Genomic DNA, 72,089 nt, shown 5'->3' with positions numbered 1-72,089 from the left:
GGATCCATGCAGACTATGCTGGCCCATTTCTAGGCAAAATGTTTTTGGTTGTCATGGATTACTCAAAATGGATTGAATGTGCAATAATATCAGTAAGCACGTCCACGGCCACTATTGAAAGCCTACGAACCATGTTTGTCACACACGGCTTGCCTATTGTCTTAGCCAACGACAATGGGCTGTACTTCACCAGTGCTGAATTCAAGGAATCCATGACCCGCAACGGGATCAAACATGTCACGTCTGCTCCGTTCAAATCCGCATCCGACGGCCAGGCAGAACGGGCAGTTCAGACCATCAAGCTAAGCTTGAAACATGTGTCAGAAGGCTCCCTGCACACCCGGCTGTCCCGAGTGCTGCTCAGCTACCGCACCAGACCCCACTCACTCACCGGGGTTCCCCTAGCTGAGATACTCATGAAAAGGGCATTCCAAACAAGGCTCTCTCTTGTCCACCCTGATCACCATGATCACGTGGAGGGCAAGCGGCATCAACAAAGTGTGTACCATGATCGTGCAAATTTGTCATGCGATATTGGGGTCAATGATCCCATGTTTGTGCTCAATTATGCACATAATCCCAAATGGCTCGCAGGCATGGTCACAGCCAAAGAGGGGAGTAGGGTGTTTCAGGTCAAATTGCCCAATGGACAAACGCACAGAAAACATTTGGACCAACAGCTATGAATAACCCAAAGCGGACACCACCAACTTTGATCCTCCAAAACATATATAAGTGGCAAGTGACATCATGGTTGACCACAATGCCGAACTCATCATCCCCAGCAGCACGGCAAGGCCAGCTGCCCAACAGCCAAGAACTGACCAACCCACCCACACCCGCATTTGTATCGAGACGATTGACAAGGGAGCGTAAAGCCCCAGATCGTCTCACCTTGTAAATAAGTGTACTGTCAATTTTACGGGGAAGTGATGTAATGTAATTAACCCTGTGTAACCTGCATGACATCTGACCACCAGAAGGCCCATCTGTTGGAGTCCCAAGGGATCCCAGCATCCCTTGGGAGCACAGTATATAAGCAGGCCACCCACGTGGTACCTGCACTCTGGAGTCTTACTAAAGGAGCTAAGGTCACACTTGCTCATTGTACACAGTACTCAGTTTCATCCTTTATTATGAGCATACTAGCTAGACGTATGTTATTGGGTATGAACTGATGATCAATGTTAAGTTACTGGATACGGAATGATGAAGGATATGTTACTGGGTATGCGCTGATGATGACGAGTATTTTACTGGGTATAGGCTGATGATGAGTGTTCTGTTACTGGGTTTGGGCAGATGATGAGGGGTATGCTATTGGATAGGGGCTGATGATGAGTGGTATATGACTCAGTATTGGCTAATGATGAGGCATATGATACTGGATATTAACTGATGATGATGGGTATGCTACTGGGAATGGACTGATGATGAGGGATATGTTACTTTGTATGGGCCAATGATGAGGCGTATGATATTGGCTATTATCTGATGACGGGTATGTTACTGGGTATGGGCTGATGAGGGCTATGTTACTGGGCATGGGCTGATCACAATGGGTAATTTACTGGGTATGGGCTGGTGCTGAGGAATATGTAACACTGTATGCACCCATAATGAGGTGTATGATACTGCATATTAACTGATGATGAGAGGTATGAGACTGGGGATGGCGTGATGATGAGGGGTATGTTACTGGGCATGGGCTGATGACGATGGGCATTTTACTGGGTATGGGCGATGCTGAGCGGTATGATATTGGGTATGGGCTGATGATGAGGTGTATGTAACTGGGTATGAACTGATGATGAGGGGTATGTTACTGGGTATGGGTTGGTGATGAGGGGTATGTTACTGGCTATGGGCCGATGACACCGGATATGTTACTGGGTATGAAATGATGATAAGGGGTATGTTACTGGATATGAGCTGATGACACCAGATATGTTACTGGGTATGAAATGATGATGAAGGGTATATTACTGAGTATGGGCTGGTGATGAGGGGTATGTTACTGGGTATGAACGGATGATGAGTGTTATGTAACTGGCTATGGGCTGATGAGAGTTATGTTACTGGGTATGGGCTGATGTTGAGGTGTATTTTACTGGCTATGGGCTGATGATGAGTGGTATGTTTCTGGGTATGTGCAGATGATGAGGGATATGTTACTGGATAGGGGCCAATGACAACAGATATGTTACTGGGTATGAAATGATAATGAAGGGTATGTTATTGGTTATGGGCTGATGAGGGCTATGTTACTGGGTATGGGCTGATGACGATGTATATGTTACTGGGTATTGGCTGATGATGAGGGGTATGTTACTGGGTATGGGCTGATGATGAGAGGTATGTTATTAGGTTTGGGTGGATGGCGAGTGTTATGGTACTGTTTATGGGCTGATGATAAAGGGTATGTTACTGGGTATTGGTTGATGATGGGTATTTTACTGGGGTTGGGTTGGTGCTGAGCGGTATGTTACTGCGTATGGGCTGATGACGAGGGGTATGTTAGTGAATATAGGGCGATGTCATTGGATATGTTACTGGGTATGAAATGATGAAGAGGAGTACGTTATTGGATATGGGCTGATGATGAGAGCTATGTTACAGGGTATGGGCTGATGACGATGTGTATGTTATTGGTTATTGGCTGATGATGAGGGGTATGTTACTGGGTTTGGGCGGATGGCGAGTGGTATTTTACTGGCTATGGGCTGATGATTGGTATGTTATTGGATATGGACTGATCAGTGCTATGTTACTGGGTATGGGCTGATGATGATGGGTATTTTACTGCGTATGGGCTGGTGCTGAGTGATATGTTACTTGGTATGGGTCGGCGATGAGGGGTATGTTAACGCATATAGGCTGATGATGAATTGTATGTTACTGGATAAGAGCTGATGATGAAGGACATGTTATTGGGTATGAACTGATGATGAAGGGTATATTATTGGGTATGGGCCGATGATGAGGCTTATGATACTGGGTATGTGATGGTAATGAGTGGTATATTACTGGGTATTGGCTGATGACGAGGGGTATGTTATTGGGTACGAACTGAAAATGAATGTTAAGTTACTGGGTATGGAATGATTGATGAGGGATATGTTACTGGGTATGCGCTGATGATGAGTGGTATTTTACTCGGTATGGGCACTTGATGAGCGGTATGATACTGGGTTTGGGCAGATGATCAGGTCTATGCTACTGGATAGGGGCTGATGATGAGTGGCATGTGACTCAGTATTGGCTAATGATGAGGGTTATGTTACTGGGTATGGACTGATGATGAGGGAGATATTAGTCTGTATGGGCCAATGATAAGGCATATGATACTGGGTATTAACTGATGATGAGGGGTATGTTACTGGATATGAGCTGGTGATGAGAGGTATGTTACTGGGTATGTGCAGATGATGAGGGGTATGTTAGTGAATATAGGGTGATGTCAACGGATGTCAACGGATGATGAAGGGTACGTTATTGGATATGGGCTGATGACGATGTGTATGTTATTGAGTATTGGCTAATGATGAGGCTTTTGTTACTGGGTTTGGGAGGATGGCGAGTGGTATGGTACTGTGTATGGGCTGATGAAGAAGGGTATTTTACTGGGTATTGGCTGATGACGAGGGCTATGTTACAGCATATGGGCTGATGACGACGTGTATGTTCCTGGGTATAGACTGATGATGAGGCGTATTTTACTGGCTATGGGCTGATGACGAGGGGCATGTTTCTGGGTATTAACTGATGATGACAGGTATATCACTGTGTATGGGCTGATGAGGGGTATGTCACTGTGTATGAGCTGATGAGGGCTATGTTACTGGGTATGGGCGGATGACAATTGGTATTTTACGGGGTATGATCTGGTGCTGAGCGGTATACTACTAGATATGGCCGGATGGGAGTTATGTTACTGGGTATGAACTGATGCTGTGGGGTATGGTGATGGGTATGGGCTGATGATGAGGAGTATTTTACTGGGTATGGGCCAATGATGAGAACTATGAGGGATATGTTACTAGTTTTGGGCTGATGAGGGTTATTTTACTGGATATGGGCCGATGATGACGGATATGTTATTGGGTATGAAATGATGATAAGTGGTACGTTATTAGATATGGGTTGATAATGAGGGATATGTTACTGGCTAGGGGCTGATGACAAGTGGTATGTTTCTGGGTATGTGCAGATGATGACGAGTATGTTACTGGATATGGGCCGATGATGACAGATATGTAACTAGGTAGGAAATGATGATGAAGGGTACGTTATTGGATATGGGCTGATGATGAGGGGTATGTTACTGGTTATTCGTTGATGAGGGGTATGTCACTGGTTATGCATTGATGAGGGGTATGTTACAGGGTATGGGCTGATGATGATGTGTATATTACTGAGTACGGGCTGATAATGAGGTGTATATTACTGGGTATGGGTTGGTGATGAAGGATATGTTATTGTTATGGGCTGATGGCGAGGGGTATGTTATTGGGTATGAACTGATGATGAATGTTAAGTTACTGGGTATGGAATGATGAGGGCTATGTTACTGGGTATGCGCTGATGATGAGTGGTATTTTTCTCGGTATGGGCACTTGATGAGTGGTATGTTACTGGGTATGGGCCAATGATGAGAACTATGAAGGGTATGTTACTGGTTTTGGGATGATGAGGATTATGTTACTGGATATGGGCCGATGACGACGGATATGTTACTGGGTATGAAATGATGATGAGGGATTCGTTTTTAGAAATGGGCTGGTGATGTGGGGTACGTTACTGGATATGGGCTGATGAAGGCTATGTTACAAGGTATGGGCTAAAGATGATATATATGTTACTGGGTATTGGCTGATGATGAGGAGTATGTTACTGGGTATGGGCCAATGATAATTGGTATGTTACTGGTTATGGGCTGCAGATGAGGGGTATGTTACTGGGTATGGGCTGATGATGATGTGTATGTTGCTGGGTATTGGCTGATGATGAGGGGTATATGTCTGGGTATGTGCAGATGAAAAGTGGTATGTTACTCTGTATGCACCCATGATGGGGTGTATGATACCGGATATTAACTGATGATGATGGGTATTTTACTGGGAATGGGCTGGTGCTGAGCGGTATGTTACTGGGTATGGGTTGATGATGAGAAATATGTCACTGACTATGAGCTGATGATGAGTGGTATATAACTTGGTATGAACTGATAATGAGCGGATATTACTCTGTATGGGCCCATGGTGAGGCTTATGATTCTGGCTATTAACTGATAATGAGGGATATGTTACTGGCTATGGGCTAGTGAGAACTATGTTGCTGGGCATGTGCTGAGTATGAGGGCTATGTTACTGGCTATGGGCTGATGATGAGTGGTATGTTTCTGGCTATGTGCAGATGATGAGGGATATGTTACTCTGTATGCGCCCATGATGAGGGTTATGATACTGAGTATTAACTGATGACGATTGGTATTTTACTGGGGATGGGCTGGTGCTGAGCGGTATGTTACTGGCTATGTGCAGATGATGAGGGATATGTTATTCTGTATGCATCCATGATGAGGTTTATGATTCTGGGTATTAACTGATGATGAGGGGGATGTTACTGGGTAAGGGCTGATGATGATTGGTATTTTATTGGGTATGGCATGGTAATGAGGGGTATGATACTGGGTATGGGATGATAATGAGCAGTATGTTACTGGGTGTGGGCTGATGATGAAGTGTATGCTACTGGGTATGAACTGATGATGAGGGAAATGTAACTGGGTATGAATTAATGATGCGGGGTATGTTATTGGTTATGGGCTGATAATGGGAGGTATATTACTGGGTATGGGCTGGTGATGAAGGGTATGTTATTGGGTATGAACTGATGTTGAATTTTAAGTTACTGTGTATGGAATGATGACAAGTATTTTACTGGCTATGGGCTGATGACAAGGGGCATGTTTCTGGGTATTAACTGATGATGAGGGGTATGTCACTGTGTATGGGCTGATGAGGGTTATGTTACTGGGTATGGGCTGATGACGATTGGTATTTTACGGGGTATGATCTGGTGCTGAGTGGTATGCTACTGGGTAAGGGCTGATGATGAGGGATATGTTACTGGATATGGGCTGATGACAAATGGTATATTTCTGGGTATGTGCAGTTGATGAGGAGTATGTTAGTGGATATAGGCTGATGACGACAGAAATGTAACTGGGTAGGAAATGATGATGAAGGATATGTTATTGGATATGGGCTGATGATGAGGGGTATATTACTAGTTATGCGTTGATGAGGGGTATGTTACAGGGTATGGGCTGATGACAATGTGTACATTACTGAGTATGGGCTGATAACGAGGGGTATATTACGGTATGCACTGGTGATGAAGGCTATTTTATTGGTATGGGCTGAAGGTGAGGGGTATGTTATTGGATATGAACTGATGATGAATGTTAAGTTACTGGGTATGGAATGATGAGGGCTATGTTACTGGGTATGCGCTGATGACGAGTGGTATGTTTCTGGGTATGTGCAGATGATGAGGGGTATGTTACTGGATATGGGCTGATGATGATGGATATGTTACTGGGTATGAAATATTGATGAGGAGTACGTTATTGGCAATGAGATGATGATGAGAGTTATGTTATTGGGTATGGACTGATGATGAGGTGTATGTTATTGGATTTGAGTCAATGATAAGGGCTATGTTACTGGCTATGGGTTGATGATGGGGATATGTTACAATATATGGGCTGATGATGAGGTGTATGATACTGGGTATGGGCTGATGATGAGGGGTATGGTACAGGGAATGGGTCAATGATAATTGATATTTTACTGGCAATGTACTGCGGATGATGGGTATGTTACTGGGTATAAGCTGATGATAAGTGGTATGTTACTGGGCATGGGCTAATGATGAGGGGTATGTTACTGGGTATGAGCTGATGATGAAGTTTATGTTACTGGGCATGAGCTGATGATGAAGGGTATGTTACTGGTGATGGGCTGATGATGAGGGATATGTTATTGGGTATGAACTGATGAGGTATATGCTGCTAGTTATGGGCTGGTGATAAGGGGTATAGAAGCATAGAAACATAGAAAATAGGTGCAGGAGTAGGACATTTGGCCCATCGAGCCTGCACCACCATTCAATATGATCATGGCTGATCATGCAACTTCAGTACCTCATTCCTGCTTTCTATCCATACCCCTTGATCCCTTCAGCCATAAGGCCACATCAAACTCCCTTTTGTATATACCTAACGAATTGGCCTCAACAACTTTCTGTGGTAGAGAATTCCATAGGTTCACAATTCTCTGAGTGAAGAAGTTTCTCCTCATTTCGGTCCTAAATGGCTTACCCCTTATCCTTAGACTGTGACCCCTGGTTCTGGGCTTCCCCCAACATCAGGAAACATTCTTCCTGCATCTAACCTGTCCAATCCCATCAAAATTGTATATGTTTCTCTGAGATCCCCTCTCATTCTTCTAAATTCCAGTGACTATAAGCCTAGTCGATCCAGACTTTCTTCATATGTCAGTCCTGCCATCCCGGGAATTGGTCTGGTGAATCTTCGCTGCACTCCCTCAATAGCAAGAATGTCCTTCCTCAGATTAGGAGACCAAAACTGTACACAATATTCAAGGTGTGGCCTCACCAAGTCCCTGTACAACTGCAATAAGACCTCCCTGCTCCTATACTCAAATCCTCTCGCTATGAAGGCCAACATGCCATTTTCCTTCTTCACCGCCTGCTGTACCTGCATGCCAACTTTCAATGACTGATGTACCATGACACCCAGTACTCATTGCACCTCCCTTTTTCCTAATCTGTTACCATTCAGATAATATTCTGCCTCCCTGTTGTTACCACCAATGTGGATAACCTCACATTTATCCACATTATACTGCATCTGCCATGCATTTGCCCAATCATCTAACCTGTCCAAGTTACCCTGCAGTCCCTTAGCGTCCTCCTCACAGCTCACACTGCCAGCCATTTTAGTGTCACCTGCAAACTTGGAGATATTACATTCAATTCCTTCGTCTAAATCATTAATGTATATTGTAAATAGCTGGGGTCCCAGCACTGAACCTCGCGCTACCCCACTAGACACTGCCTGCCATTCTGAAAAGAACCCATTTATTCCTACTCTTTGCTTCCTGTCTGCCAACCAGTTCTCTATCCACGTCAATACATTACCCCCAATACCATGTGCTTTAATTTTGCACACTAATCTCTTGTGTGGGACCTTGTCAAAGGCCTTTTGAAAATCCAAATATACCACATCCACTGGTTCTCCCTTGTCCACACTACTAGTTACATCCTCAAAAACTTCTAGAAGATTTGTCAAGCATGATTTCCCTTTCATAAATCCATGCTGACTTGGACTGATCCTGCCACTGCTTTCCAAATGCGCTACTATTACATCTTTCATAATTGATTCCAACATTTTCCCCACTACTGATATCAGGCTAACTGGTCTATAATTCCGTTTTCTCTCTCCATTTTTTAAAAAGTAGGGTTACAGTAGCTACCCTCCAGTCCATAGGAACTGATCCAGAGTCTATAGAATGTGAAAAATGACTACCAATGCATCCACTATTTTTAGGGTCACTTCCTTAAGCACTCTAGGATGCAGACTATCAGGCCCTGGGGATTTATTGGCCTTCAATCCCATCAATTTCCCTAACACAATTTCCTGACTAATAAGAATTTCCTTTAGTTCCTCCTTCTCGCTAGACCCTCGGTCCCCTCGTGTTTCCGGAAGGTTATTTGTGTCTTTCTTCGTGAATATGGGTTGATGATGAGGTGTATGTTTCTGGGTATGGCCTTGTGATGATAGATATGTTACTGGATATAGACTGATGATGAGTGATACGTTACTGGATGTGGGTTGATAATCACTGGTATGTAACTGGGTTACGAACTAATGATGAAATATATGTTACTGGGTAGGGGCTGATGATGAACGGTATATTAGTGGTTATGGGTGGATGCTTAGAGATATGTTACATTGTATTGGCTGATAATGAGGGGCATATTACTGAGTATGGGCTGATGCTGACATTTATTTTACTGGCTCTGGGCTGATGACGAGTGGTATGTTACTGGGTAAATGCAGATGATGAGGAGTGTGTTACTGGATATGGGCCAATGATGCCGGATATGTTACTGGGTATGAAATATTGATCAGGGCAACGTTCTTGGATATGGGATGATGATGAGGGGTATGTAACTGGGAATGAACTGATGATAAGGATTAAGTTGTTGGATTTGTGCTGATGATGAGCGGTATGTTATTGGGTATGGGACAATGATAAGGGGTATGTTACTGGGCATGGGCTGTGGATGATGGGTAGGTTGCTGGCTATGGGCTGATGATGGGGCTATGTTACTATATGTGGGCCAATGATGAGGCGTATGTTACTCTGTATGGGCTGATGTTGAGGCATATGATACTGGGTATGTGATGAAAATGAAAGGTATGTTAATGAATATGGGCTGATGAAGAGTGGTATGTAACTGCATATTAACTGATGATGAGGGCTATGTTACTGGGTATGGGCTGATGACGACGTGTATGTTACTGGGTATGTGCTGATGATGAGGGGTATGTAACTGGGTATGAATTGATGATGTGGGCTATGTTATTGGATATGGGATGGCAATGAGGGGTGTATTACTGGGTATGGGCTGATGATGCAGTGTATGTTATTGGGTATATTCTGATGATGAGGGGTATGTTACTGGGTATGTACTGATGATGAGGAGTATGTTACTGGGTATGAGCTGATGATGAGGCTTATGTTACTAGGTATGAGCTGATGAGGTGTATGCTATTAGTTATGGGCTGATGATGAGGGGTATTATATGTGGTATGTGCTGCTGATGAGGGTTGTGTTACTGGTATGGGCTGATGATGAGGGGTATGTTACTGGATATGGGTTGATGATCACTGGTATGTAACTGGGTATGAACTGATAAAGAAAGGTATGTTACTGGGTATGGGTTGATGATGAGCGGTATGTTAATGAGTATGGGCTGAAGCTGAGAGATATGTTACATGGTATCGGCTGATAATGAGGGGTATGTTACTGGGTGTGGGTTGATGATGATAGTTAGGTTATTGTGTATGTGCTGATGATGAGCAGTATGTTACTGCATATGGACTGATGATGAGGGGGGATATGTTGTTGGGTATGAGCTGATGTGGTTTATGCCACTAGTTATGGATTGATGGTGAGCGATATTTTGCTACATTTGGACTGATGATGCGAGGTATGTTACTGAATATGAGCTGATGACGTTTATGCTACTAGTTATGGGCTGATGATGAGTGGTAAGTTGCTGGGTAGGGGCTGATTCTGAGGGGCATGCTGCTGGATAGTGGCTGATGACGCGGGGTATGTTACTTGTATGGGCTGATGGTGAGGGACATTTTACTGGATATGGGCTGATGATGAGTGGTATGTAACTGGGTATGAACTGATGATGACGGGTATGTTACTGTTATAAGTGGTTTGTCCCTTGGTGATTTCGAATCACCCCCCCGCCCCTTACAACAGTTCTAGACCCGGAATTCTAATGGCGAACAGAATACACAGTTACAGACAAATCTTTCGGTCTCATCCATCACAATACTTTTATTCAAGTTAAAGCACACACCTGCACTCAGTGAAACACACCCTGGTGGTATAAAACAAACAAACACAGTACAACACACAACACTGGCCTTTCTGAACAGGCCCCTATCGCTAAGTATCCATGAATAAAACATCCCTGCTTGGGGTAATAGGGCACCACCGAATCTGTCCAACAGACTGTGTGTAAGCCTATGACCCATGCTGAAACCTCCCCACTAAACCCCTAAGGCTTGGTTGGGATACACAACACCCCTTCTATGCAATGGTCTTAAAAACATGTGGTCTGGGATAATGCTCACCAGTTACCCCTCCAGCTTACTCACTGCATCTCTTGATGAGCGAGGCTCTCTTTGCTTGTAGATGGTGGTTTCTTCTATCTGTCCCAGACGGAGTGCTCGGTCCTTGTGTGCGATGAACGAAGCAAGCAAGCGTAGAAGAGGAGAGAGAGAGATGGCTGCAACTGCCGTTTCTCTTATACCTGAAAATGTTTCTGAATTCTTCGCGCCAAAAACCAATCCTTTGCCTGAGGCAGTCCAACTGAAAGCATTGAATCCTGTGCCTTTGTTACTGGGCTGTTCTGGGGATAAAGAGCCCAACGAGTCTGGGTGGCCAAATGGCTTCCTTTGTCCTGAGGTTCCCGCGCTTCGGGGCTCTCAGTCATTTCAATGGCTTGAGCATTGACCAATTTACTTGATCTCTCACTGATGGGTTCCCATTACGTGACAAAGGGTCCCATCAGCCATCTTCCTGCGATTTCAAACATTGACTCATCCCCGCTCACCTGATGTGTATTCCTGTGGAACATGTTTGGACCTGTCCCAAGTCATGCTGTCTGCTCTTCTGCAGTAACAGAAAATATAGAAAAGCAAAGTCCAAAACTTAAAGTCCAAAATGTTTTGAAGTCTGTCGATATTTCCGCCGATTCTTACACTGTGAATGGGCCAATGGTGATGAGGACTACGTGACTGGTTATGGGCTGTCCTCATGGTGGAAGATACTAAAAACATTCCAATAGTGGATAATCAAGGGGCAGATGGAGTATAACATGGGAAAATGTGAGGTTATCCACTTTGGCAGAAAAAATAGAAAAGCAAATTTTAATTTAAAAGGAGAAAAATTGCAAAGTGCTGCTATACAGAGTGTTACCTGGAGGTCTTTGTGCATGAAACACAAAAAGTTAGTATGCAGGTACAGCAAGTAAACAGGAAGGCAAATGGAATGTTGGCCTTTATTGCAAGGGGGATAGAGTATAAAAGCAGAGAAGTCCTGCTACAACTGTACAGGGTATTGGCGAGGCCACACCTGGAGTACTGCGTGCAGTTTTGGTCTCCGTATTTAAGGAATACTTGCATTGGAGGCTGTTCAGAGAAGGTTCACTAGGTTGATTCTGGTGATGAGGGCTTATGAAGAGAGGTTGAGTAGTTTCGGCCTATAATCATTGGTGTTCAGAAGAATGAGAGGTGATCTTATCGAAACATATAAGATAATGAGGGGACTCGACAAGGTGGAGAGGATATTGTCATTCATAGGGGAAACTAAAAGTAGGGGACATAGGGCTAGATTTTCCATGTTTTTTGCATGCTTAACGCCCACTTAATGTCCGTTTTACTGCTGAAATAATGTATAGCCCATATATCGGCCACTTAGCCACAAAATGGAAACTGACGGGCATTTTTCGGAAACTTATCGGCGAGCGTTACTTTCCCCATGTGTGAAACGCCGGGAAAAAATAATATCGCCCGCCCACTTTTTTTGGGCGGAATCATCAGAATGGGCGAAATCAATGGCCATAATATCGTCCAGAGTTAGTTTCTGCACGGAATTAATGCTGAGATTCAATAATACTGCCCGCCCACTATTTTTTGTCGTGAAGATTACATTTGCCGAAACTAATGGCCATGAGATCGCCCAGCTTCACTTTCACCACCTCGCACACATATCGCCAAAATATTGCTCGCACAAAAAACCGCCCGGAAAAAGTGGAACTGTTCTGAATGAATCACAGCCTTTGGACGCCATGTTCTAAATCACATGTCGCATCATTTAAAAAGCTGCTCTGCTTCAACCTCATGGGAGTTCGGACGTACTCTGGAGGTCTTTGGTGTGATGTGAACATCTATACAAACATCTTTGCCATACTGTGAATGATTGGAATTTAATAGGTGTCTTCGTCGGGACATTCATTCTTTGTGACCAATCGGTGGAAAACAGAGAGCTATTGCAAAGAGGCCTGTCCTTTTTCACCCTCTCTTGATGACCAATTACATGCTGCAGACTCGAGATGGCCAAAGGTACACTGCCCAGCATTATGTGCCCAATGTAAGACGTGCAAGGAGGACCAGATATTACAACCCCCGCAAGTACAGGGACAAGCGGTCTTACCTCAACTTGCCCGACACCACCTGTCTTTGGAGACTGCATTTCCACAAAGAGTTATCACTGAGGTATGCCAGCTCATAAAGTGAGATCTGGAGCCTGCCAGCACCATCAGAGCTGCACTGTCCGTTGAGGTCAAAGTCACTGCGGCACTGTTGTTCTACGCGTCGGATTCTTTTCAGGCCTCAGCTGGTGACATTAGCAGTCTGTCTCAGCATGCCACACATCACTGCATTAGACAGGTCACTGAAGCCCTGCGCAGCGCCATTCGCAATATCATGGAGAAAACCATTGGAGTGCTTAAGCAGCACTTTAGATGCCTGGACCACTCAGGAAGTGACCTCCAATACTACTCTGAGCAGGTAGTTCAATTCGTGGTGGTGTGCTCCATGCTGCACAACTTGGCTATCAGAGGGGGACAAGAATTGCCTGAAGCGTCTGACAGTCCACCTCACCACAGAGAGGAAGAGGAGGCGGACACTGACAATCAGGCTGACGATGATGCCATGCCCCTGCCCCTCTGTAGACTGCATGAAAGGGCCCGTGGTGGCATGATGCAAGAGCCTTACATCATGAGCTCATCAATGAGCGCTTTGCCTGAAAGAACATTGGTGTTATTTACAAGGCTGACACACTGCTGGATGTGCAAGTCATATATCAATGGTGGGCATCACCTTGGTGACAGTTAAAGTTTAAGTTGCTTGAAGTTAAGTGTAATTGTACCCTATGATGTTAAGGAAGCACTAGCGTGTAACGGTGCAGCTATCTGAGCCAATGTGCAACAAGGTTTTGTTAAATAAAAAACATTTAAACCGAACAATAGTCTGAAATCATCAGTATTTCTGTAAAAACCTACCCCCCACCCCCCACCTGCTTCTCCTCCCCATCTCTACCCCTTCCCCTTCCCCTCCTGACTCCAAGCAGCCTGGCTGAGGAGCTCCTCAAATGATGCTTCATTGGGGGGGGGGGGATGACGGCCGAACCACTGCTTGGACGGATACGGGAGAGGACGGTCCTGAGGTGGGAATGTGCTCCGAGCCAGAAGCAAGATGTTGCTCCTGGCTTCCGTGTCATTGGTAGTGGGGCTGCGGCAGCATGGGGTGCAGTGCCGTGCTCCGGGACCACTGGGAGCCCAATGCCTTCAGTGTTCCTGACTACCAGCTCCAGGGTCTCCACCATCCGTTCCATGTTATATCTTATTTGTTGGACAAAAACTTGGTGCCGACTATGTTCTTGGTGCTTAGTAGGCTTTTTGCTGCTAGTGAATCTCCCTCGTGCCTCCCACAACAGCCAAACAAGCACACACCACAGCCACACACGCTTTCAGTCCCTCTCAGCTTCCTCTCTCTCTGTCTCCTCTTCTGCGCATGTCATGATGACCCTTGACCTCCTGAATCATGGGAATCAAGCGTTACCATGCTGTTGCTAAGGACGGTGACACTTTTTGGCAGAAGGACAGAGAGATTTAATGCTAACGCCCATTTCTTATCGCTCGTGGTAATGCCCAATTTCAAAAATGGAGACTAGCTGCTTTGAGAATGGGCGAGAAGCCGATGATCTGAAAACACATTTTTACCGCCCACACCAGAAATAACGCCCATTTTTGGGCGATATGCACAAAGATGTAAAATCTAGACCATAGTCTCAGAATAAGAGGCCGCCCATTTAAAACTGAAATGAGGAGGCATTTCTTCTCTCAGAGAGTTGTAAATCTATGGAAATCTCTGCCCAGAGAGCTGTGGAGGCTGGGTCACTGAATATATTTAAGGCGGAGATAGACAGATTTTTGAGCGATAAAGGAATAAAGGGTTATGGGGAGCATGCAGGAAAGTGGAGTTGAGTCCATGATCAGATCAGCCATGATCTTATTAAATGGTGGAGCAGGCTCGAGGGGTCAGGTGGCCTACTCCTGCTTCTATTTCTTTCGTTCTTATGTTCTGATGAGGTGTATGTTACTGGTTATGGGCTGATGATGAGGAGTATGTAACTTGGTAAGAACTGATGATGAAGCGCATGATAATGGGAAAGGGATAATGATGTGGGTTATGTAACTGGGTATGGGCTGATGATGAAGTATATGTAGGGTGACAGAGGGAATTAAAATGGGGGCAGAAGCAAAAGGTGGAAAGGAGATAAGGAAAAGTGGAGGGCAGAGAAATCAAAGGCAAAAATCAAAAAGGGCCACATTACAACATTTTAAAAGGACAAAGAATGCTAAAAAAAACAAGCCTGAAGGCTCTGTGTCTCAATGCGACGAGCATTCGTAATAAAGTGGATGGATTAACTGCGCAGACAGATGTTAATGGATATGATGTAATTGGGATTACGGAGACATGGTTTCAGGGTGACCAAGGCTGGGAACTCAACATCCAGGGGAATTCAATATTCAGGAAGGAAAGACAGAAAAGAAAAGGAGGTGATGTAGTGTTGCTGGTAAAAGAGATCAATGCAATAGTAAGGAAGGATACTATCTTGGATGATATGGAATCTGTATGGATAAAGCTCCGGAACACCAAACAGCAGAAAACGCTAGTGGGAGTTGTGTACAGACCACTAAACAGTAGTAGTGAGATTGGGAATGGCATCAAACATGAACTTAGGGATATGTGCAATAAAAGTACAGCAGTTATCATGGGTGACTTTAATCTACATATAGATTGGGCTAACCAAACTGGTAGCAGTACGGTGGAGGAGGATTTCTTGGAGTCTATAAGGGATGGTTTTCTAGACCAATATGTCGAGGAACCAACGCGAGAGCTGGCCATCCTAGACTGGGTGTTGAGTAATGAGAGAGGATTAATTAGCAATCTTGATGTGCGAGGCCCCTTGGGGAAGAGTGACGATAATATGGTAGAATTCTTCATTAAGATGGAGAGTGACACAGTTAATTCAGAGGCTAGGGTCCTGAACTGAAAGAAAGGTAACATCGATGGTATGAGATGTGAATTGGCTAGGATAGATTGGCGAATGATACTAAAAGGGTTGATGGTGGATAGGCAATGGCAAACATTTAAAGATCACATGGATGAACTTCAACAATTGTACATCGCTGCCTAGCGTAAAAATAAAACAGGGAAGGTGGCTCAACCGTGGCTAAGAAGGGAAATTAGGGATAGTGTTAAATCCAAGGAAGAGGCATATAAATTTGCCAGAAAAAGCAGCAAACCTGAGGACTGGGAGAAATTTAGAATTCAGCAGAGGAAGACAAAGGGTTTAATTAGAAGCGGAAAAATAGAGTATGAGAGTAAGCTTGTAGGGAACATAAAAACTGACTGCAAAAGCTTCTATAGATATGTGAAGAGAAAAAAATTAGTGAAGACAAATGTAGGTCCCTTGCAGTCAGAAACAGGTGAATTTATAATGGGGAACAAAGAAATAGCAGACCATTCAACAAATACTTTGGTTCTGTCTTCACTAAGGAAGACACAAATAACCTTCCGGAAATACTTGAGGACCGAGGGCCTAGCGAGAAGGAGGAACTGAAGGAAATCCTTATTAGTCAGGAAATTGTGTTAGGGAACTATATAGGATTGAAGGCCAATACATTCCAGGGCCTGATAGTCTGCATCCCAGAGTACATAAGGAAGTGGCCATAGAAATAGTGGATGCATTGGTGGTCATTTTCCAACATTCTATAGACTCTGGATCAGTTCCTATGGATTGGAGGGTAGCTAATGTAACACCACTTTTTAAACAAGGACCGAGAGAGAAAACAAGGAATTATAAACTGGTTAGCCTGACATCGGTGGGGAAAATGTTGGAATCAATTATTAAAGATGTAATAGCAGCGCATTTGGAAAGCAATGACAGGATCGGACCAAGTCAGCGTGGATTTATGAAAGGGAAATCATGCATGACAAATCTTTTGAGGATGTAACTAGTAGAGTGGACAAGGGAGTACCAGTGGATGTGGTATATTTGGACCTTCAAAAGGTTTTTGACAAGGTCCCACACAAGAGATTAGTATGCAAAATTAAAGCACATGATATTGGGGGTAATGTATTGACATGGATAGAGAACTGGTTGACAGATAGGAAGCAAAGAGGAGGAATAAACGGGTCTGTTTCAGAATGGCAGGCAGTGACTAGTGGGGTACCGCAAGGTTCAGTGCTGGGACCCCAGCTATTTACAATATACATTTATGATTTAGATGAAGGAATTGAATGTAATATCTCCAAGTTTGCAGATGACACTAAGCTGGGTGGCAGTGTGAGCTGTGAGGAGGATGCTAAGAGGCTGCAGTGTGATTTGGACAGGTTAGGTGAGTGGGCAAATGCATGGCAGATGCAGTATAATGTAGATAAATGTGAGTTTATCCACTTTGGTGGCAAAACCAGGAAGGCAGAATATTATCTGAATGGTGACAGATTAGTAAAAGGGGAGGTACAAACTGGGTGTCATGGTACATCAGTCATTGAAAGTTGGTATGCAGATACAGAAGGCAGTGAAGAAGGCAAATGGCATGTTGGCCTTCATAGTGAGAGGATTTGAGTATAGGAGCAGGGAGGTCTTACTGCAGTTGTACAGGGCCTTGGTGAGGCCACACCTTGAATATTGTGGACAGTTTTGGTCTCCTAATCTGAGGAAGGACATTCTTGCTATTGTGGGAGTGCAGCAAAGGTTCACCAGACTGATTCCCAGGATGGCAGGACTGACATATGAAGAAAGACTGGATCAACTAGGCTTATATTCACTGAAATTTAGAAGAATGAGAGGGGATCTCATATAAACATATAAAATTCTGATGGGATTGGACAGGTTAGATGCAGGAAGAATGTTCCCGTTGTTGGGGAAGTCCAGAACCAGGGGTCACAGTCTAAGGATAAGGCGTAAGACATTTAGGACCGAGATGAGGAAAAACTTCTTCATTCAGAGAATTGTGAACCTGTGGAATTCTCTACCACAGAAAGTTGTTGAGGCCAGTTCGTTAGATATATTCAAAAGGAAGTTAGATGTGGCCCTTACAGCTAAAGGGATCAAGGGGTATGGATAGAAAGCAGGAATGGGGTACCGAAGTTGTATGATCAACCATGATCATATTGAATGGTGGTGCAGGCTCGAAGGTCCGAATGGCCTATTCCGGCATCTATTTTCTATGCAAGATAAAAGTTCACAGTGTTGGGGGTAATATATTAGCATGGATAGAAGTTTGGCTAACTAACAGAAAACAGTGAGTCGGGATAAATGGGTAATTTTCCAGTTGACAAACAGTGATTAGTGGGGTGCCGCAGGGATTGGTCCTGGGGCCTCAACTATTTACAATCTATATTAATGACTTGGATGAAGGGACTGAGTGTAATGGTGCCAAGTTTGCTGATGATACAAACATGGGTGGGAAAGCAAATTTTGAGGAGGACACAAAAAATCCGCAAAGGGATCTAGACAGGCTAATTGAGTGGGAAAAAATTTGGCAGATGGAGTATAATGTGGGAAAATGTGAGGTGAACCACTTTGGTAGAAATAATAGAAAAACAAGTTATAATTTAAATGGAGAAAAATTGCAAAGTGCTGCAGTACAGAGAGATTTGGGGCTCCTTGTGGATGAAACACAAATAGTTAGTATGCAGGTGTAGCAATTAGTCAGGAAGGCAAATGGAATGTTAGCCTTTATTGCAAGGGGGATAGAGTATATAGGCAGAGAAGTCCTGCTACAACTATACAGGGTATTGGTGAGATCACACCTGGAGTACTGCGTACAGTTTTGTCTCCGTATTTAAGGAAGGATATACTTGCATTGGAGGCTGTTCAGAGAAGGTTCACTAAGTTGATTCCGGAGATGAGGGGCTTGACTTATGAGGATAGATTATGTAGGTTGGACCAGTACACATTGGAGATCAGATGAATGAGAGGTGATTTTACTGAAACTTTTAAGATAATGAGGGGGCTCGACAAGGTGGATGCAGAGAGGATATTTCCACTCATAGAGGAAACTAAAACTAGGGGACGTAGTCTTAGAATAAGGGGCCACCCATTTAAAACAGAGATGAGAAGAAATTTCTTCTCTCAGAGGGTTGTAAATCTATGGAATTCTCTGCCCCAGAGAGCTGTGGAGACTGGGTCATTTAATATATTTAAGGTGGCGATAGACAGATTTTTGAGCGATAAGGGAGTAAAGGGTTATGGGGAGCGGGCAGGGAAGTGGAGCTGAGTCCATGATCAGATCAACAATGATCTTAGTGATTATTAATTATAACTCTAAAAAACACCCCACCCCACCCCATCCCCACCCCACCCCACAACAAATTTATAACATTTATAACATTTATTACATTTTTAACATTTCCAAAAACACTAATACCACAAATAACACAAATGCAATTACAACAAGGTACCCCCTTCCCCCAAACCTCCCAACATTGATTAACTAGCAACAAAAGCAAAAACAATACTATTAGAACTCCAACTCCTACAGCCATGCACCACAGTTTCCTTCCCCCTGCCGCCGCATCTTCTCCCCATCTCTACCCCTTCCCCTTCCCCTCCTCAGGTGCTGCTTCATTGGAGGAAATTACAGCAGATCCGCTGGTTGGCTGGATGCTGGAGAGGACGTTCCCGAGGAGTAAACGTCCTCTGAGCCAGAAACAAGAGCTTCCTCCTGGCTCTCATGTGTCATTGGCAATGGGGCTGTGGCACCTTGGGGTTCAGTGCCGCATTCCGGGAACACTGGTAGCCCTTAAGCACCAGTGTTCCTGGCTATCACTTCCAGGGCCACCACCATCCGCGGCATGTACTCGGTCATGTTTGCGTATATGGTGGCAAACTGTTGGAATATGCCCCCCATTGTCTGGAGGATTTGCTGACCTATGTCAACACTCCTCCTGGACAAATGTACCATGTCCCTGCTGAGATCTGCCGATCATGGAGCAGTCCTGCTGCGTCGAACCAACCTCCGCGGAGTCGGCACCAGCATGGAGACACTTGGGGTGCCCTGCGGCAAAGTGCTAGGGCCCACTACCTCCATGGTGGAGGAGCACATGGCCGCAGGAGCACTAAATGTAATAGGTGTGCTTGATCTGGAGCTTGTTGCTGCAGGCTCCTCCAACTCCTCACTGTCGTCGGTGGCGAGGCCAACCTGCAGCTCAACGGGCGATATTCGGGGCTCCTCAACACCAGAAACACGATCCACCGCAGACACTGCCGCAGGATCATCACCATGCCTCAGTGCTGTTGGTAGTGACTGCACTCTTGGCTGAGCTACAAAACATAACTGAGATAATTAGAGGAGAAGGGTGTGCAAGGGTCACAGGGTAATTCAAACGCTACACATAGCATATGCACGAGAACAGCACTACCGCTATCAAAATAATCACAGACATCACATTTAATGAACATAACCAAATTCTGCATTACAATGATTTTCATGAGCCCATCATTAATTACATAACACTTTCATCAATCATCTATCAGATATTGTACGGATAGGAGTGGGTGTGGCATCTGTTGACTTTACATCACGCAATGGTGTATACTTTACTCACGTGACATCACATCAGGTTCTGATGCTGCACACGTAGCCAACTGGGTGTGGATCCCCACTGCTCCTCAATGTCGGTCAGCTCACACATCACTGGTGGGCTGCCACACGTGCGCCGCTGCTCGGCCCTATTCTTTGAAAGCTTCTTCTGCAAAAGGTAACAACAGCATAACATGGCATAAGATCATTGCATAAGATCATTGCTAGGTACTGTCACAGATACTGATACAACACAGAACTGACAGATGTTATAATAATTATTATTATCATTATTAATCTAAACACGTACACCGTAAATGTAGGATTTGAATAAAACATTACCAGTCTAACTACAATACATCAGATCTGAATTTAATCACTCATTACACTTACAATTCCAATTATATAAATATATAAGTAAATGTAAATAAATGTAATACTTATTCTGGCGGATCTGACAAGGTGTTTACAGCGCTTGTGGCACTGGTTGCCCTCACACACCTCTTGCGTCACCGACGAGACCACCTCAGCGGTTTCGGCCCACATCTTCTGATAAACCTTCGGGGTGGGTTTCCCATGCCCACCCCGGGTCAATTGACCCCAACGTGACTCCGCCTCCTGCAGGATGGCAGCAATTGCCTCGTCCAAGAATTTCCTCGCTCTTTTTCGTCCTCCCATCTCCAATTTCTCGCCAACCTCACTGCCCTCACCAACCTCCTTCCCCTCCACATCGTGATCTCTGCCTCCTCCATGCCTTCCTTTTTTTTATATTTTTGTGAAAGATATTTCTGTCTCACAGAACTAAATAGTGCTATTTTTTATCAGTACTCTTCATAAACATCCTCCAAACTCCCACAATAACCAAGCAAACCACAAACACCCTACACAACAAACCCACACAAGCTTTCTCTCCTCTCTGCTCTCTCTCTGTCTCTCCACTTCTGCGCATGTATTGATGATCCCTGACCTAAAACGGGGGAAAAGACCGTTGCTATGGCCTTGCTATGGACGCCGACATTTTACGACAGAAGAAAAAAAAATACCGCTAACACCCATTTCACATTGCTCCTGCTGATGCCCATTTTATAAAGTGGAAACTAGGGGTTTTTAAAATGGGCAATAATCCGGTGATCTCAAAACCCATAATAAATGCCAACGCTGGAAATAACACCCATTTTTGGGCGATCTGTACAATAATGGAAAGTCTAGCCCTAAAGACATAATTAATATCATATTTTTATTCGTTAAAAAAACAGTATGGTGATTGAGAGAAGTAAACGGGTTGTGACTATCAGATTTAAAAGTTTACAGAATATAACATCGTGTTCTGCCAACTTGCAGAACAACTGTGATAGTTTAATTTTGCTTTGGAAAATTTTACGTCTATTTACTGATGATTGGAAATAACGCACACAACATGCCGAGACGGTTCTGCCAACTGATACTGTTGAACTTGCGACTAAAACCGAATCTCTCCAGTAAGATGTATGTTTTGCCAAGAGTTCCGCCCTGCATTCATTTAATCTGTAGAAACGAGCCAACAAGATTCACTTCACAGCAGAGAATAACATATCATCTTATTAAATGTACTGGATACTCCTTCACTGGTACACAGAAACAAGTAGCAACAATATGCAAGGAAGTTACAACACAATGTAAAATGTAATCTGTGATTCTTCACGTAGTCTTCAACTGAGTTTCTATCAATTATTGCACTTTGTGATATCTTTACATACACAACAATTTTTTGACAAAGCTCGAAGAGGGAGATGTATAACCAAGATATATTTTATTGGTTTCTGTATTTAATGAATATAATGTTGAACTGCTGAGGAATTTGACAAGATACACTCAATTTCTTTAAAATAAAAATCTGATACACATTTGACCAAATTTGAGTACAAGTCTGTACTAAAACAAATCTAAATTGGCTAGTAACTTGAGACTGTGGTGTACGATCAACTATGCTTGATAAATCGCTATTTCATATTTATCGGGTTAACACTATAGTTGGAGATATATACTCCTGGCTCAGAATCTTAGTTATAGAAGATTATTGAGGAAAATCAAATTCCTGATAGAGTAAATTTTAATCAAATGAAAACTCTATTTGATCTGAAAAATAATCTCCCAACAGGAAACTTGGAAGTGTATTAAACAATACTACTTCAAGAAGACATGGTCAGGTCGGTGGAATGGGCAGACACATGCAGATGAAATTCAACGCAGAGAAGTGTGAGGTGATACATTTTGGTGGGAAGAATGAGGCGAGACCATATACACTGGGCTGGAAATTGCAGTCCGAGGCTTCCCATGGGCGAAGGCCTCCAAAGCCCAAGAAAATTATGCACCTACCTGGTACCTACGTACTTTCGGACTCTTGTGCTCTTGGACCTGCAGGCATACTCCAGCAGAAAGACCATGCATCCCAGGGGCGCATGTGGTTTGCAAGCTTCTCTGGAATCACATAGGCTAGCCCAACCAATCAAAAAAGGGGTTTTCCATTATGCTAATGGAGATTCCATTTATGTATGGAATCCCACAAATATAACAGGAATCATCTAAAAAACATACTTTCACCCAGTTAAACAAAAATAAATCATCACATGTTCAAAATTATTTAAAATACATTCCAAGTAAACATGTAAAATAAAAATTTAATTTTTGGAAAAATACATTTTTAATGCAGCCAAAAATAACCTAATCTAAACATTTTGGAATGTTTAAGTAATTTAAAATATTTTATTTTAATATTTATTTAAATGCTTACGCTGGTAAAAGAAGGCCTTACAGGTGCTTTTACCAGGTGTAAGAGTTTTGTGGGCATTTGCTGGGCAGCAGTTCCAGATTGACAGATTGCAAGTTCCAGGTTTTCGCGCAGGCGCATCACATGTGGAAACCCAAAACTTGCAGGGCACTTACGAGCAATGTGCGTATGCCGTCATAGGCCCTGGAAAATCCAGGCCATTAACTGGTACAAATTGAAGGGCTAGAAATTCAGTTGGACGCCTCTTATGGCGGTAATATCATCCGGGCGCTAAATTTAACACCGGAAGATTTTTAGTGCCAGGCCCAGCAATATTCAGTCTTTGTGTCCTGAGAGTGGAGTGCGGTGCTAAAGGAAGCATTGTACATCACTCTTAGGGCGCTAGGTCAGGAATGGTACCGAAGATCCCTCAGTAAAGGGCCGGCTTCATAGTGCCCTAAAAGAGGCCTACGTGATCAAAAAAGGTAAGGCCCAAACTCCTAAAAAATATTCCCGATGCATTACACAGCACAAATAAAATTAAATCACTAACAAATAGTGCAACAAAAATCATTGGAACTTACCTTCTGGAGTCATTCCTTTCCTTAGCGCCCCGGGACAGATGTGACCGCCAGAGTTCACCTGGTGTGATTACTGCCGGGTGCTAACGCTGGCGAGCTAACTGATGTTTGCTTCTGGGTCACTGCCGGGGTGATGAACACTGACGCAATGCTCCTGGGCGATACCCCTTATTGCCGCCGGTACTGTCCAACTAGATGTGGTGAGCGGCACTACTCTCGCCGCTCGCTGGCATTAACCCCCTAGCACCCCTGTAGCGCCCCTCATGGGGGGTGCTACACAATCAAATTTTTACCCTGAAGGAGGTGCAAGAACAGAGAGACCGAGGAGTGCTTGTGCCCAGATCTTTGAAGTTGGCAGGTTACAAAACAGTTAATAAAGCATATGGGATACTGGGCTTTATAAATAGAGGTTTAGATTACAAAAGCCAGGAAGTTATGTTAAACCTATATAAAATGCTAGTTTGGCCCCAGCTGGAGTACTGTGTCCATTTCTGGGCACTGCATTTTAGGAAGGACATGAAGGTTTGGAAAGGGTTGTGTTATGTTTTTGGTACAACCTCACAAACACACAAGCTGATAACTTCAGGAAACCAGTCAGGTGATTCCCTCTTTATTGTTGTAAACAGCAATGGCTGCCACAGTAGTCCACTGGGTGGAGCTATATATATTACACTTCTCCCTCCTTAATGAAGAAGTAATCAAAAAAACAAACAATCATCATCATACATAACTTGCATGGTTATACATATCAAAAGATATGAACTTTTTTGTCATTTTTACAAATTAAGCTTAACCACTTATTTTCTATTTTGAGAGGATACCTTCACTCTTGAACAGAACCTTCCAAAGATGGTGTTGAATCTAGACTCATTCTAAGCTGTTACTGAGGAAAGTTTTCCTCCAAGGAATGCCCTTGATTTACATTTGAACTCTCTCCAACTTCGGTCTGTTTGCCTGACTTGGACTCAGACTTAAATTTGGACTTTCTCTTGGATTTGTTTCCAATACATTTGATGTGGGATATGCTATTGGTACTTTACTTGTATCAAAAGTATGAGTCAGAAATAATCGAATCATTCCAACCTTCAACCCCTTCCACGTCTGTAGGGAAAATATGATCAATGTGAACAAACCTAACCTGTCCATGATCAAACATCTTGACCTAATATGTGCGAGGACCACATATCTTCACCACTCTTCCTGGTAACCACTTTAATCATTTATGGTGATGGTTCTTCACTCTAACGTTTTGATTTAATTCCACACTTCTCTCTTTTACTCTACCTCTATCATGAGCCTCTTTCTATCTTTATTGTTTCCCTTCTATGTACTGTGCCAAGTTTGGTTTTAACAACGAGAATCTGGTTCGTAGCTGTTGTTTGAGAAACATCTCTGCTGGTGTTCTACCAGTAGTTGTATGAGGAGTATTATGAAAAATTAGCCAATTTATGGTCTATTGACAACTGTAATTTCTTTGAATTTGGATCCAACATCGGTTTGATGAGGGCATGTTTTACAATTTGCACTGTGCGCTCTACTGCACCATTTGAAGCAGAGTGGTACAGTGGAACCTTGGCATGTTTCACACCATCTTTGCTCGTGAACTGTGCAAATTCTTCTGAACAAAATTGTGGTCCATTATCAGAAACAATTTCTTCTGGGAGGCCAAATGAAGAAAATAATCTTTGCAAAATGTCTAATGTTTTACTTGTTGCTATTTTCCGCATTGGAAACACCTCTACCCACTTCGAATGGCTATCAATCACAATGAACAATTGTTGTTCATCTAACTCAGCAAAATCGATATGTAACCTTTGCCACACCCTGGGAGGCCATTTCCATGGCCGTAATGGTACTGATGGTGGTTTCATGCTCACCAATTGACATGTCGTACACTGACTGATGATGCACTTTATGTCTTTATCTAGACCTGGCTACCATAAGCAACTGCATGCAAAATTCTTGGTCAAGCACATTTCCAGGTGGTGTTCATGAAGATCTCCTAATAATTTGCACTTGAATTTATTTGGTACAACCACTCCTGTACCCCACGTAATACAATCTTTATTGACTGATAATTCATTCCTACGAATGAAGAATGGATGAATATCTTTTTCTGTTACCAGGTTTGGCCAGCCATTTGCGATGTAATCATACACCTTTGACATCACTGGGTCATATTTGGTTGCTCTACCATTCTCTTCAGCTGTGACTGGCAGTTCATCAGTGTATGAAAAATAGAACACTTCTTCACTATCGGGTGTAACTTGTAATGGCAAAGACAATCTAGACATAGCATCAGCATTACTGTGATCAGCTGATCGTTTGTATTCAATATGATATGTATACGCTGACAAAATCAAAGCCCATCTCTGCATTTGGCCTTCCCTTTTCGATTTGTACATAATTACGCTCACTGGCACTGAGAGTGCATGAAGCAAAAGCAATTGGTCTCTCCTCCCCACTATGTAGTACATGAGAGATCACTGCCCCCACTCCATATGGAGAGGCATCATATGCTGGCTTGATCTCCTTAGATACGTCATAGTGAACTAACATGGTGCTCTTTACCAATTGGCTTTTACGCTCCTTGAATGCGATGTTGCATTCTTCTGACCACTTCAATAGTTCATTCAGTGGATGTAACACTGTAGCCAAATTTACCATAATAGTTCAAAAGACCCAAAATGATCGAAGTTTAGTGACATTCTTGGGAGTGGGTGCATTTCTGATTAAATCCAGCTTTCCCTTGGTTGGATGTAAACCATCTTTGTCTACTCTGTACTCTAAGTACTCCAATGAGTTTTGAAATAACTCACACTTGTGAGCAGTCACTCATACTCTGTACTTCTCTAGCTGTTTGAGGACTTCAGTCAAAAGTTATTATGGATTTGCCTGTTTGGTGTTGAAATTACTATGTCATCTAAATAATATATTACCCCTTCAATACCTTGCAAAATCTGGTTCATCACCTCTTGGAATATTGCGGGGGTCGAAGACACTCCAAATGGTAGCCTATTAAATTGATTTAGTCCTAGATGAGTATTTATAGTTAAGCATGACTTGGACTCCTCATATAGTTCAAGTTCTAAGTAGGCATTCGTAAGATCCAACTTTGAGAAGATCTGACCTCCTGTCAGTGTTGTGAACAAATCTTCTATATTTGGCAATGTATTAGGGACATTACCCTCTAGAACCTGGTTTACTGTTACTTTATAATCACCACACAACGTTACCTTACCATTGGACTTAGGTACAACAACAATGAGTGTAGCCCAATTACATAGATCATAAAGATAATGCTCTCAGTCTCTAGTCTTTTGAGTTCTTGCTCAACTTTCGCCTTGAGTGCATGTGGTACAGGACGTGGCTTGCAATAAGCTGGTCCATACCCTGACACTCGCCTTAAAGCCTTGGATTGAACTGCCTGTTTCGCAGAACACCTTCGGATACTTCTTGATGATATCATCCTTTGATCCAAATCTCATTTAAACACGAAAAATCTCACTCCAATCCAGCTTCAGTGATCGCAACCAATTTCTTCCTAGTAAGGCAGGTTTTCCTCCTGCCACTACAGAGGCAAGCTCTGAAATTGATCCTTGTATTTCATCGGTACGGTGATACGATCTACCACAGGGATGTTTTCTCCAGAGTAGCCTCGCAGCTGTATCTTGGATTTCTTCAATGGGAAATCATGCAATTTGTCGAGATACAGCAATTCCTGTACGATGCTCACAGATGCACCAGTGTCAATTTCCATGGGTATCTTGGTTCCTGCAACATCTACGTGGATGATGATACTTTTTGAATCGCTGTTAGATACCCTTGTGCTCCTGATGATGTGTAGCTCTAAAACCTTCTTTTCTTGTTGTTTTTCTTCTATACTATGTCATCTCTGGGGATTTCTACTTATAGCTTTGAAAGTTGGTTTACTCCTCAGTTGGCATGCCTTCGCAAGATGCCCAGTTTTCCTGCAGATGAAACACTCTGCCTTCACATATGGACAACTTTGAACAATGTGTTGTCCCAGGCACTGATAGCATGACTTCAATGCTCTTTTACCATTGCCAGTTGCTGAGACCTTGGGGCCCCATTGCCTTTTATTTTTAGCCTGCAGGCGATTCACGTCGGTTGGCTGACGACTGGAAATGGTACGAAATTCTCGGGAATATTGGTCGGTCATGTCCAGTGACATAGCTGGTCTGACAAGCTAAATCAAAAGTCAAGTTAGGAGTTGTTAATAACGTTCTTCTAATCGCATCATTTTTCATCTCACAAACAAAACAGTCACGCAATGTTCGGTCCTGAAAGTTTCCGAAATTACAGTGAATAGATAGATTTTTTAATGCTCACTGATACTTTCATCGGTTACCTGATCTCGTTTTCTGAAACAATAACTTTCAGCAATTTCCAGGGTCTCAGGACTGTAGTGCTTAATGTGCTTAAGTGATGTGCCCTTTGGCTTGACAGGCACAAGCACACTTTTCAGGGTTTTATATACCTCGGGCCCTGCTTCAGTTAAGAAGATAGCCTGTTTTCTTTCCAACACCACCCGGTTATGGTTTTCATCATCGCGGACTTCAGTGATACTATTTGCGGTGAAAAATATTTCTAGCCACTCCACATATGCTCCGAAACTTTCACGATCGCGTTGAAATTCCCCAAGCGCCCTATTATTCCCATTGGCGTGGCCATCTGGACTCTGGCAGTTCAGCCAAGTGTGCTTGTAATTTACCTTGGATTTTTAGCTGTTAATCAAAACAGAGAAGCTCTCAAATTCTCTTTGTTAGATGGCTGAATCATCCACCAACAAAAATTTCAGCTGGGTTATCCGATTATCCCATTCTCATCATCAATGTTATGTCTTTGGTACGACCTCACAAACACACAGGCTTTAAGATGGCTGATAACTTCAGGAACCCGGTCAGGTGACTCCCTCTTTATTGTTGTCAACAGCAATGGCTGCAATGTCACAGTAGTCCACTGGGTGGAGCTATATATATTACAGATTGGAGACAGGTTAGATTTACTAGAAAGGTTCCAGGGATGAGGGATTACGGTTATGTGGCAGACTAGAGAAGTTTGGGTTGTTCTCCTTGGTGCAGAGAAGGCTAAGAGGAGATTTGATGGAGGTGTTTAAAATCAGGAAGGATTTAGATTAAGTAAATAAAGAAAACTTGTTTCCAATGGTTAAAGGGTTGATAATGAGAAGGCACAGATTTAAGGTGATTGCTAAAAGAACAGGAGCAAAAACTTAATTTGCAATGAGTGATTAGGATTTGGAATGCACTACCTGATATGGTGGTGGATACAGATTAAGTAGCCTTCAAAACGGAATTGGCTAAATACTTGAAGGAGAAAAAATGCAGGGATATCGGGAAAGAGTGGGGGAGTTGGACTAATTTTGAAAGAACTGGCACAGACTCGATGGGCCAAATAGCCTCCTTCTGTGCTGTTTTAATCTATGATTCTATCTATGATTCTACATGTGTAAATTGCAAAGACCGGCTTTCTGGAGTACAGACAAAATTAGATGAAGAGAGAAGGACACCATCACTGATGGTAAGTAAGCTCGAACCCTCTCTAACTTAATATGTTGGGGTTGTGTTTTTGACAAAAATTGTCATCTTGGGTATATTAAACCTGCTGAAGTCCAGTTCAACTAGGTTTAGCTCTCCTCTCTCCCTGCCCATTCAATATATTCTTTTAAACATTATCTTGTATCTGTGTCCTGCCAAATACCTTACAACAACATACACTCTATAAATCATTCTAGTCTTGTTTGAATCTCTGGGCTAGAACCTCCATTTTTGCGCTTATCGCCCAAAAATGGGCGTTATTTCCAGTGTGGCCGGTAAAAAAGGGTTTTCAGATCGCCAGCTTCTCGTCCATTCTCAAAACACCTAGTTTCCATTTTTGAAAATGGGCGTTACCGCAAGCAATATCAAATGGGCGATAGCGTTAAATTTTTTTGACCTTCTGCCGTAAAGTGTGGCCATCCTTAGCAACGGCATGTCAACGCTCGATTCCCGCGATTCAGGATGTCAAGGGTCATCATGACATGCGCAGAAGAGGAGACGGAGAGAGAGGGACTGATAGCGTGTGTGGCTGTGGTATGTGCTTGTCTGGCTGTTGTGGGAGGATTGACAGAGATTCACCAGTAGCAAAAAGCCTACTAAGCACCAAGAACATAATTGGCACCGAGTTTTTGTCCAACAAATAAGATATAACTTGGAAGGGATGGAGGAGGCCCTGGAGCTGGTAGCCAGGAACAGTGGTGGCAGAGGGCTCCCAGTGGTCCCGGAGTGCTGCACCACACCCCAAGTTGATGCACCTCTATTGCCAGCCACACATGAGAGCCAGCAGCAACATCTTGCTTCTGGCTCGGAGCAAGTTTCCACCTCGAGACCGTCCTCTCCCATATCCATCCAAGCAGTGCTTCAGCCATCACCCACACCGCCACCCCTGAGGAAACATCGTCTGAGGACCTCCTCGGCCAGATAGTTTGGAGTGGAAGGGGAAGGGGTAGAGGTGTGGAGGAGAAGCGAGGGGGGGGGGCAGTGGGGAGAAGGGTTGGTTTATACAGAAATACTGATGATTTCACACTAATTTTCAGTTTAAATGGTTTGTATTTAACAAAACCTTGCAGCACATTGGCTCAGATAGCTGCACCATTACACGCTGGTGATTCCTTTACATCAAAGGGAATAATCACACTTAACTTTAACCAACTTAAACTGTCACCAAGGTGATGCCCACCATTGATGTATGACCTGCACACCCAGCAGTGTGTCAGCCTTGTAAATAACACCAACGTTCTTTCAGGCAAAGTGATCATTGATGAGCTCCTGATGTAAGGCTCGTGTAGCTATCATGCCACCATGGGCCCTTTCATGTGGTCTACAGGGAGGTGGGGGCAAGGCTTCAGCGTCAGCCTGATTGTCTGGGCCGATGTCAGAGTCCGCCTCCTCTTCCTCCTCTTCCTCTCTCTGGTGAGGTGGATTGTCAGACTCATTCGGCAATTCTTGTCCTCTCTTGATAGCCAAGTTGTGCAGCATGGAGCACATCACCATGAATTGAGCTACCTGCTCAGGGTGGTATTGGAGCTCGCTTCCTGAGTGGTCCAGGCATCTAAAGCACTGCTTTAGCACTCCAATGGTTTTCGCCACGATATTGCGAGTTGCTCTGTGGCTCTCATTGTATCGCCTCTCGGCTTCGGTGTGGGTGTCACGCAGGGAGGTCATCAGCCAGGTGGCGAAGCCATATCCATTGTCACCAAGCATCCAGCATTTACCTTGTGGCTCATTGTTAAACAAGTCAGATATAGTGCTCTCATGCAGGATGTGAACATCATGGATGCTGCCTGGAAATTGAGCATTCACTGCCAGTATAATTTGCTGTTGGTCAACAACCAGTTGGACATTCAAGGAGTGGAATCCGTTGCGGTTCCTGAAAATCTCAGCATCCTGAAAAGGTGTCCGCATCGCGATGTGCATACAATCTATTGCTCCCATTGGAGTGCTGAAGCAGTGCTTTAGATGCCTGGACCACTCAGGAAACGGGCTCCCTTGGTGAAGTTTGCAATTCTGGAGAATCCTAGAGCCCTCTCACTCTGTGCTTTCCTGGTCATAGGGATGCTGATCAAGTCCCTCCTGCATGCGTACAGGGCTTCAATGACCTGTCTAATGCAGTGATGTGTGGCATGCTGAGAAAGTCAGCAAATGTCTCCAGCTGTGGCCTGAAAAGAATCTGAGGCATAGAACGACAGTGCCGCGGTGACTTTGACTTCGAAGGACAGTGCAGTACTGATGGTGCTGACAGGCTGCAGATCTGCGCTTATCAGCTGGCATACCTCAGTGATGACCTCTTTGTGGAAGCGCAGTCTCCGAAGGTAGGTGGTGTCGGGCAAGTCGAGGTAAGAATGCTTCTCCTTGTACTTGCAGGGGGTATAACGTCTGGTCCTCCTCATCTGTCTGTCACTCCTTACATTGGGCACATAATGCAGTGGAGCATTCCTTCATCGATGTCGAGCCCGCTGCATGTAATTGGTCAGCAAGAGAGGATGAGAAAGGACAGGCCCCATTGCAGTAGCTCTCTGTTTTCCACCGATTTGTCACAAACAAGGAATTCCCCGACGAAGACACCTCTTCAATTCCAATCGATCACAGTATGGTCAAGATGTTTTTACAGATGTTTACATCAACTTCAACGACCTGCAGAGTACATCCAAACTCCGCCGAGGTTGAAGCACAGCAGCCTTTTAAAGGACGCGATATGTAATCTAGAACATGGCATCCATAACGCTGTGATTCGTTCCGGTTAGTTCCACTTTTTCTGCGTGTTTTTTTGGGCCAGTGATATTGTGGGCGATATGTGTGCGAGGTGGTGAAATTGACACAGGGCGATCTCATGGCTGCTAGTTTCGGTAAATATACTCTTTACGACAAAAAAAGTGGGCAGGCGTTAATATTGAATCTCGGCATTAAATCAATGCGGAAAGTAACGCTGGCCGATATTATGGGCATTGAATTCGCCCATTCTGCTGATTCCGTCCAAAAAATGAGGTTGGGCGGTAATATTTTCCCGGTGTTAAGCAAATTGGGAAAGTAACGCTCGGCGATAACTTTCCATTATCTGCCAAAATGGGTGAAAATGGGCATTATACGTCATTTCAGCGGTATAATGGACGTTAAGTGAGCATTAAGCAGGCAAAAAAAGTGGAGGTTCTAGCCCTATAAATAGTACACGGACAGTTTAATTTCCAGAATTTGGTGTTGCTTTTTCTTTGGTTAAACTATTGTTTCCATTCTCCTGACACTTTTGTCTGTGACTGATATCTGGTTTGGAAGGTTCCATATCCTACGCTTCTCTTCCATGAGATCCTGTACTGCATCTTGTTCAAATATGCCTGTCATTTTGCTGTCTCTGGTTAAGAAAATTCATATTTTTATCACATCAAGCATCTTGATTAGTTTGATGTATCTGGAATCAACTGTGTCTATTCTTGTAACCTCTGCAAACTCTCTGTTAAACTTACCAAGTACAACTTGATTGATAAGAAGCATCAACTATGTCTTCCTGACAGTGGACCAAATGCTATTTATGGCTCCTTGCTAAAGCTGTCTCTCAAATTTTTTATGAATCCAGATTTTCACCTTTTCCATCCTAATGGTACAGTTACAAAAGAGAAAATTGATCTTTCCGCCTCATATTTCTTCAAATCAAATCTCAATATTCTTCACGAAGAACCTTTTCCCATTGTTTCATTCTGTTGTATCATTATGACTGACATTAAGTTTTATCTATAATAGGTCTATCAGATTGTCCATTGCCTGACTGCAATAAGACCTCTCATCTTGACAGTATCCTTCCCACCGTCTTTACAATATTATCTCTGAATTTATCATTTGCCTTTGCCATCACTTCAATATTTCTTATTCTCAGTTCTTCATTTCTTTTCCATGGAAATTTGCTTAAATTTCAAAATTTGCATTTATATAGTGCCTTTAATGTCATAAAGCATCCTAAGGTGCTTTGCAGGAGTGTCACCGAACAAAATTTGACACTAAGCCACATAAGGAGGTATTAGGACAAATTCTTGGTCTGAGGTTTTAAGGAGCTTCTTAAAGGAGGATAGAGAGGTAGAAAGGTTTAGGGAGGGAATTCCAGAGCTTAAGGCCTAGGCAACTGATAGCATGGCCACCAATGGTGGTGCGATTAAAATAGGGGATGAGCAAGAGGCCAGAATTGGAATGCACCCCTTTTTCTAAGAAAGATGATCCATCTTACCCTCTCAACTATTGCTTCTTTGTTCTTATTATCCCTTATGGAGGTTGCTGTTAGCTGCCAAATATCCATCACTTTGAAAGATATAGCCTAATCCATGATTTCAAGTTTAGTGCTTGCCTTGGATGTTCCATTGTTGCTCTTGTTTTGGTAATCCTCCTAATATCTCATTTTGTAGCTTTGACGAATTTGGTCGGCGCCCATTTCTCGGCAGCCCCCGGGCAGCACCTAACCTTTTTTCCACCTGCTGCCGCCGGGTCCCATCGGGAGCCACTTTCGGCTCCGTTGTGTGGGCGGCAGTGGCAGCGGCAGGCAGCAATGGGCAGCGTTGAGCGGGATGGGGACCAATGACGGAAACGTTGGAATGATTTGGTGGTGGCAGCTAGAGTAAGTAAAAATGTATTCGCCCCCTCCTGTCCAACTCCAAAAGGGTTGTGCGGCAGATGTGTGCGTGTGTGTGGTGGTTGGGGGGGGCGGCATCAGCAAAGGAGCTAAAGGCTGCAACGTTTCTTTGCGCAGAAGAAAAACGCATCCAAGGCAGCAAGCCTGCATGGGACGGGAGGGGGACCAGCAGAGGTGGTCAAATTGAGCAGACTGGAGGAGCATGCGTTGGCATTGGTGGGTGACCGCCGCCACGCAACCACAACGGTTGATGCAAATTCGGTGCTACAGCATGCTATACTAATCTGCAGTCTGAGCCACGCTCATGGCATGAAAGGTCATGCAATGTTAAGGCACTCGCGGTTTACCGCATACTTTGTTGCCCAGTATTGATGTGCCCATGTAGAGATGCAACTCCTTGCTGGCAGAATGTGAGATGGCACAGCTCACATCTCAGCTTGACCAGCACCAACCGCCAGCGCACCCCCGCCCCCCCACCCCCCACTACAGATTGAAATGTTGTCCTCTACAAGCAGATGATGACAGACAGCACGGATCAAGAAACACCATCAACCTCTGGTCTTCAGAGAAACCATCAGACCCCAATGTCTCCCACGCCGATGTCACCCCCCAGCCCAAGACAGCAGATCCCTCCTCCACCACCCCCCCCCCCCCCGCCCCAGATCACCCATTTCCACCGCTCCCACCTCTGCAACCCTGAGCCACGAAGAAGAGGAGAGAGAGGAGGGAGAAGGGCCCGTCTTTGAGCACCTTGAGCTCCAGGAGCAGGAACAGGATGACGGCAACGTCCTGTCATGTGAGCCAGGTGTCAGCAGAACCTCGATGTCGGCCTCCGAGTTCCTGGGGTTTGGAACGGACTCCACACTGGCAAGCGCAGTGGCCGTGGCGCGAAGACAAGCAAGGCGCCAGAACCCACCAGAAGCGAGCATCCACCTGAGGATTCACCACGGCTCTCTACCATTCTAGAGATGGTCCAGCTATCATGGACAAGCGTGCAGATAGGCTGCGATTTTCTCCAGACCACGACTGGCCACCTTCACCCAGCAGCGTGATGACAAGATGGATCACTATGTTGGAGCGCACAACCGAGCCTGTTGAGGAAATGAAGCAAGAGATGGCTTCTGGACGCGCAGTTCAAGCCCCTGACCCCACACCTTCAAGGCAGACAGGTCCAGAAGAGCAGGAGATCCCGGCGCCTTCGGCCACAGCCCCTGCCTTCTCACCAAGATGCACACGTCTGCAGCCATCACCCTGCCCTCCTGCACAACCTCGTCAAACAGAGGCAGAGCGGGGCAGGAGAGCGCGATGCCATGCTGTAGGCGGGGCAAGGAAGAGGAGCTTGGACATTGCTTCAAGGGAGGGGAAGAGAGGCAGTGGTGCCAGGTAGAGGGGTGGGTGTTGGTGGTGTAACTGTTTGTAAATGTAATAATGTTATGTAACCTTTGTTATTGTGCACTGAGTGTCTGATTTTTACGTCATGTGTGGTGCCTTGTGAGAAACACACATCTGTCCCTCAGGTCATCTGCTTTATCAGGAATATCTTCCCATCCACATATGACTGCATTGTATAATGGGTACGTTCATCAGGCCATCGCAACATGCTTTATGTGCTGTGTGGGTTATTCGATGTGTCAGATTAATTACATCTCTCAGAATAAACCTATGTCCGTCACCACAAGGCACGCTGGGTACAGGTCTTTTGTGATGAATCAGAACAGATTTTATGAAGTGGTTTCCTTGCAGTACAAAGAAAGACACATTAACAAGGTGATAGTGACAGTCTAGTCATTGAAACCTCAATGATAGGCCACTGAGTCACCATGGCGCTTGTCTCTTGGTGTGTTCTATTGACGGTAGTCCTTCCTCAGTTTGCTCTGTAATCGCGATGCCCCTAAAGTCTAATAGCTGTAACTTTATACCCCTTTCCCCCCATACAAATGTTGTCAGATTCTGCAACTGTCTCAGGCTTACAATAGATCATTTTAACCCTAAACCTCTCTTCCTTTATGTGATATGTCATGCTTCCCCGAGAACTTCTTGAAACACTGTCACAGAATGAATTAATCAGCTTGGATGGACAAAATGTGACTTTTCACTTATTCATAATTACTTTGCCTTCGCCATTCGGCTTCCCAATGAAGGTCTTTCAGCAAAGTCAAAGAAAAAAATTTCCATCAGTCTAGACACATTTTTGTCGCTTTTATCACATCTAAATTAAACATGACCATCAGCAAGAAAGTAAAGCAACATCCATCTAACTTTTTTCCAGCTGTCCCTCAAATGATGGTCCAGCATCTGCACCATAGCCGCGATGTGCAGCGCTGGAGCCCTTCTCCCTGCTGCCTGACTCATGGCCAGGTCAGACCTGCTTTTTGCGAGTGGTCCTTCTGGCGGGCGGCAGGTTGACCTGAGGCCAGCATCCCTCACCAAAATGGCCGATCTGTAGCATTCAGTATGGGCAGACGGCACGACGTCACGCCGGCGGATCCCTCCACGACCAATCTCGCGTCGGGCGGAAACTGGATGGCACATGGGCGGTTCCGGAGGAATCGCCCAGAAATTATATATTTCCAGCAGCTCCTCGGCGGCTGCGGGTGCAGCCTGCACCAAATTCGGCCCCATCGTTTTTTTAATTTTGTCTCTGTGAAGCAATTTGGGATATTTTCCTACATTAAACGTGTAATATAAATGTAAGGTTGTGTTGCCTATATTATGTACCTCTGGTATTACGTTCTTGAAGACTTTGGTGTATCATTTATCATTGCCCTAGGCACCTCTAACATCTTTGACAGAGTATGTCATTGTGCACTTCTAAATAAGTTACAATCAAATATTCTCCCACTGGATTTATGTTCAGTGTCATCTTGTTTCTTTTCAAAATCATTTCTATCTGTACTGCAATTGATGGTCTTCACCTGATTCTTTAATTAAGAGGAAATCCAGAGCTTTGCCACTCTTTCTTCGTATCAATGATCTCTTATTATCCAACCCTATTGGAATTTATAGAAACATAGAAAGATAGAAATTTACAGCGTAGAAGGAGGCCATTTTGGCCCATCATGTCCATGCCGGTCGACAAAGAGCCGCATGGCCCTTGGTCAGCAGCCCCAAAGGTTACATATAAACCTATGAACAATGACGGAAAGGCAAAGAGCACCCAGCCCTACCAGTCTGCCTCACACAACTGCAACACCCCTTATACTGAAACATTCTACTCTCCACCCCACCGGAGCCATGTGATCTCCTTGGAGAGGCAAAAAGCAGATAAAAACCCAGGCCAATTTTGGGAGAAAAAAATCTGAGAAAATTCCTCTCTGACCCATCCAGGCGATAAAAACTAGTTCAGGAGTTCACCCTGGCCATATTCTATTCCCTGCAGTACTTACCATTATATCTGTGCCGTCCAACAAAAGGTTATCCAGTCTAATCCCAATTACCAGCTCTGGGTCTGTAACCCTGCAGGTTACAGCACTTGAAGTGCCCATCCAACCATCTCTTAAAAGTGGTGAAGGTTTCTGCATCCACCATTCTTCCAGGCAGCGAGTTCCAGATCCCCACAACCCTCTGCATAAAGAAGCCTCTCCCCTCCTCAAATCCCCTCTAAACGTTCCACCAACCAGCTTAAAACTATGCCCCCTCATAAAAGACCCTTCCACCAATGGAAATAGGCCCTTACTATCCACTATGTCCAGGCCCCTCAATATTTTGTACACCTCAATGAGGTCTCCTCTCAACCTCCTCTGTTCCAATGAGAACAAACCCAGCCTATCCAATCTGTCCTCATAAATAAGATTCTCCATTCCAGGCAGCATTCTAGTAAATCTCCTCTGCACCCTCTCTAGTGCAATTACGTCCTTCCTATAATACGGCAACGAGAACTGCATGCAGTACTCCAGCTGTGGCCTAACCAAAATATTATACAATTTAAGCATAACCTCCCTGCTCTTATATTCTATGCCTCGGCCAATAGAGGCAAGCATTCCGTATGCCTTCTTAACCACCTTATCCACCTGGCCTGCTACTTTCAGGGATCTGTGGACAAGCACTCCAAGGTCCCTTTGTTCATTTGCTTTTACCAGGCGTAAGAGTTTGAAGGACATTCACTGGGCAGGAGTTGGGCAAATAGCCCAATCTCTGTCCCGCGGATGTCCTTCCTGCGCGGATGCATGCGATCTGTCAAAATAAATTTTGACAGATTAGAAAAGCCAGTTTTCGGCACATGCGCATTGTACATCAAGAAGTTGCTTTTGCGAGGCCTCGCCAGGTCTGTGCACACATCGTACGCACCTAGCGAGGCCACAATGTTCAGCCCTATAACTTTAAATTACCTTCTTCAATACACTTAACCTCTTTTTCTTTTATAGTTCAGTGTGTGGCAAAGTGCATCTTGATCTCCTCTATGCCCTCTGAAGTTTTTGTCCTTACCCAATATAGTGGGCGGTGAACTTCATGCCAGAATTGTGCACACACTTCCTGCTCGCCATATTGGGGCCTTAGTAGTCCGAGTAGTGCCTGAAAAATGGATACTGTCGGACCAGTTTATAGGCCACTGTAGAAGGCGATGCACTATTTGAACATAACAGCAGGCATACAAGCTGCTGGGTGGGAACAATGGCAGATATCAAACCTTGGGTTATATTCCTCAAGGCTACTAGGTATGTTTTGGTACCTGTATATCAAAAACATTACTTGAGATCAATAGTTGTATCATGTTATTCCATAACTTTTAGCCTGTAGTCTCCCAGACATTTGAAAACATCAGAAAATAATAATGAAAGATTAAAGCGCTGACTTCAAATTAACTTCAAATTTGCTTCAGGCCAAATAGGTACTTTGGGAAATATTTACACAAATCTCTGTCAATTTTCAACTACCATCAACAAGTAGGAACTTCTAACTGAACAGACTGATGAAAGTATCAGTTGGGAGGCACCTATATATTCTCCACAGTCAGCGCTTTAAAGGAATTTAATATAATAAAGAAGTATTGTATAAAATTGATGGTGTGCTACCTATTGAGTTCAAATATAAACTACAATTAACCGGGGAATCATTTATATTTCTCATGAGCTCCTTATTGATTTCACAAATGCAAGGAAATATATATTTTAATGTCAATTTATCTGCTCCAAGTAACTACTGCTAATTAACATAGAAAACCATAGAAAATCGACTGAATCAGTGCATTAACTAATAGGGCTGATTAAAAGAATAAGCCTTAAGGGAAAATAAATGCTGAAGCCTGGTTAATTTAGACAGACATTTGATAACAACTCCTCATGCTACTCCCTGGAGCTACAGAAAGAAATTGATAAGGTTGAAATTCATGAAGATCCAAAAAGATGTCTCATAAGAAAACATGTTTTCTTCACTGGTTTAAACTATTTATTTTTATATATGAAGAGGGTCTGATGCAGCTTGAAAAAATCTGGTAAGTGCTTGATATTCATTTCTTCTTTAAACTCTACTCAAACTTATTTGATTCAACATTAAGATTTGATTATGAGAGCCGCAACACATTTTATAATGCAGAATTATATATCAGGAGTTAATTCCATCGTACACAATAATTTTGCAGGCTGTAGTGCTTCTATTCAGAGCACAGGTCAGATAATGAAGAATTAAGTGATTAATGCTGATCCCACTAATCAAGTATTTATTGATTAACAATAGAAATAAGACAACCAGCCCCTTGATTTAATGAATTCAAATCAACCCAAGCCCAAGAGTGAATCCTTAACCATTTACTCAGTGGACTACAATCCTCGTCATCATAGGCAGTCCCTCGTATTGAGGATGATTAATGCCCCTACTTCCAGCACTATCTCACCCAGTAAGGATTGTAACTAACATTAATGGCCTTAAATCTCTGAATTAATTTTCTACCCAGATGCATGTTTGACTCCGATATGATCACATTATCTTCCAGGACATCTTGATTAAAGCTACCTGCTCTGAGCTTCTCCGATATTTATTCTTAGTCTAGGCTTTATCAATTGAAACACAGTCTCTCAAAATAAACATCCCAGGTTTCATAATTGCCTGTCTGTCTTTTTTTTTATTCGTTCATGGGATGTGGGCATTGCTGGCAAGGCCAGCATTTATTGTACATCTCTAATTGCCCTTGAGAAGGTGGTGGTGAGCTGTGTTCGTGAACCATTGCAGCCCATGAGGTGAAGGTACTCCCACAGTTCTGTTAGGGAGGGAGTTCCAGGATTTTGACCCAGAGACAATGAAGGAACGGTGATATATTTCCAAGTCAGGATGGTGTGTGACTTGGAGGGGAACCTGGAGGTGATGGTTTACCCATGCACCTGCTGTCTGTGTCCTTCTAGGTGGCAGAGGTTGTGGGTTTGAGCGGTGCTGTCTGGACAGATTGTTCCACTTGCTTTTATTGTTCACTCAATGAAGTGATATTACTAATGTAGTTTTATGATAATCCAGAATCTTGTGAAAAGTTCACAAACTTGCCTGAACTAAATCTTGAAAAGCTCTGGCTCATTTTTTTTTATAACGATGCAGATTTGCATTACTTTTACTCCTCAACAATTTTTGCCACTGATCTGTTCCCCTCCCCTGCTCCTGAAGATGTTGATTCCTTGCTTGGGTCCAGTTCCATTGGCACTGGTGCCCTCGAGGAGCTCATCCAAGTGACCATTAATCATTCATGAGCCTTGACAATGAGTATTGGTGGGCTATATAACTACTGGAGTCATCACAACCAAATGTGATGCTATCTTCATCCGATATCCTTACACACAGACCTCCACCAAAGTCACTAGATAGTGATCAGGAATATGAATCTCAGCTGATTTCTCCCCTTTCTAACTCTGAGGTGCTGTGGTCAATTGCACCACCCCTACTGCTGCCCTGGCTCAGATCAGATAACTCATCACAGTTTGGGCATCAAATTACACTGATCTCTAAGGAGGCATTCTATTAAGGAATGGCTGCCTTGATTTAGAAGATAAGCCATCCAATTCAGTCAGAACCTAGCCATAACATCTCCTTATCCTCTCAACAATCCAGTATACAAAATAACTTAGATTACTCTTTTATTCCTAATTTAATGTTTCTCACCTAACTGCAGACCATAATACTGGCACTCTTTATTCAAATATTAAAGTCTATGGAAAGAAGATTAGAATTCAGCCTCTTTTATTTCATTGACCTATGGCTAATGTCAGATAACACACTGCTGAAATTCCTCATCACATTCATAACCATGATTATCCTTGATTATATCGACCAGAGATATTGGGGGCACTAACATGTTGGGTTTAAGTTCTAAACCATTAACTTCTCTCCTCATCACTCTGAAGCGATAATTACAGGCTGCAGAGTGACTTGGATAGGTTAGGTGAGTGGGCAAATGCATGGCAGATGAAGTATAATGTGGATAAATGTGAGGTTATCCACTTTGGTGGTAAAAACAGAGAGACAGACTATTATCTGAATGGTGACAGATTAGGAAAAGGGAAGGTGCAACGAGACCTGGGTGTCATGGTACATCAGTCATTGAAGGTTGGCATGCAGGTACAGCAGGCGGTTAAGAAAGCAAATGGCATGTTGGCCTTCATAGCGAGGGGATTTGAATACAGGGGCAGGGAGGTGTTGCTACAGTTGTACAGGGCCTTGGTGAGGCCACACCTGGAGTATTGTGTACAGTTTTGGTCTCCTAACTTGAGGAAGGACATTCTTGCTATTGAGGGAGTGCAGCGAAGGTTCACCAGACTGATTCCCGGGATGGCGGGACTGACCTATCAAGAAAGATTGGATCAATTGGGCTTGTATTCACTGGAGTTCAGAAGAATGAGAGGGGACCTCATAGAAACGTTTAAAATTCTGACGGGTTTAGACAGGTTAGATGCAGAAAGAATGTTCCCAATGTTGGGGAAGTCCAGAACCAGGGGTCACAGTCTGAGGATAAGGGGTAAGCCATTTAGGACCGAGATGAGGAGAAACTTCTTCACCCAGAGAGTGGTGAACCTGTGGAATTCTCTACCACAGAAAGTAGTTGAGGCCAATTCACTAAATATATTCAAAAGGGAGTTAGATGAAGTCCTTACTACTCGGGGGATCAAGGGTTATGGCGAGAAAGCAGGAAGGGGGTACTGAAGTTTCATGTTCAGCCATGAACTCATTGAATGGCGGTGCAGGCTAGAAGGGCTGAAAGGCCTGCTCCTGCACCTATTTTCTATGTTTCTATGTTTCTACACAGCAGTGCAATTATGGGGTGATGCTGCATTAATGCTGATATCTTCAAGTTGAACAATTAAGCTTTTAAAATAAAAGGGTTTATTGGTGACTATCCATTGAAATGATCCAGTTCTGGTAGCTTACTGTTCTGTCCCAACTTCATGATAATTTCTAAAAAAAATAGATAATACTTTATCATTTAGAACATTTATATTGTCACTCTATTGCAGGGCCGTAACATGATCAGAGTGACTGCTGTCAATGAACTAGAAGCTGTACAGTAGCATTCTGCGCGGAAACATCAAGCCCCAAATTTGAAAAAATAACGTTCACCACAACAAATGGAGGAGCTGATAATGATAAACACGCTCGGCAACAGTACTATAAAACTCTCACAATCTGACAACGTCCTAATATCACCTTCAAGTCACATTTCCTCGTTAAATTGTACTGGAAGTTTTAGCGGTTGATTCTGATGAATTAATCACATCATTATCACCCTCTCTCTTCTCACGTTCCTTCTCTGCCCTCCCCCTCGTTTTCCTCCCCAATCTCTTTGTCTAGTGCTGCTCTCTCTCTCTCCGCACTGTGTCTGCTCTCTTTCTCAATGATCCTTTTCCCAGCTGATTAAATCCTAACATCCTGCGCCTGCATTCTGTTCAGCAGCCACATCAGACAGAGGACCTGATAGTGATAAACACACTCCATGAGAGTACAATAAAACTCTCACAAGCGGACAACATCCTAATATCACCTTCAAGTTGTAATGTCTGTGAGCTTGTAATGTTTGTAGCTCCACACTGTGGATGTGGATGTATTGTGTACTGCAACTACAGAGTTAATAATAAACAGAACTAGGCAGTGTTCCGGTGGCTTCCGACAGAGCTGCCTGCCATGTTAGAAGCTGTGTGTGCTGTGCTCTGTGAACATATCACATTTGGTGGCGAGATTGGATTTTTCGGATGATTTAAAGTTGAAATTTTGTTGGTGAAGGATACAGCCAGCCGACAGAGAGACTTTGGGAGCTTCTCTGTCTTTGGAAAAAGCTACAAAATCCGAGGAAAAATACAGCACACTGTGTGAACAGCTAGAAATTAAAATGGCAGCACCCGCAGGTGTAATGGGACATTTGGGTGAATATAGACACGGCCGGGAACGTTTTAAAGCATATGTGGATCGGCTAGAAATGTATTTCACTGCAAATAACATAATCGAAGTTCCAGACAAAGCAGTCCAGAATCAGGCAATATTGGAAGGTAAGAGAGCAATTTTTTTATCAGAAGCTGGACCGGCATAGTATGAAACACTGATAAATCTGCTTGTGCTTGATGAGCCAAAGGACACAATGCTGAAAGAGATTTTAACGAAGCTGGAGCAGCACTATAACCCCAAACCGTTAGAAATTGCTGAAAGCTATCGTTTCGGTATATGAAATCAAAGGGCTGATGAATATTTCAGTGATTACATTGTAGTATTAAAAAAGCTATCGATGCACTGTAATTTCGGAAACTTTCAAAACCGAGCATTACGGGATTGTTTTGTTTGTGGGGTGAAAAATGATGTGATCAGAAGAAGGTTATTGATGACGGATGATTTGATTTTTGAGTTTGCTTGTCAGACAGCGAGGTCGATGAGCATGGCTGAACAATATTCCCAAGAATTAAATAATAATTACGGTCGTCAATCAACCGAGATAAATCGCCTGCAGGTTCAAAGTAAAAGGCGGTGGGGGCCCAAAGTCTCAGATACTGGAAATTCTAGCAGAGCATTGAAGTCTTGCTATAGGTGGTGCCTGGGACAACACATATCTTAAAGTTGTCCATATGTGAAGGCAGAGTGTTTCTTCTGAAGAAAGACTGGGCATCTTGCGAAGGCATGCCAACTGAAGGGTAAACCAGCTTTCAGAACTATGAGTCCAGTGTTCAAAGCTATGAGTAGAAATCCCAAGAGACTACATAGCTTGGAAGAACAACAACAGAATGTGGAGATGTTAGAGTTACACATCATCAGGAGCACAAGGATAATGGACAGCGATTCGGAAAGTATCAAAATCCACATAGATGTTGCGGGATTCAAGTTACCAGTGGAAATCGACACGGGTGCATCCATGAGTGTAGTACCAGAGTCGCTATACCTCGAAAAATTGCGTGATTTCCCATTGGAGAAATCCAAGTTAGAACTGCGAGGCTACTCAGGAGAGACAATTCCTGTAGTCGGTCGTATAACCGTACCGGTGAAATATAAAGGTCAATTTCAGAACTTGCCTCTAATAGTAGTGAAAGGAGACAAGTCTGCCTTACTAGGAAGAAATTGGTTGAGATCACTGAAGCTGGATTGGAGTAAGATTTTCCGTGTGGAAGCGAGATTTGCATCAATGGATGATGTTATCAAGAAGTATCCGAAGGTGTTCTGTGAAATGGGCAGTCCGATCCAAGGCTTCAAGGCGAGTGTCAGGGTACAGAAGGATGCTAGATCGATTTATTACAAGCCACATTCCGTACCATATGCACTCAAGGAGAAAGTTGAGCAAGAACTCAAAAGACTAAACACTGAGAACATTATTTTTAAGACAGATCAATGTAATTGGGCTACACCCATTGTTGTTGTACCTAAGTCTGATGGTAAGGTAAGATTGTGTGGTGATTATAAAGTAACAGTAAACCAGGTTCTAGAGGGTAATGTCCCCAATACATTGCCAAATATAGAAGATTTGTTCACAACACTGACAGGTGGTCAGATCTTCTCTAAACTGGATCTTACGAATGCCTACTTACAGCTTGAACTAGATAAGGAGTCCAAGTCATGTTTGACTATAAATACTCATCTAGGCCTGTATCAATTTAATAGGCTACTGTTTTGAGTGTCTTCCGCCCCGTCCATATTCCAAGGGGTGATGAACCAGATTTTGCAAGGTATTGAAGGGGTAGTATGTTATTTGGATGACATACTAATTTCAGCACCAAATGGGCAAATTCATAGTAACATATTGAAGTCCTCAAATGGCTAGAGAAGCACAGAGTACGAGTGTCTGCTTGTAAGGGTGACTTATTTAAAAACTCAGTGGAGTACTTAGGGTACAGAGTAGACAAAGATGGTTTACATCCGACCAAGGAAAAATTGGATGCAATTAGAAATGCACCCACTCCCCGGAATGTCACTGAACTTCGTTCATTCTTGGGTCTTTTGAACTATTATGGGAAGTTCCTACCAAATTTGGCTACAGTATTACATCCATTGAATGAACTTTTGAAAAAACAGATCCAGTGGAAGTGGTCAAAAGAATGCGAAACAGCATTCAAGAAGTATAAAAACAAATTGGTAGAGAGCACTATGTTAGTTCACTGTGACATATCTAAGGAGATTAAACTAGCATGTGATGCCTCTCCATATGGATTTGGGGCAGAAATCTCTCATGTATTAAGTAGTGGGGAGGAGAGACCAATGGCTTTTGCTTCACGCACTCTCAGTGTCAGTGAGAGAAATTATGCGCAAATTGAAAGGGAAGCATCGGCATTAATTTTTGGGGTCAAGAAGTTTCACAAATACTTGTATGGTCATAAGTTTACCATCGTTGCAGACCATAAGCCCCTAACAGCAATCCTACATCAAAATTCCCCAGTTCCAACATTAGCTGCAGCCTGAATGTAGAGATGGGCTTTGATTTTATCAGCATATACATATGATATTGAATACAGATGATCAGCTGATCACAGTAATGCTGATGCAATGTCTAGATTGCCTTCCCCATCACAAGTTACACCCGATAGGGAAGAAGTGTTCTATTTTTCATATATTGATGAACTGCCAGGTACAGCAGAAGAGATTGGTAGAGCAACCAAATGTGACCCAGTGATGTAAAAGGTGTATGATTATATTGTAAATGGATGGCCAAACCATGTAACAGACAAAGATATTCATCCATTCTTCATTCGCAGGAATGAATTACCAGTCGATAAAGATTGTATAATGTGGGGTGCAAGAGTGGTTATACCAAATAAATTTAGGTCCAAATTATTAGGAGACCTCCATGACCAATACCTGGGAATGTGCTTGACCAAGAGTTTTGTGCGCAGTTCCTTATGGTAGCCAGGTCTTGATAAAGATATAGAGTACATCGTGAGTCAGTGTACGACATGTCAATTGGTAAGCAACCACAATCAGTACCATTACAGCCATGGAAATGGCCTCCCAGGGCATGGCAAAGGCTACATATTGATTTTGCTGAGTTAGAAGGACAACAATTGTTTATTGTGATTGATAGCCATTTGAGGTGGGTTGAGATGTTCCTAATGTGGAAAATAACAACATGTAAAACATTGGACATTTTACGAAGATTATTTTCTTCATTTGGCCTCCCTGAAGAAATTGCTTCGGATAATGGACCACAATTTCGTTTAGAAGAATTTGCACAGTTCACGGGCAAAAATGGTGTGAAACGTACCAAGGTTCCACCGTACTACCCTGCTTTGAATGGTGCAACAGAGCGCACTGTACAAATTGTAAAATGTGCCCTCATAAAACCAATGTTAGGTCCAAATCTGAAGAAACAACAGTTGTCATTGGATCAAAAATTGGTGAATTTTCTAATTACATATCGTAATACTCCTCATACAACTACTGGTAGAACACCAGCAGAGTTGTTTCTCAAACGACAGCCACGAACTAGATTCTCATTTTTAAAACCAAATTTGGCACAGTCCGTAGAAGAGACAGAATTAAGACAGAAAGAGAATCATGATAGAGGTAGAGTGAAAGAGAGAAATGTGAAATTAAACCAGAAGGTGAGAGTGAAGAACCATCACTATAAATGGTTAAAGTGGTTACTAGGAAGAGTGGTGAAGATATGTGGTCCTCGCACATATTTGGTCACGATGTTGGATAATGGACAGGTTAGGTTTGTTCATATTGATCATATTTTACCTACAAACATGGAAGGAGTTGAAGGTGGAAATGATTCAATTATTTCCTACTCATCACATAGTTTTGATACACCAGTAGCATATCCTACATCTAGTGTACTGGAAACAAATCGAAGAGAGAATCAGAATGTAAGTCTGAGTCCGAGTCAGGAAAACAAACAGCCTGAAGTTAGAGTGAGTTCAAATCAAAATCAAGGAAATTCCGTGGAGGAAAACATTCCTCAGGATGAGTCTCGAATGAGTTTAAATTCAACACCGTGTTTGGAAGGTTCTGTTCGAGAGCAAAGACATCCTTTTCGAAACAGAAAACAAGTGGTTAAGTTAAATTTGTAAAGATGGAAAAAATAAGTCTATATCCTGTGTTATGTATAAACATGCAAGTTACGTATGATGTTGTTATAATAACCTCTTTATTAAGGAGGGAGAATGTCTGTGAGCTTGTAATGTTTGTAGCTCCACACTGTGGATGTGGACGTATTGTGTACTGCAACTACAGAGTTAATAATAAACAGAACCAGGCAGTGTTCCAGTGGCTTCCGGCAGAGCTGCCTGCCATGTTAGAAGCTGTATGTGCTTGTGCTCTGTGAATATATCGCACAAGTCACATTACAGACCTCACAATACCTGAAATTTTCACCCTTTACTTTTCCCTCTCACTAATCTGTGGGAAGTCCGGCGACAACAAACAAAATAAATCACTGGAACTGCACATGCGCAACTATTTCCAGTTCATTGGCAGCAGTCGCGTCCTTACATGATACAGCTGCTAATTCTTTAATGTTCATCACAATTATTTGGAGGGGGTGCAGCGCAAATTCACCAAAATAGTACCGGGGTTTCGAGGGTTAAATTATGTGAACAGGTTGCATACACTTGGCTTGTATTTTCTTGATTATAGGAGATTGAGGGGTGATCTGATCTAGGTGTTTAAAATGTTAAAAGGGTTTGATATGGTAGATATGGAGAAACGATTTACTCTGGTGGAGGAATCCATAACAAGGGAACATAATCTTAAAGTTAGAGCGAGCCCATTCAGAATGAATTCAGGGAGCACTTTTTCACACAAAGGTAGTGGAAATTTGGAATTGTCTTCCCCAGCAGGCTATGGATGCTGGGTCAATTGAAACTTTCAAGACTGAGGTCAATAGATGATTTCTGTTAGGTAAGAGTATCAAGGGATATGGAGCAAAGGTGAGAAAATGGAGTTGAGGTGCAGATCAGTCATAATCTAATTGAATGGTAGAGCAGGCCCTGGGGGCTGAATGGCCTTCTCCTGTTCATAATATTCCTATATTATAAACTGAATGGTAGGATATGCTCTTAGTATATAAAGTTTAGAATTGAAATAAAAGCAGTTTGCATTTTGTTACTATCTATTTTTGTCCTGGTTGAGTAAAAAAAGGATTCTTGAAGGCATGACCAATATTGCAGTGATGTTCATAAATCTGCTCATTGTGTTGCAGAAATATTGTAATTTACAACTGATCTGTCAGTAACTGTAATGCAGGTGCAGCAAAACTATACTATTACCAGCACCAAATATAATCTGCATCTGGTCCAAGAATAGTTGAAGAAAGGTAGATCCACCTGAGGGTAAAAATGATATTAGATTTATTGCTACACGCAGGATAAATGCCAACAGTTCAGTGAAGAGCCACAAGGCTGATCCCCAGAGATCTGAATTATAAGAGAAGACTGGAGAAACAAGCTTTTCAACCTGGAAAGCAGGAGAAGGAGAGGTATATAAGAGAGTAAATTACTTCAAAATAAATTGTTTGAGCAGGATAAGGGAAGACAGGTTCAAACTAATGAAAGGCAAATTTAGGACTCGTGTCTGGAAGTTCTTCTTCACATAAAGAGTGAGCAATACGTGGAATAGACTCTTGGGTAGAGTAGTCTAGACGAAAGCCCTGGAATCATTTAAAAAACATTTGGATGCTGCAATTGGTGGACTTAGGGTCTTTATGGATGAATGAACGAAGATGGGTTGAATGACCTTCCTCATCTGTAATTATCTTGTGATCTTGTCATCCTTATGGAGGGGGAAACATCAATCATGACTCCTAATTCTGATCCCTGTCCATTGACTCTGTTGGGCAATTCCAGTGCATGGATGTCAGGGAAAGAGAGGTTAAGGCTTGGCTGTGATAAACCACACCGTGAAAAACCACAGGGAATTGGCTTTCATTGTTTGGGCACACAGGCGAAGAATAGTCAATTAGTGAGGTATCACAGACTTCTGGTATCTGTGGAATTGTAAACGAGCAGCAGTCAGAAATTTCACAACACTGGCAAATAAAATCCAAACATCAACAACAAAAAGCTGCCATTCTCTAAATATTAAATTGTGTTTGATGCCAAAGCTAAGCTGCTTAATGTTGTGGTTTATTTGCCTGGCAGCACACATGAGTCTCCCATTGTAGCGTGCAATCAATTGATACAAGACAACTATCAACAAGACGGGATTTTAGACAAGTACAGAGAAAAATAATGCTTGATATTTTTTAAATTGCAGTCTTTGGATATCAATTAATTGCTCTAAAAGCCTCTGACGTGTTTTCATTCAGCTTAATTCTTCAAAAAAGAGTCTCTTCATGACTCTTCCTTTTCATCATTTACTGATCAGGTAGAGTTACAATGAGACTAATGCAAATGTCAAATTCACATTTGAAAAGGAGAATTCAGGCTTTTTATTGTCGTGAAGTACTTTGTTGGATATCTTGATATGTCATTCACCATATTTGAACAGATTTGAGTACAGAATTAGAGAAAGGAAATGTTGGTCCTTGAAGGAGAAGCCTGGAGAATACTTTCAGTATAAAGTTCTCCCATTTCTGCCTATTTTAGAAAAAAACATATCTGTCTCCAACTTTGTAGGAGATAGGATCAATTGAATTTACCTTCCCATTGAGATCCACCATTTCTAGTCCAGTAACGGTTTAGTGGTGGCTCAGATTGGCTTAATTTATTTATACAAGTCAATAATTTTAGAAATCCCCTGGGTGCCATTTTTTCCTATCCTTTCTGCAGTTTCCTAGCCCCAGAAAAGCTAGTATTAGCTGTAACAGTCATTGTGATAAGGAAAGTTTCTCCACAACTTGGATTGCTGCCAGGGTTACATTAAAACAACAAAGCCAATCAGTGCAGCATTCGGAAGTGAATTTACTATGCCTCACACCACTCAGTTTAGAGAGTGTTGCAGATTCATCAGATTTAAATTGTGGTTCATTATCTGTGTGTTCTGTGAATGTTGCATGTTAGAAATATTGACGTCAATTTTAACTCCCCCTGTCTGGTGGAAACTGGGTGGGAGGATGGCAGTTAAAGTTACCCATTCCTTTCCCGCCCCGATGTGACTGACTACAATTCTATATTGCAGGCGGCAAGGACACCCACTTGAAGCTGGCGGGATCTTTTTTAAATCATGTGAGCAGGGCCCGATTAATTATTTCAACCCAAGGCCTGAGTGGGGGAGCAGTGGTGGTTTCTCCGCCAGGGCAAACCTTTTGAGAAGTTGATTGAGGGCCAGAAGAAAAAAACAAGACTTGCATTAATATAGCACCTTTCACGACCACTGGACATCTCAAAGCGCTTTAACAGCCAATTAAGTACTGTTGGAGTGTAGTCACTGTTGTAATGTGGGAAACGCAGCAGCCAATTTGCACACAGCAAACTCCCACAAACAGCAATGTGATAATGACCATATAAACTGTTTTTGCTACGTTCATTGAGGGATAAATATTGGAAGGAAACCAGGGATAACTTACCGGCTCTTCTTCGAAATAGTTCCATGGGATCTTTTATATCCACCTGAGACGGCAGACAAGACCTTGGTTTAACATCTCATCTGAAAGATGGCACCTCTGACAGTGCAGCGCTACCTCAGCACTGCATTTGAGTGTTATAAGAATATAAGAACATAAGAAATAGGAGCAGGTGTAGGCCATACGGCCCCTCGAGCCTGCTCCACCATTTAATACGATCATGGCTGATCCGATCATGGACTTAGGTCCACTTCCCTGCCTGCTCCCCATTACCCCTTAATCCCTTATCGGTTAAGAAGCTGTCTATCTCTGTCTTAAATTTATTCAATGTTCTGGCTTCCACAGCTCTCTGAGGCAGCGAATTCTACAGATTTACAACCCTCTGAGAGAAGAAATTCCTCCTCATCTCAGTTTTAAATGGGCAGCCACTTATTCTAAGATTATGCCCCCTAGTTCTAGTCTCCCCCATCAGTGGAAACATCCTCTCTGCATCCACCTTGTCAAGCCCCTCATAATCTTATACGTTTCGATAAGATCACCTCTCATTCTTCTGAATTCCAACGAGTAGAGGCCCAACCTCCTCAACCTTTCCTCATAAGTCAACCCCCTCATCTCCAGAATTAACCCAGTGAACCTTCTCTGAACTGCCTCAAAAACAAGTATATCCTTTCGTAAATATGGAAACCAAATCAGAATGCAGTATTCCAGGTGTGGCCTCACCAATACCCTGTATAACTGTAGCAAGACTTCCCTGCTTTTATACTCCATCCCCTTTGCAATAAAGGCCAAGATTCCACTGGCCTTCCTGATCACTTACTGTTCCTGCATACTAATCTTTTGTGTTTCATGCACAAGTACCCCCAGGTCCCGCTGTATTGTAGCACTTTGCAATTTTTCTCCATTTAAATAATAACTTGCTCTTTGATTTTTTTTCTGCCAAAGTGCATGACCTCACACTTACCAACATTACACTCCATCTGCCAAATTTTTGCCCACTCACTTAGTCTGTCTATGTCCCTTTGCAGATTTTTTATGTCCCCTCACACATTGCTTTTCCTCCCATCTTTGTATCGCCAGCCATCTTGGCTACGTTACACTCGGTCCCTTCTTCCAAATTGTTAATATAGATTGTAAATAGTTGGGGTCCCAGCACTGATCCCTGCGGCACCCCACTAGTTACTGATTGCCAACCCGAGAATGAACCATTTATCCCAACTCTCTGTTTTCTGTTAGTTAGCCAATCCTCTATATATGCTAATATATTACACCCAACCCCGTGAACTTTTATCTTGTGCAGTAACCTTTTATGTGGCACCTTGTCAAATGCCTTCTGGAAGTCCAAATACACCACATCCACTGGTTCCCCTTTATCCACCCTGTTTGTTACATCCTCAAAGAATTCCAGCAAATTTGTCAAACATGACTTCCCCTTCATAAATCCATGCTGACTCTGCCTCACCAAATTATGCTTTTCCAAATGTCCTGCCACTGCTTCTTTATTAATTGTCTCCAACATTTTCCCCACCACAGATGTTAGGCTAACTGGTCTATAGTTTCCTGCTTTTTGTCTGCCTACTTTTTTAAATAGGGGCATTACATTTGCAGGTTTTCTAATCTGCTGGGACCTCCCCAGAATCCAGGGAATTTTGGTAAATTACAACCAATGCATCCACTACCCCTGCTGCTTCTCTTAAGACCCTAGGATGCAAGCCATCATGTCCAGGGGATTCATCAGCCTTTAGTCCCATTATCTTACTGAGTACCACCTCCTTAGTTATTGTGATTGTGTTAAGTTCCTCCCCCCCTGTAGCCCCTTGACTATCCAGTGTTGGGATATTGTTTGTGTCCTCTACCGTAAATATTTGTTCAGAGTTTCTGCCATCTCAATGTTCCCCATTATTAATTCCCCGGTCTCGTCCTCTAAGGGACCAATATTTCCTTTAGTCACTCTTTTCCTTTTTATGTACCTATAGAAACTCTTGCTATCTGTTTTTATATTTCGTGCTAGTTTACTTTCATAGACTATCTTCCCTTTCTTAATAATTTTTTTAGTCATTCTTTGCTGGCTTTTAAAAGATCCCAATCTTTAGTCCTCCCACTAGTTTTGGCCACTTGTATGTCCTTGTTTTTAGTTGGATACCGTCCTTTATTTCTTTAGTTAGCCATGGATGGCTGTCTTTTCTCTTACTGCCTTTCCTCTTCACTGGAATATATTTTTCTTTAGAGTTGTGAAATATCTCCTTCAATGTACACCACTGTCCTACACTTTAATCTATTTTCTCAGTCCACTTTAGCCAACTCTGCCCTCATAGCTTCATAGTCTCCTTTATTTAAGCTTAGTACGCAGGTTAGAGATCTAACTTTCTCACCCTCCATCTGAATTTGAAATTCAACCATGCTATGATCACTCATTCCAAGGGGATCCTTTACTAGGAGATTGTTTATTAATCTCATTACACAAGACCAGATCCAAGATAGCCTGCCCCTTGGTTGGTTCCGTTACATACTGCTCAAGGAACCCGTCCCTTATGCACTCTATGAGCTCTTCCTCAAGGCTACCCTGATCAAGTTGATTTGTTCAATCAATAAGGAGGTTAAAATCACCCATGATTATTGGTGTTCCCTTTTTACAAGCCCCCACTATTTCCTGGTTTATACTCTGACCAACAGAGTTGCTACTGTGAGGGGGCCTATAGACTATGCCCACCAATGACTTTTTCCCCTTATTATTCCTTTTCTCCACCCAAACATCATGATCATTTGAGCCAATATCATTTCTCACTATTGCAGTGATTCCATCCTTTATCAATAGAGCTACCCCACCTCCTTTTCCTTTTCCTTTCTGTCTATCATTCCGGATTGTCAAATACACATGAGTATTTAATTTCCAGTCCTGGTCACTTTGCAACCACGCCTCTGTGATGGCTGTCAGATCATACCCATTTGTATCGTCAACTCATCCATTTTGTTACAAATGCTACGTGCATTTAGACAAAGTGCCTTTAAATTTGTATTTTCCCCTTTTTTCCTGCTAGTTTCCTCTCTCCTTCAAGTTCACTTTCTTTATTTTTGCTTTCTAATTCCAGCTTTACTCCCCTCCCGACTGACTCTATTTTCAGGTTTCCATCCCCCTGGCAAGTTAGTCTAGATTTATCTGCTCAAGTTCCTCGAGTGGGACTTGAACCCGCAATCGTCTGACTCAGAGGCGAGTGTGCTACCCACTGAGCCACAGATGTACACAGAAGAGGCAAGCAAGGTAAGTTTTAACATTTTTCTTGTGGATTAGGATAGCAGGAGTGACTTCCCTTGCCCTGTGCTTCACCGCCCCTCCCCCCCGCCCCATCTCCCTGATTGTGATCATCTCTGGGGACCCTCTCACCACTTACCTGATTGCCAGGGATTGTTCCCACCAGCCTGAATTCCTGCTCCCACCCAGCTGCCAGGCAGTGATTTCTGTTGGGTTCAGGTGGGAGTTGGAGCCTGAATATGGAGATGAAGCCCAGGAGTAAAATTTATTCTGGACCTCGGCATGCGATTTTGTCACTTTGTCGCTCATCCTGCCCTTTCTCTCCCACCCCCCCACCATGCACCGGTCTCATCCCGAGTTAAAATTGAGGCTATTGCATTTTTTTATTCTCATCTGAAATGTGTTCAATTTGAAGTCCTGCTTCAGGCAGTCCAAATAGGTTCAAAACTGCCATAGTATCATAGAAATTAAAGCACAGAAGGAGGCCATTCAGTCCATTGTGCCTGAAGATACTCTAATCCTATTATCCTGTCTTTCCTGTATCCTTTTACATCTATTTTTCAATTACTTATTCATTTCCTTTTAAAAAGTATTATTGTCTCTGTTGCAATAAATACTTATGTTAAAGTCCTTGGTCTCCATGAGTTAGACATTTTGGCTAGAATTTTTACCTGCCAACGCCCTGGGAGCTAGGGGCCGTAGCACGCGGGAATCCTGGAAGTAACAGCAATGCGTTTGTCAGTGGCTTTTTAACCCAGTCACTGCATTTGTATCTTAGTTGCGGGTTTCCCATCCAATTAACGCAAGTGGGCGTGATGACGACACGTATGGGTTTATTTCAGCTGAAGTATTTAAAGGAACACTGCAAAGGTGATAGTTTAAGGATTGTGTAGGTGGGGGAAACAGAGGAAGGAAGAATTTAATCTTAACATGCCAAGGCTGTGCCGCGATTCAATGATGCCTCCCTAGACCTGATGCTGCAGTGTATAAGGGCCTGCAGGGAAATACTATTCCCTGCTGATGGGAGGAAGAAGCCAGCCTCAGAGACTGGTATGGCTGGAGATCACCGAGGAGGTCAGCAGCAGGAGTGTAGTGCCACGCTCCTAGATACAGTGCCGGAAGCGGTTTAATGACCTAATGCGGGCAGGAAAGGTGGGTGCAATGGCACATTCAACTACATCCTGATGGTCCTGTCACCCCCATCCCCTCACTCTGCCTTCCCAAGCCTGCTCCTGCACAACACTCCTCACACCAGCCTACCTTTCAGGTGCACCCATCTCTCACTGTCTATGCACTTACTCACAACCCCATCTGACCACCCACCAATGAAATTCCCCCTCATCTTAATGCAATGTCATGCCTCTCTCTCATAGTCACCCTCTACAAATGTTGTCCATCCATCTGTTTTACTCATTCCATGACTCTCACTGAAAGGTCTCTTTCTTCCCTCCTTGCAGGAGAAAAGAGCACAGAACACCCAGGAGAGACAGAGAAACAGAGATGGCCCTCCAGTCATTGTCACACTGACAGCTGCAGAGAAGGATACGCTGGAGATAAGCCAAATGTTGGTATGCCAGGTGATTGGAGATGGAGGGATGAAAGCCTCCCAGCTACCTGGTGACAGAATTACATTTCACACAGCCACATGGAATGTAACAGTCACTCATGTTGACTTGATGTCACAGGCCAGTGAAATATGATCTTGTGCATAATGTGCTCTTAAAACATTCTTACCACGATGGTTCTAATTCATGTTTTTAATCTCCCACAGACCCATCAAGTGTCCCACAGGAGTTGGTGGTGGAGGAGGATGATGACTCCTCAGAGGAGATCACTCACTCTGAGGGTGCACTGTCACAGGACGCATGCAGACCACGCACGAACACAGATACACACATGTTGGTGGAACCAATAAGACAGATAGTTGTGTTGTCACCTGGTGTGTCACACATCACAAGTGAGCAAGAGCAGATGGTGGATACAGGGACAGCAGTGGAGAGTCTGTGTCAGAGGGTGCAGGACGCTCCAAGCTCTGCTCAGCTGGATCCAGATGCTGAACCTCGGGGGCCGTCGACAAAGAGGAATATTCTGGAGTGGCTGCAAAAAATGCGTGAGGTTCTGGCAGGATTTCCAGCTGCACTGTACATGCTTGCAGAGAGAATGGAGGAGTCTGCCTCCAGCATGAGTGGCATGATGTGACAGGCCTTTGCGAAGATGTCTTCGTCCATGGAACGAGTGGCCACCTGCATGGAGCATCAAATGCAGCAGTCAAACGAGTGCATGCTGGCCCTCACCAATGGCTTGCATGCTCTGAATTTCATCTTAAATAGGACTGATGAAACCATGGCCTTGCCTGTTGATCACCCCACTGATGTGCAGCAAAGTGCTCTTCAGCTCATTGCGAGCAGGGAAGTGTGGGTGGGCCATGAGTGGGAAGATGGTGAAAGGGGATATAGAACTGGGGACTCTGCTCAAAGCACTCCCACTTCTCAGCCGTTGTGCACCTCCGCTCAGTCAGTGCCCCACATGCTGCCTTGTGTCACGATGGCCAAGTCTACCCCTGCACAGGTGCTCCAAAACCCAGAGCATCTCAGCAGTCAGAGCAGGGATGTGAGCAGCCTGCCTCTATCTCTGATGAAACCACAGGGGTTGAACCATGTAGGAGTAGTAGAAAAAGGAAGATGAAAATGGGTGTTACACAACATTACATTGTTAAGTTTACATTTAAATTTTGAGCACTTAAAAATTATTTCTTTGCACCAGTTTCCCACCTTGCCCATTTTTGCCTGCAGCCTGCCAAGTGGCCTTCTCAGTTTTGATGAATGGTAAGACAAGACTTAAATCTGAACAATGGGTGTCTGTGAAAGGGATGCTTTGTTGACTGTAGGAGTGCTTTCAGCTGGGAGAGGGGTAGGTGGCATGTGGCTGCCAAATGGGTTCAGTGATGCAACCTATCTAATCATGCCATTATGAGTTCATCCGGGGCATCCTGGGCATCGTTGTATGCTGCTGCTGGTGTCATGACCACATGATGGTCCCCCTCCTCCTTCTGTTCCTAGTCTGAAGGGGAACTGTGCTCTGTGCCTTGCTCCTCCTCTTGCAGCTCCAAACCTCGCTGCTGCCCTTTGTTGTGCAGAGCGCAGCACATGACAAGCATTCTGGAGACCCAGGCTGGTGTGTACTGAAGGGCTTCTCCACATCTGTCCAGGCACCTGAAGCACATCTTCAGCATCCCCGTTGCTTGCTAAATGACACAAGACGTCATCGTCATATGGCTTTGATTGTAGCACTCTTCGGTCTCATTGCTTGGGCACCTCATGGGTATCATCAGCCATATTTTAAGTGATAGCCCTTGATTCCAAGCAGCCAGCCGGTAAGTCACTTCGGAGGTGCGAAGAGATCAGGGAGGGTGGACTGGCACAGGCTGAATGCATCTTGGCAGCTTCCTGAGAATCTTGCACACACTTACATAATTAACTTTTTATGGTTGCAGACGAGCTGCACATTGAGGGAGTGGAAGCCCTAATGGTTCACGAACAGTCCTGGATTGCCATGTGTGTGCAGTTAATGATGCCCTGCACCTGTGGGAAGCCAGCCAGAGCCGAAAACCGAAGCGTCCACCCAATAAGACTGGCTTAATCGGTGGCAAAGTACAAATAATTGCCTGACCTGGCAAACATGGCATCTGTTACCTGTGTAGTACATTTGTCGGCAGTCTACTGTGAAATCTTGAGAATGTCTCTTGCAGATCCCTGGAAGGAGCCTGAGGTAAAGAAGTTTAGGGAGGTGGTTACTTTGATAGTGATCGGTAAAGAGTGTCCACCAGGTCCAGTTGACATCAGGCCTTGTTCCAGCAGGCTATAAATGTCTGTCACGACCTGATGTGATAGCCTGAGCTTCCTGAGGCACTGGCATTCGCACATGTCAAGGATCCTCTGCCTGTATACCCTGTATTGTGGGTATTGCCTCTTGCGAGCTGCACCACCGCTGTCTTCCCCTCTGTCCTGTGGAGCGACCAAATGGTGAGGAGAATGCTGCTGCTGCTCCTGATGCTGCTGCTGGTGTTGTTGCTGCTGCTGCTCATCTTGGTTCTCATCTGAGGTCCAAGCTGAAACAACGTAAACAGCACCCATGCAGATGACACTAAGCTGGGTGGTGGTGTGAGCTGTGAGGAGGACGCTAAGAGGCTGCAGGGTGAGGTGAGTGGGCAAACGCATGGCAGATGCAGTATAATGTGGATAAATCTGAGGTTATCCACTTTGGTGGCAAAAACACGAAGGCAGAATATTATCTGAATGGCGGCAGATTAGGAAAAGGGGAGGTGCAACGAGACCTGGGTGTCATGGTACATCAGTCATTGAAAGTTGGCATGTAGGTACAGCAGGCGGTGAAGAAGACAAATGGTATGTTGGCCTTTATAGCAAGGGGATTTGAGTCTAGGAGCAGGGAGGTCATGCTGCAGTTGTACAGGGCCTTGCTGAGGCCTCACCTGGAATATTGTGTTCAGTTTTGGTCTCCTAATATGAGGAAGGACGTTCTTGCTATTGAGGGAGTGCAGCGAAGGTTCACCAGACTGATTCCCGGAATGGCAGGACTGACAGATGAGGAGAGACTGGATCGACTGGGCCTGTATTCACTGGAGTTTGAAGGATGAGAGGGGATCTCATAGAAACATATAAAATTATGACGGGACTGGACAGGTTAGATGCAGGAAGAATGTTCCCGATGTTGGGGAAGTCCAGAACCAGGAGACATAGTCTAACGATAAGGGGTAAGCCATTTAGGACTGAGATGAGGAGAAACTTCTTCACTCAGAAAGTTGTCAACCTGTGGAATTCTCTACCACAGAAAGTTGTTGATGCCAGTTCATTGGATATATTCAAGAGGGAGTTAGATGTGGCCCTTACGGCTAAAGGGATCAAGGGGTATGGAGAGAAGGCAGAAAGCTGGTACTGAGGTGAATGATCAGCCATGATCTTATTGAATGGTGGTGCAGGCTCGAAGGGCCGAATGGCCTACTCCTGCACCTATTTTCTATGTTTCTATGTTTCTAGATGGAAAATGGAGATCAGAGACACAAACTTACAAAGTAGTGAAAGTGACCTCCAATGTAGTAGAAATCACTTCCAAAGTTATCAAACGCACCTGCAAGCTTGTGACAGCAAACTCTCAGAACAAGTGTAGTGAGCAAAAGCCTTTTACAGCAGGGAAGCAGGTGTGATGTCTCAGTACTAATTGTATTTTTTGTTTGTCATTTGTTCATTCCCCTCAATTGCCGCTGTGTTCTGCCCTTGCTTTCATTGGCGAGGCGCCGGAATCCCGGGAGACCTGTGCACCCACAGTTAAAGTTGAAAACTTTATGATCTTATTGAATGGTGGTGCAGGCTCGAAGGGCCAAATGGCCTACTCCTGCACCTATTTTCTATGTTTCTAAAACCCCTGTTAAAAGCTTTTAACTACCTCTTAACTATCTCCTAATATATCTCCATTGGCAACCCATCTCTCCCGAGGGGGTTTCTCGCACGCAGACGAATGCGCTCTAGTGAAATGCAGAAGTTGCTGGGTTGGAGCCGGCTTCCCACCACGCTGTCAATTTCAGCGCCTTTAACCACCCACCAGGTCACTCTTTGCAGTTAAAATTCCCCTCTCTCAGTCTGATTAAATATTACAATTGTTCAAGGTTTCTGCACCCAGATTTATCTTTCTTTGTCTTTCACTCCAACTGGCAAATTCTTTACTCACTGACATCTGGTCATCACACCCTTGTGGACCAAATTGTATGACCTATTGTGTTCCACAAATACTCAATTGCATACTTCATTTTACTCTATCCTTGTCTGCAAGTGGCTGTCCAGCTGGGTAGCTGTGTGTTCTGCTCTGCAGACAGGACCTCATCAGTTTCCACAGAAGCTTTTAGACAAGCTTCCACAAATGCATGACTTCAGGAAACTTCCAGATTGTCATACAGTATTGATTCTGACTGAACAGCACAAACTGTTCTTCTTGTTCCATAGGGATACATTACCTGCATCGCTAATTTTGGCAGTGACTGCTTCTTTCTCCATTTTGTGCCCTTTCAAATTAAAGTGATTAGGGCTTCAAGTTTGAACTTCACTCCGAGGAAAATCTAGCACCTGGAAGATTCTCGGGGGGGCATTTTGAGCTTACCAACAGAGTGCAAAACCGATGATGCGGGATGGCGCCCATTATAAAAAATCCTGGCCGTAATTTTACGAACCTTGGCGGGTCTGTGGCGGGCGATGTCGGTGACGGGCCCCAACCCCGCTACTGGCTCCATCCCAGCCTCTGAAATGACTTTTCCTCGATTGTTAAGCCCGCCCAGTACGTTTCCTGGCCAATTAGAAGAAGTGGGTCTGTTGACGTCATTTGATGACGCATCATCAGCCGATTTCCTGAAAGTAACCATGTCCAACTTTAATTTGACATTTGTGCTGTCAGTGTTCGACAGCTTTGACATGCTGCAAACACTGACAAGCACTGCACCGAGGCACAGGGCTGCATCCAGGTTCTTCCTTGACTCCCTCCATATGCTAAGAGACCTCCCCAGGAAATCAAAACAGCCTGGTTGCACATTGCAGAGGAGGGCACAAGCAGGGATGTCAACACAGGGAGTACCACATGGTTGCAGTACCACAAACCTTTCAATGATTTCAGTCGATCACGAAACGTTAGTATAAAGCCACACTCAACCTCATCCTGCTGTGCCACTCATCACATCCTCATCACTCTGCCATCCCGACCCTACTCCTATACATCCTTACTCACGCCAATTTACCTTGCACCTCCGGCCATCTTTCTCTATCTACATTATCACTTCTCCATCTCACTACCCACCCCTCACACTCACGCTCAACCAAGTGCAATAATACCAACTAACAACACGCAAGGTTAGGCACTTGCGTGTTTTATGCAATGTTCATGTAAAGTTTCTGTTCATGTGGTGTCAAATATTGAAACCTTTATTTTCAACACTTTGTCTTCTTGCACAGATTTCTGTGCACCTCTGGAAAAAACATAGAAACATAGAAAATAGGTGCAGGAGTAGGCCATTCGGCCCTTCAAGCCTGCACCAGCATTCAATAAGATCATGGCTGATCATTCACCTCAGTACCCCTTTCCTGCTTTCTCTCCATACCCTTGATCCCTTTAGCCATAAGGGCTATATCTAACTCCCTCTTGACTATATCTAACGAACTGGCTTCAACAACTCCCTGCAGAAGAGAATTTCACAGGTTAACAACTCTCTGAGTGAAGAAGGTTCTCCTCATCTCGGTCCTAAATGGCTTACCCCTTGTCCTTACACTGTGACCACTGGTTCTGGACTCCCCCAACATCGGGAGCATTCTTCCTGCATCTAACCTGTCCAGTCCTGTCAGAATTTTATATGTTTCTATGAGATCCCCTCTCATTCTTCTAAACTCCTATGAATACAGGCCCAGTCGATCCAGTCTCTCCTCATATGTCAGTCCTGCCATCCTGGGAATCAGTCTGGTGAACCTTCGCTGCACTCCCTCAATAGCAAGAACATCCTTCCTCATATTAGGAGACCAAAACTGAACACAATATTCCAGGTGAGGCTTCACCAAGGCCCTGTGCAGCTACAGCAAGACTTCCCTGCTCCTATACTCAAATCCCCCAGCTATGAAGTCCAACATGCCATTTGCCTTCTTCACCACCTGCTGCACCTGCATGCCAACCTTCATGTACCATGACACCCAGATCTCGTTGCACCTCCCCTTTTCCTAATCTGCCGACATTCAGATAATATTCTGCCTTCATGATTTTGTCACCAAAGTGGATAATCTCACATTTATCCACATTATACTGCATCTGCTATGCATTTGCTCATTCACCTAACCTGTCCAAGTCACCCTGCAGCCTCTTAGTATCCTCGTCACAGCTCACACCACCACCCAGCTTAGTGTCAGATGCAAATTTGGATATATTACTCTCAATTCCTTCATCTAAATCATTGATGTTTATTGTAAATAACTGGGGTCCCAGCACTGAGCCCTGTGGCACGCCACTAGTCACTGCTTGCCATTCTGAACAGGACCCGTTTATCCCAATTCTCTGCTTCCTGTCTGCCAACCAGTTCTCTATCCATGTCAATACATTACCCCCAATACCATGTGCTTTAATTTTGCACACCAATCTCTTGTGTGGGACTTGTCAAAAGCCTTTTGAAAGTCCAAATACACCACATCCACTGGTTCTCTCTTGTCCACTCTACTAGTTACATCCTCAAAAAATTCTAGAAGATTTATCAAGCATGATTTCCCTTTCATAAATCTATGCTGACTTGGACCGATCTTGTCACTGCTTTCCAAATGCACTGCCATTTCATCTTTAATAATTAATTCCAACATTTTCCCCACTACTGATGTCAGACTAACTGGTTGATATTACCCGTTTTCTCTCTCCCTCCTTTCTTAAAAAGTGGTGCTACATTAGCTACACTCCAGTCCATAGGAACTGATCCAGAGTCGATAGACTGTTGGAAAATGATCACCAATGCATCCACTATTTCTATGGCCACTTCCTTAAGTACTCTGGGATGCAGATCATCAAGCTATGGGGATTTATCAGCCTTCAATCCTATCAATTTCTCTAACACAATTTCCTGACTAATAAGGATTTCCTTCAGTTCCTCCTTCTCGCTAGACCCTCGGTCCCCTAATATATCTGGAACGTTATTTGTGTCTTCCATCATGAAGACAGAACCAAAGTATTTGTTCAATTGGTCTGCCATTTCTTTGTTCCCAATTATAAATTCTGACTGCAAGGGACCTACGTTTATCTTCACTAATCTTTTTCTCTTCACATATCTATAGATGCTTTTGTAGTCAGTTTTTATGTTCCTGGCAAGCTTCCTCTCATACTCTATTTCCCTCTCCTAATTAAACCCTTTGTCCTCTGCTGAATTTTAAATTTCTCCCAGTCCTCAGATTTTCTGCTTTTTCTGGCCAATTTATATGCCTCTTCCTTGGATTTAACATTATCCTTAATTTCCCTTGTTAGCCATGGTTGAGCCACCTTCCCCGTTTTATTTTTACTCCAGACAGGGATGTACAATTGTTGAAGTTCATCCATGTGATCTTTAAATGTTTGCCATTGCCTATGCACCATCAACCCTTTAAGTATCATTTGCCAGTCTATTCTAGACAATTCAAGTCTCATACCATCAACGTTACCTTTCCTTAAGTTCAGGACCCTAGTCTCTGAATTAACTGTGTCACTCTCCATCTTAAGAAGAAATTCTACCATATTATGGTCATTCTTCCCCAAGGGGCCTCACACAATAAGATTGCTAATTAGTCCTTTCTCGTTACACATCACCCAGTCTAGGATGGCCAGCCCTCTAGTTGGTTCCTCAACATACTGGTCCAGAAAACCATTCCTTATACACTTCAGGAAATCCTCCTCCACCGTACTACTACCAGTTTGGTTAGCCTAATCTATATGTAGATTAAAGTCGCCCATGATAACTGCTGTACCTTTATTGCACGCATCCCTAATTTCTTGTTTGATGCTGTCCCCGACCTCACTACTACTGTTTGATAGTCTGTACACAACTCCCACTAGCGTTAGCTGCCCTTTGGTGTTCCACAGCTCTACCCATACAGGAAGTGGCTTTGTGAGTTGTAGTGAATGGTGAGAAGTAGCAGTACCCCCACAATGGCATTGAGTGTGAAAGGATTGGCTTGGGCATTGTAGGGATGCTTTATGGTGTTATTGTGGAGTGGTGTCAACCTGGCACATCATGTGGCAGCCAGGGTGTACAGCATCAATTGGAGTAAGTCTGGCCATCCCTGGCCTTCTGGGCAGCAATGTGGTCGGGTGCTGATGCCCTGTGTCCTGTGCAGCATCAGTTGATTGCGGAGAAGTTTGGTGTTGTTGGTGTTGCTGCTGCGCCTGGTGCTGCTGGTGTGCCTGGTGCTGCTGTTATGTCTGGTGCTGCTGGGGTTGGGGCTGGTCTTGGGGAGAGAGCTTCAAGGACACTCATGCTGATGTAATAGATGGCAGATGAAGTAGAGATGAGAGAAGCGGTCTGTCTTTGGTGGGAAAGGTAATGAGCTCAGACTGGATGGAGAACTTGTATAAAGATTTGCAACATTCTGAATCTGTAGTGGAAATGCAGTTTAGTGAAGCTAGCGGTTAAGGGAAAATTTCTCAATCAGCTAGGAGCTTTGACTTGACATTTGAAGCTGTCAACTCAGCTGATTCAATGGCCACTGACCTCCCTCCTCAGCTTCAGAGATGTGATTTAGGCACAGTGGAAAATTGATGGGCGACCTGTGAAATCCAAAAAGCTTGGAAAAAACTATTGATAAACAAATCACTAATAATTTTAATTGCACCCCCCCCCCCCCCCACTCACCTGCCCCTGCCTATTGGGTCTGCTAAATATCACTGGTGAGGGGTCCTTGCAGCTGTTGAACGAATGTTCAGCTGTGCGAGGTTAACACACCACATTAGCTCCAGCATTGAGGACAAAAATGCCAGTGCTGGCATCAAATCAGCATTGCACGCTGATTGACATCATGATCTGCCTACTCGGCATACTTCTGGAGCATGTTCCCAGTAAGTGATTGGCTGGTGATTGGTAAGTAGTTTTTTCATTTTCTTTTCTTTATCAGTAAGTAACCTTTAGCATTATTGTTGCCAAATTAAGTTCATCTTGGGGTTAAGTCATGGCAGGAGACCTCAGACACGTGTTATGCTCCTCCTATACTATGTGGGAAGTCAGGGACACTTCCAGTGTCCCTGACGACTACAAACGTGGGAAGTGTATCCAGCTGCAGCTCTTGACAGATCACATTGCGGCACTGGAGCTGCGGATGGATTCACTCTGGAGCATGCGCGATGCTGAGGATGTCGTGAGTAGCATGTTTAGTGAGTTGGTCTTACCGCAGGTAAAGGTTACACAGCCAGATAAGGGATGGGTGACCAACAGGAAGAGCAGTGGAAGGAAGGCAGTGCAGGGGTCCCCTGTGGTCATCTCCCTGCAAAACAGATAAACTGCTTTGGGTACTATTGAGGGGGATGACTCATCAGGGGAGGGCAACAGCAGCCAAGTCCATGGTACGTTGGGTGGCTCTGTTGCACAGGAGGGCAGGAAAAAGAGTGGGAGAAATATGGTGACAGGGGATTCAATTGTAAGGGGAATAGATAGACGTATCTGCGGCTCCAGGATGGCATGTTGCCTCCCTGGTGCAAGGATCAAGGATGTCTTGGAGCGGGTGCAGGACATTTTGAAGGGGGAGGGTAAACAACCAGTTGTCGTGGTGCATATAGGTACCAACGAGATAGGTAAAAAACGGGATGAGGTCCAACAAGACGAATTTATGGAGCTAGGAACTAAATTAAAAAGTAGGACCTCAAAAGTAGTAATCTCAGGATTGCTACCAGTACCATGTGCTAGTCAGAGTAGGAATCGCAGAATAGCTCAGATGAATACGTGGCTTGAGGAGTGGTTCAAATTCCAAGGATATTGGTACTGGTTCTGGGGGAGGTGGGACCAGTACAAACTGGACGGTCTGCACCTGGGCAGGACTGGAACCAATGTCCTAGGGGGAGTGTTTGCTAGTGCTGTTGGGGAGGGGTTAAACGAATATAGCAAGAGATGGGAACCTATGCAGAGAAACAGAGGGAAGTAAAATCGGGGCAGAAGCAAAAGATAGAAAGAAGAAAAGTAAAAGTGGAGGGCAGAGAAACCCAAGACAAAAAGCAAAAAGGACCACATTACAGTAAAATCCTAAAGGGGCAAAGGGTGTTAAAAATCCTAGCCTGAAGGCTCTGTGTCTCAATGCGAGGAGTATACGGAATAAGGTGGACAAATTAACTGCACAGATAGCAGTTAACAGATATGATGTAATTAGCATCACGGAGACATGGCCCCAGTGTGACCAAGGGCTGGGAACTCAACATCCAGGGATATTCAACATTTAGGAAGGATAGACAGAAAGGAAAAGGAGGTAGGGTGGCGTTGCTGGTTAAAGAGGAAATTAATGTAATAGTAAGGAAGGACATTAGCTTGAATGATGTGGAATCTGTATGGGTGGGGCTACGGAATACCAAAGGGCAGAAAATGCTAGTGGGAGTTGTGTACAGACCACCAAACAATAGTAATGAGGATGGAGAGAGCATCAAACAAGAAATTAGGGATGCATGCAATAAAGGTGCAGCAGTTATCATGGGCGACTTCAATTTACATATTGACTGGGCTAACCAAACAATGCGGTGGAGAAGGATTTCCTGGAGTGTATTAGGGATGGTTTTCAAGACCAATATGTCGTGGAACCAACTGGAGGGCTGGCCATCCTAGACTGGTTGATGTGTAATGAGAAAGGACTAATTAACAATCTTGTTGTGCGAGGCTCCTTGGGGAAGAGTGACCATAATATGGTAGAATTCTTTATTAAAATGGAGAGTGACACAGTTAACTCAGAGACTAGGGTCCTGAATTTGGGGAAAGGTAACTTTGATGGTATGAGACGTGAATTGGCTCGAATAGACTGGCGAGTGATACTTAAAGAGTTGACGGTGGATAGGCAATGGCAAACATTTAAAGATCACATGGATGAACTTCAACAATTGTACATCCCTATCTGGAGTGAAAATACAATGGGGAAGATGGCTCAACCATGGCTAACAACAGAAATTAAGGATAGTGTTAAATCCAAGGAAGAGGCATATAAATTGGCCAGAAAAAGCAGCAAACCTGAGGACTGGGAGAATTTTGTAATTCAGCAGAGGAGAACAAAGGGTTTAATTAGGAGGGGGAAATAGAGTATGAGAGGAAGCTTGCTGGGAACATAAAAACTGACTGCAAAAGCTTCTATAGATATGTGAAGAGAAAAAGATTAGTGAAAACAAACATAGGTCCCTTGCAGTCAGATTCAGGTGAATTTATAATTCGGAACAAAGAAATGGCGGACCAGTTAAACAAATACTTTGGTTCTATTTTCACGAAGGAAGACAGAAATAACCTTCTGGAAATACTAGGGGACAGTGGGTCGAGTGAAAAGGAGTAACTGAAGGATATCCATAAAAGCAGGAAATTGTGTTCGGGAAATTGATGGGATTGAAGCCCGATAAATCCCCGGGGCTTGATAGTCTGTATCCCAGAGTACTTAAGGAAGTGGCCATAGAAATAGTGGATGCATTGGTGATCATTTTCCAACAGTCTGTCGACTGTGGATCAATTCCTATGGACTGGAGGGTAGCTAATGTAACACCACTGTTTTAAAAAGGAGGGAGAGAGAAAACGGGTAATTATAGACCGGTTAGCCTGACATCAGCAGTGGGGAAAATGTTGGAATCAATTATTAAAGATGAAATAGCAGCGCATTTGGAAAGCATTGACAGGATCGGTCCAAGTCAGCATAGATTTATGAAAGGGAAATCATGCTTGACAAATCTTCTGGAATTTTTTGAGGATGTAACTAGTAGATTGGACAAGGGAGAACCAGTGGATGTGGTGTATTTGGACTTTCAAAAGGTTTTTGACAAGGTCCCACACGAGAAATTGCTGTGCAAAATCAAAGCACATGGTATTGGGGGTAATGTACTGATGTGGATAGAGAACTGGTTGGCAGACAGGAAGCAGAGAGTCAGGATAAACAGGTCCTTTTCAGAATGGCAGGCAGTGACTAGTGGGGTGCCGCAGGGCTCAGTGCTGGGACTCCAGCTCTTTACAATATACACTAATGATTTAGATGAAGGAATTGAGTGTATTATCTCCAAGTTTGCAGATGGCACTAAACTGGGTGGCGGGGTGAGGTGTGAGGAGGATGCTGAAAGGCTGTAGGGTGACTTGGACAGGTTAGGTGAGTGGGCAAATGCATGGCAGATGCAATATAATGTGGGTAAATGTGAGATTATCCACTTTGGGGGCAAAAACACGAAGGCTGAATATTATCTGTATGGCGGCAGATTAGGAAAATGGGAGGTGCAGCGAGACCTGGGTGTCATCGTTCATCAGTCATTGAAAGTTGGCATGCAGGTACAGCAGGCGGTGAAGAAGGCAAATGGTATGTTGGCCTTCATAGCTATGGGATTTGAGTATAGGAGCAGAGATGTCTTACTGCAGTTGTACAGGGCCTAGGTGAAGCCTCACCTGGAATATTATGTTCAGTTATGGTCTCCTAATGTGAGGAAGGACGTTCTTGCTATTGAGGGAGTGCAGCGAAGGTTCACCATACTGATTCCCGGGATGGCGCCTTACATATGAGGAGTGACTGGATCAACTGGGCCTTTATACACTGGAGTTTGGAAGGAAGAGAGGGGATCTCATAGAAACTCATAAGATTCTGACGGGACTGGACAGGTTAGATGCGGGAAGAATGTTCCTGATGATGGGGAAGTCCAGAATTAGGGGACACAGTCTTAGGATAAGGGGTAAGCCATTTTGGACTGAGATGAGGCGAAACCTCTTCACTCATAGCGTTGTTAACCTGTGGAATTCTCTGCCGCAGAGAGTTGCTGATGCCAGTTCATTGGATATATTCAAGAGGGAGTTAGATATGGCCCTTACGTCTAAAGGGATCAAGGGGTATGGAGAGAAGGCAGGAAAGGCGTACTGAGGGCAATGATCAGCCATGATCTTATTGAATGGTGCTGCAGGCTCGAGGGGCTGAATGGCCTACTCCTGCACCTATTTTCTATGTTTCTATGTTAGAACTCTGCCACCTCTTGCAACCAGACTTGCAGCCTCACACCAGGGCAAGAGCAGCGCTGTGAGTGGCTGTGAAGATGACCGTGACCCTGAATTTCTTTGTGTCCGGATCCTGCCAGGCTGGAGCAGGCCTCATCTGTATCATCTCCCACTTCGCCGTCCGCTGCTGCATAAGAGAAGTGACAGAGACTCCTTATGCCAAGAGGGGACTTCTTTGTCTTCTTTCTGACCAGTGGGAAGCAGGCAGAGCGTGCATGAGGCTTTTCCAAGATAGTGGACTTCCCCATGATCAGTGCACCATCGACTGCACACATGTGGCTTTGCCGGCCTCGCATCTAAATGCTGAGGTGTACCGCAACTGGAAAGGTTATCACTCACTGAATTTGCAGTTGGTTTGTGACCATGATCGGCACATCATAATGGTGAATGCCCGGTGTCCTGGCAGCTTTTATTCTGTGTCAGTCTGCTGTTCCCTCAGTCTTTGAGCCACCACATTAAACAAGAAGGTGGCTACTGGGCGGCAAGAGCTATCCGCTGACCACTTGGCTCATGACTCTGCTCCGTGACCCAACCACACGTGAGCAACCTATGTGCATTGAGAGTCATGCTGCCACACTGAATCTGATAGCGCAGACTACAGGTGTCCTTAAACAACATTTCCGCTGCCTGGAGTGCTCTGGATGAGCCCTGTAGTACTACATAAGAACATAAGAACATAAGAATTAGGAACAGGAGTAGGCCATCTAGCCCCTCGAGCCTGCTCCGCCATTCAACAAGATCATGGCTGATCTGGCCGTGGACTCAGCTCCACTTACCCGCCCGCTCCTCATAACCTTTAATTCCCTTATTGGTTAAAAATTTATCTATTTGTGATTTGAACACATTCAATGATCTAGCCTCAACTGCTTCGCTGGGCAGAGAATTCCACAGATTCACAACCCTCTGGGAGAAGAAATTCCTTCTCAACTCGGTTTTAAATTGGCTCCCCCGTATTTTGAGGCTGTGCCCCCTAGTTCTTGTCTCCCCGACCAGTGGAAACAACCTCTCTGCCTCTATCTTGTCTAACCCTTTCATTATTTTAAATGTTTCTATAAGATCACCCCTCATCCTTCTGAACTCCAACGAGTAAAGCCCAGTCTACTCAATCTATCATCATAAGGTAACCCCCTCATCTCCGGAATCAGCCTAGTGAATCGTCTCTGTACCCCCTCCAAAGCTAGTATATCCTTCCTTAAGTAAGGTGACCAAAACTGCACGCAGTACTCCAGGTGCGGCCTCACCAATACCCTGTACAGTTGCAGCAGGACCTCCCTGCTTTTGTACTCCATCCCTCTCGCAATGAAGGCCAACATTCCATTCGCCTTCCTGATTACCTGCTGCACCTGCAAACTAACTTTTTGAGATTCATGCAGAAGGACCCCCAGATCCCTCTGCATCACAGCATGTTGTAATTTCTCCCCATTCAAATAATATTCCCTTTTACTGTTTTTTTTTCCAAAGTGGATGACCTCACATATTCCGACATTGTATTCCATCTGCCAAACCTTAGCCCATTCGCTTAACCTATCTAAATCTCTTTGCAGCCTCACCAGAATGAGTCGCAATATTCATTATGGTCTGCTGAATGCTCCACAACATAGAAACATGGAAATTTACAGCGCAGAAGGAGGCCATTTTGGCGCATCGTCTCCACGCCGGCCGACAAAGAGCTGCACGGCCCTCAATCAGCAGTCCTTAAGGCTACATATAAACCCATGACCAATGAACAATGGCGGAAAGGCAAAGAGCACCCAGCCCAACCAGTCCATCTCACACAACTTCGACAACCCTTGTACTGAAACATTCTGCACTCCATCCTAACCGGAGCCATGTGATCTTCTGGAAGAGGCAAAAACCAGATAAAAACCCGGGCCAATTTAGGGAGAAAAAAATCTGGGAAAATTCCTCTCCGACCCATCCAGGCGATCAAAACTATCCAGTCTAATACAAATTACCAGCTTTAAGTCCATAACCCTGCAGGTCTTAAAAGTGGTGGGGGTTTCTGCATTCACCAATCTTCCAGTCAGTGAGTTCCAGATCCCCATGATCCTCTGCGTAAAAAAGCTCCCTCTCAAACCCCTCTAAACCTTCCACCAACCACCTTAAAACTATGCCCCCTTGTAATAGACCCCTCCACCAATGGAAATATTACTATCCACTATGTCCAGGTCCCTCAATATTTTGTACACCTCAATGAGGTCTCCTCTCAACCTCCTCTGTTCCAATGAGAACAAACCCAGCCTATCCAATCTGTCCTCATAACTAAGATTCTCCATTCCAGGCAGCATCTTGGTAAATCTCCTCTGCACCCTCTCTAGTGCAATCACGTCCTTCCTATAATACGGCGACCAGAACTGTATGCAGTACTCCAGCTGTGGCCTAACCAAAGTATTGTACAATTTAAGCATAACCTCCCTGCCATATTCTATGCCTCGGTCAATAAAGGCAAGCATTCCATATGCCTTCTTAACCACCTTATCCACCTGGCCTGCTACTTTCAGGGATCTATGGACAAACACTCCAAGGTCCCTTTGTTCATCTACATATTAAGTGGCCTACCACTTAATGTGTATATCCTTTCCTTATAAGCCTTCCCAAATTGCATCACCTCACACTTCTCTGAATTAAATTCCATTTGCCACTGCTCTGCCCACCTGACCAGTAGATTGATATCCTCCTGCAGCCCATGACTTTCCTCTTCATTATCAACCACACAGCCAATTTTAGTATCGTCTGCAAACTTCTTAATCATACTCCCTATATTCAAATCTAAACCATTGATATGTACCACAAAAAGCAAGGGACCCTGTACTGAGACCAGCGGAACCCCACTGGAAACATCCTACCAGTCACAAAAACATCCATCAACCATTACCCTTTGCTTCCTACCTCCAAGCCAATTTTGGATCCAACTTGCTACTTTGCCCTGGATCTCATGGGCTTTAACCTTCGTGACCGGTCTACCATGTGGGACCTTATCAAAAGCTTTGCTAAAATCCATATATACTGCATTGTTTGCACTACCCTCATCGACCCTCTTGGTTACCTCCTCAAAAAATTCAATCAGGTTGTCAAACACGATCTTCCCTTAACAAATCCGTGCTGACTGTCCCTAATTAATCCTTGCCTATCCAATTGCAGATTTATCCTGTCTTTCAGGATTTTTTCCAATAATTTTCCCACCACTGAGGTTAGGCAGACAG

The sequence above is a fragment of the Pristiophorus japonicus genome, chromosome 2 (assembly GCF_044704955.1).
Source record: "Pristiophorus japonicus isolate sPriJap1 chromosome 2, sPriJap1.hap1, whole genome shotgun sequence".
Lineage (NCBI taxonomy): Eukaryota > Metazoa > Chordata > Chondrichthyes > Pristiophoridae > Pristiophorus > Pristiophorus japonicus.
The sequence above is the reverse complement of the archived record's forward strand: the minus strand, read 5'-3'. Positions refer to the sequence as shown.